Here is a 72,089-nt window from a genome sequence, read left to right as displayed (position 1 = left end):
ACCTGAAGATGGAACGATTGTTCCGTTCTTCTGATCTTCCTTTAGCTTTGGACATTCTTTCTTGTAATGGCCAATTCCATCACAATAAAGACAGCTTGATGTGGACTTGTCCTGCTTCTTAGCATTGCCCTTGGACTTTCCACTATTCTTGAAGTGTCTCCCTTTAGTCTTGAGTAAATCTTTGGCTTCACAGTCGAGTACTATCTCAGCCTTTCTGATAAGGTGAACAAACTCTGCAACTGTTTCTTCTCTTGGTTCACTTAGGTATGGTTGCTTGAAGCGACCAAACCCACTGTGTAGTGAACTGAGCAAGATAGAGACTGCCATCCTTTCGCTTATCGGTGTTCCTAGTAGACATAGGCGATCAAAGTATGAAAGCATAAGCTCCACATGGAACCTTACAGGGACGCCTACCCTGTGTTTAGCGCGAAGGAGCTGAGCATGTGTTTCTTGGACTTCCATCCTATAACACCTGTTGGCAGATCTAACCTTCAGACCAGTCATTGATTCAATAAATTCATGGACGTTCAGGTCTCTGTCCTCCGTGCTTCCACGACAGATATCCCTCAGATTCTTGATGAGCGTAAAAGGTTCTTAAGCTACAAACCTTCTAGCCCATTCATCAGGGATATTGCTCAGCATGAGACTCATAACCTTCTTGAGATCCGCATCCCAGGCGGCAAATCTTTCAGGGGTCATGTCTCTGGCATAGTAGCTTGGCATGGGATGTAACAGTACATACTCAAGTCCATTGAGTCTGACTATTTCACTTAGCTTAGCTTCCCATTCAAGAAAATTTGTTAGGTTCAGCTTGACCATAAGCTCAGAACCCATGATGATGTTTTGATTGTTGTTTGCCATAGTAAAACTACAATTGAAAAGAATAAACAAATAAATAATCATTCACAGTTTCTCTTAATAAACTTAAATTGTAGCATACATGCATAATTCAATGTTCATTAAGTATTTTATTCAAGTTATGTGTTCCGGCAGGTGTGAATAAAATGATTCCAAGATCCTAAAATCCATTGAAGAATTAAGCACATTATGTATTTAGACTCAATTCTAAAATCTTTTAGGTAAGCAAACGCCTTTTGCTAATAGTCTAGAAACTACTCTTGGTTGATAGGTACGCCTAAGAACTTATTAGGTAAACCTATCGATTTTGCCACGACATAAAAGGACTCCTTACTTATATCGTTGAGTTTCACCAAAACTAACATGTACTCACAATTATTTATGTACCTTGCCCCTTTAGGACCAATAAGTAACACCTCGCTGAGCGAAAACTATTACTAGATTGATGTAAAGGATATCCAAGCAAGTGTATATTTTGGCATGGCACCTTTTAACTCAATTTTTAAGTTTGGAACTTAAGGCTCTTACTATGTTGGTTAGACTTTAAGTGAACTAAAATCCTTAATCATGCAACATAATCAAGCCACAATCTCATGCATAATTAAGACATACTTAAAGCAATAAATAACTTAAAGCATGCATAAGATAAATGTGATCTAGTATGGCCCGATTTCATCTTGAAGCTTCAACTTCAAAGTCCGTCTCGAAAATGGAAACTTCGTCTTGAATTTCACCGTGGGAGGCGTCATTTTCTTCAAATAGGATAAGCTATAATTAAAACTAATTACAACTATTTGATGGTACGCAGACCATATTTGAATTGAAAAACAAATTTGGTGCTTTAGACCAATTACATTCAAATTAATGGTACGCAGACCATATTTTCTATCCTATTTGGGCCATACTAGTCACTTCATAACCTGCAAAACAGTACATATACAATATATACCATTCACCCATTCATTATCATGAATGGCCCACATAATTGGTTAGTTAAAATACATTGTATGCATCACATAAACATTTGCAGCAATTAATCAAGGGCACCAATAATCTACCAATTATTCAGTCCTTATTAATTCTAATCAAGTTGTTTTAACCTTAAAGGATTTGTAGACCTAATCAAGAGTCTATGACTAAAAAGGGCTCCCACTTAAACCAATAAATTCATATGCTTTACTAATTTTAAACATAAAAATGTATTTCTAGTCTAACCGGAAACATACAAATTTAAATAAAATTTAAAGCTCATATAAATTTATCATTGAATCCACTCATTTAATTTATTTTCAGTCGAATTTAAATTAATTCAAGATTTTTAATTTTAGTAAAATAATTAGAATAAATAAAATTTATCATAATTATAATATTTAAAATTAAAATCCAAGAAAACAATTTAAATTATTAATTTTAAAATTAATTAAAATTACATGAACTGAAAATTTCAAATTAAAATTTTTTAATCGTAACACAAGGTACGCACATCACCACGCAACGCACAGCCATAGGCCACACGCACGCAGCCATCGCTGGCCACGATGCGCGCAGCCTATGTGCTGCGTCGCGTCTGCTGCTGCTCACCCTCGCAAGGCATCAATCGAAGCGCGCGAGCCAGTGCTCGCTGCGCGCGCCAGCGCTCGCTGCACGAGGCATTGCTCGCTGCACGCGAGCCAGCGCTCGCTGCGCGCGAGCCCGCGCTCGCTACGCGAGGCTGTGCGCACATTGGTGCAGCTCGCTTGCTGCCCACACGCGACAGCTCGCTGCCTTGCCTCTCGCCCTTGCCCACTCGCCCATCGCGCATAGCACAAGACACAAGGCAGGGCTACTGCCTTGTGCTCGCGCACCATTGCCTTGCTCGCTGCATTCGTACCGCATGGGCGACGAGCTCCCTTGCTCGTCGTCGCATGCCCGCACTATACAACACCCCTTAAGGGTAACACGTAGCTTCCATTGCTTTGTGCGTGCAAGTTTTATGAGCGAATTGCATAAAAATTAAAACTTTTATTTCCAAAATTAATAACAAATTAATAAATCATATTAATTTCATAATTTTAGGGCGAAAAATCGAAAATTTGTTAATTAATTAATTTCTGATTAACATGGATTCAAATCTAGGTCATAAAAATTTAAAATTTAACACAAATTAACAATTTTTATGGTGGTTTTTAATCATAGGTATCTAATTAAATTATTAATTAATTATGAAAATCAAATCAATTCTAAATTATCCAAATTTTCAACAAATTAATTATAATTACAAATTAGATTGCATAATTAACAAGGCTAGGCATTCAAACTTGTTAAACATATATAGTAGGTCAGTGAAAAATTCAAGATTTATCAACAAGAATCGCAAATATTTAATTTAACATCTTAAATTTACAAACTTTTGCGTTCGAAAAACTAAAACCTTCGAAAGGTCATGGTTAGGCTTCAGATTTGGGAATTACGGGTTTCGGCGAAAAATACTTGTTTTGCCAAAATTTTAGAATGCCTTTTACATGCGGAATTGACATAAAAATCACTCGATTTGGTTGAGTAACGAACATTCTGTCGAAAAACTGCGTACATATAATTAAATAAACGCAATTTGCAATTAATTAACAATTACGAAAATTAATCACCCCTTTTAATTCCTTGCAAATTTGTATAATTTAACCATGTTCATGCAATTTAGATTATGAAAATATGATACATATGACAAAACATAAATCATGCGGAAAAACTTAATGCCAGGAAACATATTATTTACACATAATCATTTAGCATAATTTAGGTGCATACACTTTGTAGCGTGCCCTCCCTAGCTGCGCCCGAGCCGAACAAGAACAAGTCTTCAGGACTCCAAGTGTCGTCCCTCCGTAGATAGTCCACAGTACGTCCGGATCCGCCTCAAGTTTGACCAACTAGAATCGCCCTTAAGGTTACTAGGAATTTTCGGCTATTGTGTAGCAAGTCTATGGCTGAATTTTTCTTTCAAAAACTTACCTTTAGAATACTTCAATTGTGTCTATAAATTATGACCCTAGGCTCTTATTTATAGAGGTATGGAAAGGGAATAGGAATCCTACTAGGATACGAATTAATTAAACTAGAATCCTATAAGAACTCTAATTAATTAATTTATCCTTTTAGGATTAGGAATTTAATCATATACCAAATCCTAATAGCTTTAGGAATCGTGCATGAACACAAACACACACACGCACGGCAGCCCACGAGGGGCGCCTATGCACGCGCGCGCTCAGCCCACGCCACGAGGCCCACAACGTAGCCATGGCCTTGGCGCGCGCTGGGCCTGCCTTGCGGTGGGCCTGGGCGTTGCCTTGGCTTGGCGTGTGGCGCGCGTTTGGCTTGCTGGACGATGGCCCGGCTTCGTGCTGGGCCTTCGTCCGGCAGGCCTTCGTCCGATGCTTATTCGTACGATACGCTTCCGATTAAATTCCCGGTTCCGGAATTCATTTCCGATACGAACAATATTTAATATTTCCGATTTCGGAATTAATTTCCGTTTCGAACAAATATTAATATTTCCTTTTCCGGAATTATTTTCCGATTCTGACAATATTTCGTTTCCGGCAATATTTCCGATTCCGGCAATATTTCCATTTCCGATAATATTTTCCGATACGTACCATGTTTCCGTTTCCGGCAACATCTCCGACTTGGATTAATATTTATATTTCCGATACGATCCATATTTCCGTTTCCGGTAATATCATCATTTCCGGAGTATTTTTTTCTTGCTTGTGACGATCTCTGCTCCCACTGAAACCAAGATCCGTCGATTCCGAATATCCATAGATGGAATATTTAATGCCATTAAATACTTGATCCGTTTACGTACTATTTGTGTGACCCTACGGGTTCAGTCAAGAGTAAGTTGTGGATTAATATCATTAATTCCACTTGAACTGAAGCGGCCTCTAGCTAGGCATTCAGCTCACTTGATCTCACTGATTTATTAACTTGTTAATTAATACTGAACCGCATTTATTAGACTTAACATTGAATGCATACTTGGACCAAGGGCATTATTTCCTTCAGGTTGAACATGTATAGTTGGGTTACATCGGGTTCAAGTTTATACATCATGTTCAAAAGTATATCGGTTCAGGTTTCTATCAATTTATTTTCATACAATGTGGATAAATTAGTAGCGCGATAAAATGGGTAGTGGGTTGTACTTAGGGTCAGGTAAATTTGGTTCCAAATTATAAAATCACAATTTTATATACGTTCTAAATTCTAATACGTTTACAAAGGCAATAACTAACTTTTGAAAGTGTTACATTTATAAATTCTAATACGTTTACAAAGGAAATAATTAACTTTTAAAAGTGTTAGGAATTTAAGACCAGTAACGGGATTAAATGGGATATAGGTTGTAAATGATTCGAATGAAACGGGTTACTAGTTGTAAACGGTTCGATTAAGCGGGTTACGGGTTAAAACAGTTCGAGTTGTACACAGGTTTTCTCGGGTTCAAACGGTTCAGATTGAAATGAATTGGTCATTAACGGGTCGGGTTTCATATCCATTTGGTTCGGGTTGAAATGGATCGGTTACTGCGAAATAGTTTATTATCCGGTTTCAAATCTTAATGGGGTTAATACTTTCCGGTTGGTTCGAGTTGAATATAATCGGATCGGGTTTAGGGTTCCAGCTCGCGAGTTATTAACAGTTCGGATTCTAAACGATCAGACTAACCCAACGGGTTCAACTATTCAAGTTGAGAATTGACATCTCTCATAGTATAGGATGATAACTGATTTTTAACATGAAATTATGGGTGATGCGTGATAAAGAATAAAAAAATCTACGTATTTTTCTATGTTTCTTTTCTAAATTAATTTAACTTTGTACTTAAATTTAAAATATGTAAATCGTGCATAGCACGGGTCCTATACTAGTTACTACTAAAAAAACACAATAAAAATATGAAAAGCCCCTTAATCGCTCCATATTTACGCTCAAAACCCGATTCTCTTCCTATTTAATTATTTTTTGATTTAGTTATATTTACTTTCGCACACAATACAGAGGTTGTTTTTACGCATATCAGATATGTGTGGAAACACACATATCAGCTAAAAGACAAATAGTTAAAAGACAAAATAGGAAGTACCATTCTGTAAAAAAAAGTACCATTTTGTAAAAAAAATAGTACCATTCTGTAAACAAAAGTACCATTTTGTTTCAAAAGTACCATTGAATTTATTTTTTGTTATTATTCCTATTTTGTCTTTGATATGTATTTGCCCATACATATCTGATATGCGCAAATACTTCCTCCAATGACACCTTGTCAAAGTCTACAACTCCTAGCAATAACCAAAGAAATCCACCTCTCTGTGATTGTGTGTACATCCCAATTCCCAAAGCAAGTGGGGTTCAAGGTTTCTACTTAGACTACAAGTCTACAAGCCATTAAGCTAGTTCCTTGAAAAAGGTTACATCATCTTTATTTCTTGGGGATATTTAATTAGATCATTCAATTAATTCATTAATTCTTCAACCATGACCGTACCACTCACAGAAGAAGTCAAGCAGAAAAATATTACAGTATCATCCATTGTACTTTATTGCTCCTGGTTATGCGGGCTACAAAGTAGATATGATATTACCGATTACTCCCTCCGTCCCTTAATACTTTCGCATCGGTTTAAACGGTGCGGAGTTTAAAATATTTAAATTGACTTAATTATTTAATAGGTAAGTGAGAGTGGATTATTTTTTTAATATAGTTAGTGGAAAATGCGTAAGTGAGTAGTGAGGATGTGAATATTTAAATGTTTTTTGTGGGGAGTGGGTTAATAGGTAAGTGTCAGAAATAATATAATATGTGGAGCGCTAAAAGCCGCCCCATATTACTCAAAACCGCCCCACTATTTTCCCTTATTTTCCATTAGTACCCTTACTTAATCTTACTTTCCAATTCTCTCCCACCACCGGCCACCACCTTCGGCCACCACCATCACATCGTAGGCGAAAAAATGGCCGAGTCTTCACATGAGTTTTTTTTTCCCGTAATTTTTAAGAAACCTATGCATTTTTAGCATGCCATGGTACAGGCTTATGAATTTTAAGCTTGTACCATGGTGCAAACTTATGAGTTTCTAGCTTCGACCATGGCATTGAATTATGCAATTTAAGCTTGTACCATGGAAGGAGCTTAAAATTCATAAACCCGTACCATGGAAGGAGCTAGAATTTCATTAGTATCTTTTTTTTTCCGATTACATTAAATCAAATGCAACAACAAATCAAAATCTTAAATAATATAGACTTATGAATATTTAGTTTGTACCATGATACAAGCTTATGAAATTTTAGCTCCTTCCATGTTACAAGCTTAAACTGCATAAGTCAATACCATAGTCGAAGGTAAAAACTCATAAGTTTATACCATGGTATAATCTTAAAATTCATAAGCCTGTACCATGGTACAAACTAAAAATGCATAAGTTTCTAAAAAAGATTCCAGATAAAAAAAAACTCTTGTGAATACTCGGCCATTTTGTCGCCTACGGCGTGATGGTAGTAGCCGGCGATGGTGGCCGGGGGTGGTGGGCGGTGGTGGTGGTTAGATTTGGGGCGGGTATATGGGTAAATGTTGAATGAGGGGGTAAATAAAGAAGGGTATATGGGTAAATGAATGGGGCGATTTTGAGTAATATGGGGCAGTAAATAGTAAGCCACTATAATATTGGTAAAAAAATTTCATTTATAGAAGCAGTGCAAGTAATAAGGGACGATCCGAAAAGGAAATCGGCGCGAATATTAAGGGACGGAGGGTGTACTTCTTGGAACAAGGCAACAACTAGAACAATAACTATAAATTTGTTGTCAATAAGTCTGACGGTTCCTATGAGGTAGTGGATGGTAGAAATTACTGCCTCCGTTCAAAATGATCTTTATACTTATGTTTTAGTCCGTTTTATCATAATCTTTGCACTTTGCTTTATTCAATTTTTTGACATGAAAATTTAATACATTATCTTTCTTAACTCGTAGTAATATTTACAACTAGTCTTATATACACGTGATGCGTGCCAAAATAAATTAAAATATCAATTGTGTTCTAATGACCTTAAATATCAGGGTGAGAAAAATTGTTCACAAAGTTCCTTTAAAAAAAATTCCCACCATTGATCTCTCTATAGAAAGCTTCTAAATTTTACAAGAATGTAATATTAAAGTTAAGAAAATAATTAAACATATAAAATAATGTGTCTCACTTGATTTTTGCACTACTTTATGATCATGTCCTTAATCCTTACTTTGGCAAATTTGGAATCATCATATAATGGGATAATAAAGCAACATATAGTAATAACGTTAATAAGTGAATTGCTTATTAATTATATAGAAAATTAGACATTACCTGCAATCTAGCCTACAATTACGTAATTAGCTTTTTATACAATTTGATGGTGGCCGATCAAACTCTTGAATTCAAGGAAATAATATTTTCCGTTTTCCTCTTTCATTCATTAACACTTTACATAAAATGTTAATTAGGTAATTTCCTCTTTCATGCATTAACACTTTCCGTTTTTATTTTGTTAATTATGTGATTGATTCTGCAAAGTTTTGGGTCATTATATAATTAGTTCTTCCGAATTTTGGTAATTTTTGTAATTATTAATGGACTACATTTTGGTATTATTTTGATGTTTATGTGTTATCTCCTTAATTAGTGAGATTTTATCGTTATTTCATATTTTATTGGAATATCGTATTGACTTTTTTTCCTTCTTTCTCTGATAATCAGTAATTATGCAATTGGAATTGGAATTATTTTGGTGTGAAAATAGATGATTGGAATTATAATCCTTTACATTAGAATAATTTTAGCAATTGTAATAATTTAATATATGATTTGATATATATATATATATATATATATATATATATATATATATATATATATATATATATATATATATATATATGTATGTATGTATATAATAATAATAATTTTGATTGAGAATCTTTAAATCAGGAAAGAAGTGAAAATTAGGGAAAGTCACCTATAATCTTACATTAATGACAATCAAACTATTAAAATAATATAAACTTTTAATAGTTTGATTGTCATTAATGTAAGATTATAGGTGACTTTCCCTAATTTTCACTTCTTTCCTGATTTAAAATATCTCAATCAAAATTAGTTTATTCTCAATAAAAGATTCTCTTACTGTTAATTACCTAGTTTATTTTAGGCGTATACTTTCTGTATTTACTGATTTGTTGACCCTAATTTTTGAAGATGACAAAGCAAACTTCCTGATTATTAGTTAAGTGTGGTATTGTTTAGGTCACGGTATCCTTTGATGGACAATGCTAAGTTGGGGAGTGCTTGAGTTGGACAAACTAAGCATGGTGGAGAGTATACAAGCAACACAAACAATGTTAGAAGCTACTGTGAAGAATCAATCACTTTACAAGATTCGAAACCTGAGTTCATGAGGTGAGTTCCTCATATATTAGGAGGAACTTCGATGTTCCACAAAAAGGAACAATGCGTGAAGTTTTCGAGCGAAGCTTCCAAGAGGTGCAGACATGAAAGATACAACATATGAGTTTGTACATGTTTAGGTTTTATGTAAGTATTTAATATTGCTTATATAACTTAGAACAAAAGGAACACATGTAGATTAGTACGTTTTTGAGAAAATGTTAACTGTAAATCAAATGACGTTTTATTAGAAAAGTCTTCGAATAATAAATAAAAACAAAATAAATAAATTTAACTTTGGATTTTATTTTACAAATCTTTGTTTTCCAAGGAAAAGACTTTTTCGTGTTCCTTAAACTTCTCCCTGTATTTTCTTCAACTGAACGTGCTGAAGGTGGTTTGATTGAGTCTCCCTTGTTTCTAATAAGGGTTAGAAGAAGTTGAGGGAACCATGGGAACAAACTTAATGAAGCTCATCTATAAAAGAACAAGTTATTTCAGTTTTCAAATCACAACTGACAATGCACATTATTTCCAAAAAGAGCTTAAGAGTTTTTAAAGTGTCGGCTTACAAAAGAGCGTGTTCCTCAAGTTCCTTATTACATATACGCTTTGTTAAATACAAGAGTTTGATAAATCGAGCTGTAATTTTGGGGTTTAAGGATTGAGTGATCCGTGTGAGACTTAGAGTTAAGTCTGAGAGAGTTTGTGGAAAGAATAGCATGCACAGTAATAAAAAAGGATTGTTGTGAGTAACTCGTGTTCAAGAGAAACTCGAGTATTGAGTGTATTTTATTCGAGGTAATATATAAAAGAATTTGAGGTTTTTCCTTCTTGATTAATGTCAATAAGTTTCCTCAATTTCACATATTTCATGTTTATTGATCAACGTTCCATCCACAAGAAACTTACCCAAGTTACTCTAAACAATTAACCCCCCCTCTTGTTAGTGTTCCTACTAAAATATTAGATTTGTTACTGCATGCAATAAATGTAATTGAATTAAATAATAAAACACTAGAGGGTATTTAAGTCTTTCCACAAGGGGACAACGTAAGTGAAATTATTAAATTGACCTCATGTGATCCCTTATATATTAAAGATTTTCCACACACTCACTTTATTTATTTTTTTCTTCTTATACTCACCTACCTTTTTACACATTCCCCTTATTTTATCCATATTTTACTAGTCATATATGCACGCTATGTGTGAGAGATTATATAAACTAATCATAATAAATGATGTGGCCTAAAATAATAGACTTCCACATGGCTTTATTAAGATGGCCAAAATCGAAGACAAAGATTCTCCATCATGGATAAACAGAATCCATGCGGAGCTCGTATCCGCATTCAGACCCAGGGCCCATCTCTTAGGCCCATGACCCCATTTGATTGGAGGAATCCCTGGTCAAATCATGTCTAAAAGCTCAAAGCTTGCAGGAAAGCCCAACATCTAAAGGGCCCAACAGGTCTAATCAGACCTCCTATCATCGGACACATATCCTAATCTGGGAAAGCACCCAATCATCTGGTCAGGGTTTGAGGATCAAATCCTAAGAAACCCTAACACTATAAAATAGTGCAGATCCCTAGGTAAAAGGGGGCATTCAATTCATTCCCACCTACCAAAAAACTATCTTTGCTCTGCATTCTCTCTTAAATTACTTCTCTCTCTAGCTTATACCTACTTAGGCATCGGAGGGAATATTCCTACGGGAATATTCTTGTTTTGCAGGTTGCTAGAGGATCGTGCCAGCTCATACTTGATACCTCCGAGGAACGCGTGACACGTCATCACCGTAAAAGATCCCACAACATTTGGCGCCGTCTGTGGGGAGGTATAGTATCATGGCCGAGCCGCAATCTGAAGGAGAGTATAATGGTGAAGTAGAGGAGAGACGGCCCCGGGAAAGGAGTCAACGCCGCATAGACGAAGCAAACCGAGTTGCAAATGTTGGAAACACGCCGCGCCGAGTTCAGGAGGCCGCAGTAATTGTAGAGGAGGAACCAGTTCTGGAAGCACCTCCACCAGGCGGCCATCTAAGCCCCAGTGTCCGGGACGCCGTGCTGGATGAAAATTTGGACTTGCCTGTCTCGGTGGGATCACTGCGTGAAATCCTGGCAGGATTCCAACAACAAATGAATCAAACCTTCCAACAACATATGAGTACCACGTTGCAGGATGAAATACGAAGGAACATGTTGATCTACAACACTGAAAGGGCGGCTCCGCAGGGCCCTCTCAGTCTTGGCGTCAATCGGATAAACAGAATGAAGGAAATAATGCCCTTGGTCCAAGTATGCATTCAATGTTAAGTCTAATAAATGCGGTTCAGTATTAATTAACAAGTTAATAATTCAGTGAGATCAAGTGAGCTGAATGCCTAGCTAGAGGCCGCTTCAGTTCAAGTGGAATTAATGATATTAATCCACAGCTTACTCTTGACTGAACCCGTAGGGTCACACAAATAGTACGTAAACGGATCAAGTATTTAATGGCATTAAATACTCCATCTATGGATATTCGGAATCGACGGATCTTGGTTTCAGTGGGAGCTGAGATCGTCACAGGCAAGAAATGAATACTCCGGAAACGATGATATTGCCGGAAACGGAAATATGGATCGTATCGGAAATATAAATATTATCCAAGTCGTAGATGTTGCCGGAAACGGAAACATGGTACGTATCAGAAAATATTATCGGAAATGGAAATATTGCCGGAATCGGAAAAATTGCCGGAAACGGAAATATTGTCAGAATCGGAAATATTATCGGAATCGGAAAATAGTTCCGGAAACGGAAATATTAAATATTTGTTCGAAACGGAAATTAATTCCGTAATCGGAAATATTAAATATTGTTCGTATCGGAAATGAATTCCGGAACCGGGAATTTAATCGGAAGCGTATCGTACGAATTAGCATCGGACGAGGCCTGCCAGACGAAGGCCCAGCACGAAGCCGGGCCATCGCCCAGCAAGCCAAGCGCAACAACCACACGCCAAGCATACGACCAGGCCCAGCGCAAAAGCCAGGCCCAGCCGAAGCTTGGGCGCGCGCGCGGACAAGGCTGCGACAGTGGGCATTGCGCTGTGCGCTCGGCGTGGGCCGCAAGGCCTGCGTGCGGGCGTGCGGTGCTTGTGCGCCACTCGTGTGTGTTACTCGGAATCCTAAGGCTACCGGGATTCGTAATATGATTAAATCTAATCCTAATAGATAAAGTTTGTTTAATTAGAGTCCTAGTAGGATTATAATTAAATAGATTTGTATTCTAATAGGATTATAATTCCTTTCCATAAACTCTATAAATAAGTGCCTAGGGTCACATATTTACATTGAGCATTCAAGTATTCAAAGTGAGTTTTTGAGAGAAAAATTCAGTCACACATTTGCCTATAAAGTGCCGAAAATAATAGTACCTTAAGGGCGATCCTAGTTGGTCAATCTTAAGGAGGATCCGGACGTGCTGTGGACTATCTACGGAGGGACGACACTTGGAGTCCTAAAGACTTGTTCTTGTTCGGTTCGGGCGCAGCTAGGGAAGGCACGCAACAAAGAGTATGCATCTAAACTATGCTAAATGATTATGTGTAAATAATATGTTTTCCTGGCTTTATGGTTTTTCCGCATGATTTATGAATTGTCATATGTATCATATCCTAACAGTGGTATCAGAGCCTCTTATTATTTTCATAATCTAAATTGCATGAACATGGTTAAATATTACAAATTTGCAAGAATTAAAAGGGGTGATTAATTTTCGTAATTGTTAATTAATTGCAAATTGCGTTTATTTAATTATACGTACGCAGTTTTTCGGCATTTTCTTCGTTACTCATCCAAATCGAGTGATTTTTGTGTCAATTCCGCATGTAAAAGGCATTCTAAAATTTTGACAAAAATAGACTTTTTCTGCCGAACCCAGAATTCTCAAATTCGAAGCCTAACTATGACTTTTGGGAGGTTTTAGTTTTTCGAATGCAAAATTTCGTAAATTTAAGATGTTAAATTAAATATTTGCGATTCTTGTTGATAAATCTTGAATTTTTGATTGACCTACTGTATATGTTTAACAAGTTTGAATGCCTACCCTTGTTAATTATGCAATCTAATTTGTAATTATGATTAATTTGTTGAAAATTAGAATAATTTAGAATTAATTTGATTTTCATAATTAATTATAATTTAATTAGATACCTATGATTAAAAACCACCATAAAAATTGTAAATTTATGTTAAATTTTAAATTTTTATGACCTAGACTTGAATCCATGTTAATCGGAAATCAATTGAATAATAAATTTTCGATTTTTCGCCCTAAAATTATGAAATTATTATTATTTATTAATTTGTCATTAATTTTAAATATAAATTTTTTAAATTTTATGCGATTTGCTCATATAACTTGCACGCACAAAGCAATGGACGCTACGTGTTACCCTTAAGGGGTGTTGTATAGTGCGGGCATGTGACGACGAGCAAGGGAGCTCGTCGCCCATGCGGTAGGAATGCAATGAGCAAGGCCATGGTGCACGAGCACAAGGCAGCAGCCCTGCCTTGTGTCGTGGGCTGTGAGCAATGGACGAATGGGCGAGGGCGAAAGCAAGGCAAAGCAGTCGCGTGTGGGCAGCAAGCGAGCTGCGCCACAGCGCGCACTTCCTCGCGCAAGCGTGCAGAGCCTCGCGCGCAGCGAGCGCAAGCTCGCGTGCCACGAGTGCTACGCCTAGCGTCGATGCCTCGCGCAGCGAGCGCTGGCTCGCATAAAGCGAGCGCTGGCGAGCGAACGCATCGAGCGCTGGGGCGCGCGCAGCGAGCACCAGCTCGCGTGATGTCTTGCGAAGGAGAGAAGCAACAGCGATGCGACGCAGCGCATGGGCTGCACGCACATGGCCAGCGATGGCTGTGTGCGTGCGGCCCATGGGCGTACGTTGCGTGGGGTTGTTGCTTTGCGATTAGATCGTTTTGAAATTTTAATTTGAAATTTTCAGTTTACGTAATTTTAATTAATTTTAAAATTGATAATTTAAATTATTTTCTTGGATTTTAATTTTGAATATTGTAATTATAATAAATTTTATTTATTCTAATTATTTTACTAAAATTAAAATCATGAATTAATTTAAATACGACTGAAATTAAATTAAACTTTTTGGATTCAATTATAAATTTATATGAGCTTTAAATTTTAATTAAATTTGTATGTTTCCGGTTAGACTAGAAATACATTTTTATGTTTAAAATTAGTAAAGCATATGAATTTGTTGGTTTAAGTGGGAGCCCTTTTTAGTCATAAACTCTTGATTAGGTCTACAAATCCTTAAGGTTAAAACAACTTGATTAGAATTAATAAGGACTGAATAATTGGTAGATTATTGGTGCCCTTGATTAATTGCTGCAAATGTTTACGTGATGCATAATGTGTTTTACTAACCAGCTATGTGGGCCATTCATGATAATGAATGGGTGAATGGTATATATTGTATATGTACTGTTTTGCAGGTTATGAAGTGACTAGTATGGCCCAAATAGGATAGAAAATATGGTCTGCGTACCATTAATTTGAATGTAATTGGTCTAAAGTACCAAAGTTTTTTTTTAATTCAAATATGGTCTGCGTACCATCAAATAGTTGTAATTAGTTTTAATTATAGCTTATCCTATTTGAAGAAAATGGTGCCTCCCACGGAGATTTTCAAGACGGATCTTGAAGTTAAAGCTTCAAGATGCAGTCGGGCCATACTAGATCACATTTATCTTATGCATGTTTTAAGTTATTTATTGCTTTTAAATATGTCTTAAAATGCATGAGATCAAAAGCTTGATTATATTGCATGATTAAGGATTTTAGTTCACTTAAAATCTAACCAACATAGTAAGAGCCTTAAGTTCCAAACTTAAAAATTGAGTTAAAAGGTGCCATGCCAAAATATACACTTGCTTGGATATCCTTTACATCAATCTAGTAATAGTTTTCGCTCAGCGAGGTGTTACTTATTGGTCCTAAAGGGGCAAGGTACACAAATAATTGTGAGTACATGTTAGTTTTGGTGAAACTCAACGATATAAGTAAGGAGTCCTTTTATGTCGTGGCAAAATCGATAGGTTTACCTAATAAGTTCTTAGACGTACCTATCAACCAAGAGTAGTTTCTAGACTATTAGCAAAAGGCTTTTGCTTACCTAAGATGTTTTAGAATTGAGTCGACAAACTGTGCTTAATTCTTCAATGATTTTAGGATCTTGGAATCATTTTATTCACACCTACCGGAACAATAAATTCGAATAAAATGTAATAACTTGTTTGAATTGCATGATTGCTTTAATTTTCAAGTTATTATTCATGATAAATGTTTAGACTTTGCATGCTTCAATGTATGTTTTAATTATTGTTTATAATTAAAAATCTTGCACTGCGGTAAATCCTTTTAGAAAGGTAACAGTAAATTTCCTCGATTGGTAGTGAATCCAAGAACGATTCACGGAAATGAGAGAAAATGAGCAATTTAAAATGTACGTTTCTTATAGCGACTTTTATGGTTGTTTTTGAGTATCAAAATCGAATGGCAAACCAATTGGTGCTTGTGAATTCAAAATACACTGTAGTTTTGAGATCATAAAGCATTGAGTTTAAACGCTCAGCATTACCAATGGTTAACAACCTAATATCTTTGTCCATTTATTTCTCGAATGAGTCTAGTCCCTAGACATTTGAATAGATCGATGCTTAGAGAACTTTAGAAGCTTCTAGTAAGATCATCTAGTTGAAACAAAATATTCAACATAAATTAAAATGGTAAAGAACCTTGTTGGTGACATTGGACATGTCTAACAAAGTATAAAAGTCAACACTAAAGAATTCAATTCTTAAGACTATAAGAAAGGGTACAAGAAATAGGAAAACGAGGAACGAATGAAAGGAATTTACGATTCTGTTTCTACCTATAAGTTTATGTTTAAAGAGAAGTGACCTAGCAATCAAACTTCCTTGGTATCATATACCGCTTGAGGTTCTTACTTCGGTAATAACTCAAACAATGGAAGCTAGGATACACTAATGACCTACAAGTGGAAATGAAGCATAGCAATGCTACATTAGTTGTAGGGTCATCTAGTTTGTTTTAAGTCCTTTCAAAGGCTGGAACTTAATGGCTATTTTGTTCCATAATCAACATACCTAAATTTCTGTTTTCAAACACAGAAAGACTCACATTCAAGAAAAACAAAAACAATGTTTGTTTGTTTATTTGAATGAAATGGTCAATTACAGGTTGAGTCAATATGCTTGATTAAAACAAACAACTCTTTAAAGAACTTTACTAGGTTCAAATCAACCCCTTGATTTGAGTTCCACTAATCTTTGGCATTGTTGCTTAGACCATATCAACAAGTTAACATTCAAAAGCTCTATTTTGATGGACTTTTGAAAGTTGATTGATTTCTAGATCATTTTAAGACATCTAGTCTTACTTGTTGAAAGTAACAAAAGATATGAACTATTGTTAGAACGCCTAGACAATAAAGTTCAAAGCTAAAGAAGATTTTATGACTTTATTATTTCACATGGATTTGAGTGAATATAGGTTTATTTACTCAAATGTGATATAAGTTGAATCTGTTTGGCTAGTTCAAAGATTCAGAAGTATAAAATCCACTTGGCAAGAAATCATAAAGATCTAGGTTAGATCATGTTGATGATTACTTGAGACCAAATATGATCATCAATGATTGTGTGTTGTAATTTCACAATCTAGGTCCATAACATATGGCATATCTTAGTTGGAATAATCGAAGTCAATTAGTACTTGATTCGATTAATGATGAATCATAAGGACTTTTTCCTATAATTTCTAAAACAAAATGCTCAACTACCACCAAACTAAACCAAATTCGTCAAAGCTATTGAAAAGTAATTTCAGAATAACTTTTCATAAAATATATCTAGAGAGTTGCTAAACTCAGTGGGAGCTTAGTGTTTGTTATTCAACAAACTAAGGCCCCAAGTATAGATATATGTTTCATTGTGATTTATTCAAATGAGACACAAGGGTATTGTTTCTACCACGAATTTTTGAGAACATAATGTTTGTTTGCTCGAAATAATGTCCTTTTGGAGATTCGTTTCCAAAATGACAAGTGGGAGAAAATAGACCTCGAAAGTCTTTGAGGCGAACAACAAACATAAATGGACATTCCGGAGGCTTTTTCGAAGTGCTTTAGAAAATCCGAACATGTATTCTTTAAGGACTTTAGAAGTGGCTTTTAAAGAATAGACATCTCTTAGAAGACTTTACAAGTGCTTCAAGGAGAACAGAATATTCAAAGGACTTTCAAGTGGCTATTGATATTCTATTGTTTGATGTTCTATACCCTAGTAGGCATAGAGTTCAAGTCACTGGAACTATGAGATTCTTCTATTAGATAGTGAAGAAACATGGAGTTCGGGTCATTGAAGCTATGCGATTCTTCTATTAGATAGTGAAGAAACCTACAACTTGCAGTCAAACTATTATCATGTAGATTAATGAGTTTGTGACTTGTAAGAAAGCTATGACGAAACCTAGATTCCCTAAAATGGTTAGAGGCCATATATAGACTCAAATGTTTTAAATCGTTAGAGGCCATAAAACATACTCAATGTTTTGATGACAAAATTGAAATTTTGTTGATTTGCAAAATAGTTTCACACCTATTGGTTGCAAGTTTGTTTTAAGGATAAAAACCATCAAACATGAAATTGTGTTCACACACAAAACTAGATTAGTTGCTAAAGGTTACAAGCAAATTCACGGCGTGGATTGTGTTGAAACCTCATGCATAATCGTAATGCTCAAGTCTATAACTCAAGCAATGATTGCATATTGGTACATATGACAATTGGATGACAAAACGTATTCCTCAATTAAATGTTGGAAGAAAACTATGTACATGGCATGTCATAGGATTTGTGGATCCAAATAAATGCTTGAAAAGGAATGCTAACTTATGAAATCTAAGTACAGATTTAAGCAAGCAATTGGGAATTGGAACTGTATTTTAGTGAAGCTAATAAGCATTTTAGTTTCATAAAATATACATGATTCTTATAGATATATAAGAAGTTTAGTGGGAGTACGTAAAACTTATTTGGTCCTATGTGTATCACACATATCTCTCCATTGTGAAATAACATTCAAATGCTAATGACTTAGGTTTGAAATTATTCATCAATGATGGACCAAGGCGAAACTTAGTACATACTGGGTATTAAGATCTATTTACAAAGATCTTATGATATTGTTTAGTAATGACATTTACTAAATCAAACACGAAAGACTCCATTGGAGATATTCGATCCATATGAATAAATCTAAGTAATGAATGTTTGAACTATGTATAAGCATTTACTAAGTTAAAACATCAAAGAATCTAAATGAGATTCTTAACCTATATTATATGTCAAAGAATTTAGTTGGATTCAGCATCTACTGTAACTGAATGAGCTAAAGTTACATGAATAGAATTCAATTGGGAATTATTCTGCAAAAGAATTTATCATGTATATGATATAATATGAGGATCGCCAAAAACGTATCGTATGACTTTAGGCATGACGAACATATACCAATCTCTATTGATCTAAGTGAAGATCAACTAGATTGAGATCAAGAATACTTATGGTACTTGAAAAGGTACATAGGAATAGTTCTTGATTCAAGGAAATAAAGATGTGTTAAATATTGATGCTACACGCATAAACACTGGCAAAGGATCAAGCAAGACCCTTTGGAGTTAACCATTGACAAGGACGAGCTAAAGAGCATCGTGTTTTGAAATGGCAACATGGATTGAAGACCATGAGTTGTTGCGTGGGAAATTAAAATATTAATTTCTATGTTCTAAGATACAGCTGGAAAGTATTCCACATATCTGTGAACTGCTTGGATAAGTAATTCCAAACAAAGCATCACTAGCAACCTATAAAGTTGAAGTAAAAGTACTTATTGCCTAAGAAGCAATAAAACAAAGTTGTTTATATTAATGAGTTCTTCATTGAACTTGGGTGGATCACATGTCTGCTAACTTGATGGTTCTTCATTGCAAAATGCGTAGAACCACTATCGAAGTAAGAAAGACTAGACCACATAATAAACAAACTCAAAAGATCTTATCATCATATCTCGAAGAACATTCGATGAAAAGGATATTAAGATTGGCAAAGCATGATAACTAAACCTATGCAACAAGTGAGAAGCAACACTCACGTTGTAACCTATGCAACAATTATTTATTATTTATTATTTATTATTTATTATTTATTATTTATTATTTATTATTTATTATTTATTATTTATTATTTATTATTTATTATTTATTATTTATTATTTATTATTTATTATTTATTATTTATTATTTATTATTTATTATTTATTATTTATTATTTATTATTTATTATTTATTATTTATTATTTGTTATTTATGATTCATGATTTATTATTTATTATTTATTATTTATTATTTATTATTTATTATTTATTATTTATTATTTATTATTTATTATTTATTATTTATTATTTATTATTTATTATTTATTATTTATTATTTATTATTTATTATTTATTATTTATTATTTATTATTTATTATTTATTATTTATTATTTATTATTTATTATTTATTATTTATTATTTATTATTTATTATTTATTATTTATTATTTATTATTTATTATTTATTATTTATTATTTATTATTTATTATTTATTATTTATTATTTATTATTTATTATTTATTATTTATTATTTATTATTTATTATTTATTATTTATTATTTGTTATTTATTATTTATTATTTATTATTTATTATTGTTATTTATTATTATTATTTGTTATTTATTATTTATTATTTATTATTATTATTTATTATTTATTATTTATTATTTATTATTTATTATTTATTATTTATTATTTATTATTATTATTTATTATTTATTATTTATTATTTATTATTTATTATTATTATTTATTATTTATTATTTATTATTTATTATTTATTATTTATTATTTATTATTTATTATTTATTATTTATTATTTATTATTTATTATTTATTATTTATTATTTATTATTTATTATTTATTATTTATTATTTATTATTTATTATTTATTATTTATTATTTATTATTTATTATTTATTATTTATTATTTATTATTTATTATTTATTATTTATTATTTATTATTTATTATTTATTATTTATTATTTATTATTATTTATTATTTATTATTTATTATTTATTATTTATTATTTATTATTTATTATTTATTATTTATTATTTATTATTTATTATTTATTATTATTATTATTATTATTATTTATTATTTATTATTTATTATTTATTATTTATATTTATTATTTATTATTTATTATTTATTATTATTATTTATTATTTATTATTTATTATTTATTATTTATTATTTATTATTTATTATTTATTATTTATTATTTATTATTTATTATTTATTATTTATTATTTATTATTTATTATTTATTATTTATTATTTATTATTTATTATTATTATTTATTATTATTATTTATTATTTATTATTTATTATTATTATTTATTATTTATTATTATTATTTATTATTTATTATTTATTATTTATTATTTATTATTTATTATTTATTATTTATTATTTATTATTTATTATTTATTATTTATTATTTATTATTTATTATTTATTATTTATTATTTATTATTTATTATTTATTATTTATTATTTATTATTTATTATTTATTATTTATTATTTATTATTTATTATTTATTATTATTTATATTTATTATTTATATTTATTATTTATTATTTATTATTATTATTATTATTATTTATTATTTATTATTATTATTATTATTATTTATTATTTATTATTTATTATTTATTATTTATTATTTATTATTTATTATTTATTATTTATTATTTATTATTTATTATTTATTATTTATTATTTATTATTTATTATTATTATTTATTATTATTATTTATTATTTATTATTTATTATTTATATTATTATTTATTATTTATTATTTATTATTTATTATTTATTATTTATTATTTATTATTATTATTTATTATTTATTATTTATTATTTATTATTTATTATTTATTATTTATTATTTATTATTTATTATTATTATTTATTTTATTATTTATTATTATATTTATTATTTATTATTATTATTTATTATTTATTATTATTATTTATTATTTATTATTTATTATTTATTATTTATTATTATTATTTATTATTTATTATTTATTATTTATTATTTATTATTTATTATTTATTATTTATTATTTATTATTTATTATTTATTATTTATTATTTATTATTTATTATTTATATTATTATTTATTATTTATTATTTATTATTTATTATTTATTATTTATTATTTATTATTTATTATTTATTATTTATTATTTATTATTTATTATTTATTATTTATTATTTATTATTATTTATTATTTATTATTTATTATTTATTATTTATTATTTATTATTATTATTTATTATTTATTATTTATATTTATTATTTATTATTTATTATTTATTATTTATTATTTATTATTTATTATTTATTATTTATTATTTATTATTTATTATTTATTATTTATTATTTATTATTTATTATTTATTATTTATTATTCATTTAGTTCCATTCAATTCAGTTCATCTTCATTCAGCTCCATTAAGTTCAGTTCAGTTCAGTTCAGTTCAGCTCCATTAAGATTCATTCAGTTCCATTCAATTCAGTTCAGCTCCATTCAGCTCCATTAAGTTCAGTTCAGTTCAGTTCAGTTTAGTTCAGTTCAGCTCCATTAAGTTCAGTTCCGTTTCGTTCAGTTCAGCTCCATTAAGTTCAGTACAGTTCAGTTCAGTTCAGTTCAGTTCAGTTCAGTTCAGTTCAGTTCAGCCAAATAAAGTTCAGGAGAACAGGGCTTAAATTTCTTTACAATTCCAAAATATATTAAGTTAACAATTTGTGTGCTTTTTCATTATTGGTTCATTTTGATAAATAAAACAATCTTATTGGTTGTTATAATGATTAATGGATTGAAGTTTTACTTGGTTTTATTTTTTTTAATAAAAAATAAAAACATCTTTATTATACGTTAATAAACGTGTAAAAGTCCAAACGTAACAAATAAAAAGAAACGGGGGTAATACATGAAAAAGTAGAATAAAGTATAAATGATGATTGAGTTGGCTGGAAAAGTGGAATAAATTACATGAAAAAGAGAATATAGTACATAGGAAAGTGGAATATAGTACATGGGTGTGATTTTTGTTGCATTTTTAATTAATATAAAACATGAGAAAGCGGAGATCTTAATAGCCAAAATTAGAAACAGTACTAGTAATTTTGGGACGCCCGATTTAAAAAATAGGACTATAATTTTAGGACGGAGGGACTAGGGAGTATTATTCTTTAAATATCTATTGTCTTATGATTGCATGTTTAAAAATGATTACAGCGAAGTCCTATAGATCTGTGCACTTTTTTTCTAATGTGCCATAACTTCCTATATTTAGTTTATTTATCAGCTAAGCCGTTAATCATGACAATACGTTGTTAGACCATATCAATATGTTAGGATGGAGATTGTACGTGAACATACACATACGACTTTTATCATCTTCTGCTAGTTATCCTATTAAGCTGTCTAATACTCCACTAGGTAATTTAGCGTTTTCCGTAGCCGCAGTTAGCATTTAAGTTAGATCGAAACACCGATTGAGCAGTACCGAAGCTATATGGGGGCCTTGGTAGGCCATGGCCCCCCCTAAAATTGTAGATATATAGTTAAAGTTGCAAATATAAATTATTCATTTCATTTAGCTGAGTTGGTAGTGATAACAAGCTGTCATGTTGCTAGTTGCAGGTTCAGTTCCTAGCTAGGCTCTTTTATTTAGCATTTTTATTTTTAATTTCATACATCTATTGTTCCTTGTTTACGAAACCCATTATGGACTTATATTCATTTTTCAAACATGTTTTATTGTCTTTGAGTAATTTTCATTACTTTTATTGTTATAGTATGGAAGTAGAGAATAAGTTATATTGTCCAACAAAATATATACAAAGTAAATATTTAATATTTAATGTTACTTAACTGTTATTACCTAGATATTTTATATTTAACGGTACTAAGCAGGTGTCACTTGAAACTTTCTTTTAATAGTGTCCAGTTATTTTAGTGTTAGTATTTTAAAATATTAAGAATTTTAGGTCAATTTACATTCTACAGTACTAAACAACAACAAAAAAAAGTTGGTTTGTGTACACACCTACTTTTGTCCCCATTCCCGAAAGGGAAGGTTCGATGATGAAAACATAAAATCTCCACTTGACAACGCATCTCCTATAAAATAACGAATCTCGATTCCCCTTTTCATTTCACCTGAAACCTGCTATTTATAGAAACCTGCTATTTATGGAAACCTGCTAAAAATAGTAACTGCCGTAATGGGTAGTTGCTAAAAGTGGCAAGTCATAAAAGATAGAAACCTGTCAGAATTAGGTGTTGCACTCCAACATAAATCCTAAATGAGATAGAGATTATGAGAGAATCCTATTCCTAATATGATTCGAAAATAAGAGTCACGTATTAATTATAATCCTAGCGAGCCTAGAGTTCGTAACGGGCCCAGACGCATTCCGTCACAAGGTTAATACGCACTAAAAGACTCGATTAAATCTCAAACGCTCCGGATTCTAGGAATCCGAATCTGACTAAGAAAACGGCTCAGATCCTATTTTCAACGCCTGGCTCTGGGCGCCGAAATCTTCTGCGCCCAGGCCTGGGCGCTGAAAATACCTAGGACGTGTTCTTTCCTAATTCTTCGTGGATTAGAGTTCTACAATTCTATCTTTCCACGAACTCTTTTCTATAAATAGGGCCTTAAGTTCGACGTGAAAGGAACACACAATTATTATTCTGAGTATTGACTCCAACCCCTAAGCCTAAGCCTCACGCTGCGAAATTGATCACGCGTTCTGTCGCAATCGATCCATAAATCGAACAGAACGTATCCTGTCCCATAACTTGAAATCAAAGTCAAAGTGGTTAGTTTTCTGAGAACCGTGACGTACCTCTCAAGGGTGCGTCGTAATGTTTCCCTTTTCTATGATTTAATTGCTTTCCTCGCCCTTTTATGAACTGTTAAACTAATTAAATCTGATTGTTCTATCAAGCCTAATAAAGATTATGTTTTTGGCAAATTGGATTATCATGCCAGGTCCCTTAATACAATCTAAATCAGATAATCGCGCTCGATCTAGTATTATATGTTGCATATTGTTAAAATCGACTCAGATTAGTTTAATAGTTAACGCATGTCCCTTCAATTATTTATGCTGAGCTAGTAAGGATATCTTGCCTCTGGAGTTATCGAAGAGAGAGTACTCCTCTCGGTAGTTACAGTCCCCCGAACCCTCAATCTCTACCCTGCGGGTGTACGTTGAGCGATCCCCACCACCAGGGATCACAAGGGAACCTACGGTCGTCGTGGTCAAACGTAATTGCACACCCTTTATGTCACGATAACCGGGTTTTGTCAGTTTTTCTCATTGTCGTTAAAAACTGAATGGCGACTCCTATATTACTAGTCAATTGGGTGTAAACTCACAGGAAATCCAATTACACTTGATTTGACAAAAAGAAGCGTCACACCCACGAGGGACGAGGTCACGCATTAGCCTCGTTCATTTTCGACCCCCTCACAGTGGCGACTCCACTGGGGAGAGTGAAGGAAATACTCGTGCTTGTAGGTAATCAAAATATCCGAAGGGTGAAACGATCCTACCCCGCGTTTATTTCCCCATCAAGTTGGGACGACCTGAAAATCAGCATATTAATGTGAACGGGCAGAACCGCATAACGAATCTTGGCTCCCTTGATGTTTCATCTCGGGAGTTGGGACTAAGGATACCCATCGCCAACCGGGGGGTGCATACGCTTCGAATGTTGTCCACTCGGCACTTTCGCTAGTAGTACACCCGTCCCAAACCCAATCGCTCGCCCACTAGGTCCCTCTCGCCTGCATGCCCCCTTGGCTTGCACTTGCGGTTTGGCCTTCTGGGACGAAATTCGTCCGTTGAAAGCACTACCCCGACCTGGGCATGTGGTGGATCTGCGATAGAAGCGGTACCAAGCCAGGCGCAAAAAACTACCCATAGAAGCGTATCATAAATTACGTGACATATTATTATTGCTTCATGATGTAATGTTAGTTATGTGTAGCGAAATATGTGATTGTGTGTGACAAACTATCCTAGAAAAACCAACGACCTTAAAAATTGCCCAAACATTCATAAACCAATTTGCCAAAGAGTTATACCGAAATACGTGTTCCGCAAACCTGAACGATCGCCACAAAAATAAGCGACGCTCGGGATGGCCTGTAACGAATCCCACAAACGCTGCACAACGCGTAAAGGACGTTATTAGGCAAGCACGCAAAATCGAAGTCGCATAAACAAAAGTAGACGCAAACAGAAAACGAGAACCAGTCAGGGACGCATTTTCAACGCCCCTGGCTGGGCGCCAGAATTTCTCACGCCCGACGCTGGGCGCTGATGTTGCTGTTTGGCCTTCTGGTCAGGCGCAGCAGCCTCGGTGCCCGCGAAAAAGAAAACACGTAGCAAAAAAACCGTTCGTAAAAAAAATTGCTGCGAGGGCGTAAGAAAAGCACTCGATTCTAAAAGCGACTCATAAAAAAGAATAACTCTTTGCGTTGTTGTTAGGCCTCCTACGACGACAATGCTTGGCACCAAAACCGAACATGCTAATAACTATGAACGTCACACGGGCGAAGATTTTCGAAAATATAAAGAGTTCAAATTGCAAACATAGTAGTCCAAATATACTAGTCCGACTTAAGGGTAGTCATAAAATGTCTAAAAACCGACTCACGAAACAAACTAATGTGTCTCCTACTCCACAACAATAATGCAGGGCCCCTGAATACCTACCCGTGAAAGCCATCAAGGAGCGCGATGGAAGGAGCATATCCCGAACACCTATACCTAGAGGTCGCACAAACCCAAGAAATGCATGCTCTGGAACACGACCCTCTACGTTCTCAAAGGCCACTCGCCTCAAAGAACCACGCTATGCCAAAAACGCTCCCCAACTCGCACGCTTTCGGGCTATCGTTTGGGTTAGAAAAGAAAAGAGCGAGGAATGAAACAGAAATTATGGCATTAGCCCTTCAAGATGAATTGTTCGATCCTACTAAATTGATCGCTCCATCACCCTCAAAAGATAACCAAATCTAACGAGGGTGGCGCAAGACTTTCAAATGGAATAATGCTCGTGGGATGAAGTTCAAGATATCTGCGGGAGAGAGTCGGGTGTACGAAGAATTAGAGTCTGAATCCGAGTCTGACTCCGAGTCCGAACCTAGCAAAATTGTAACCCCTCCCAAAAATAGTTTAGACCCGGAAATATCTACTCCGGGAGATCTTTTTGATGTAATGCTTCATGACTTTAATAAGAAAAACTAAACTTTTGTGTATACGCTGCTTAAAAATCCGAGTAATAATGCAGAATGTCTCGCCACTAATGAGCACGAAAAAGAGCCAGAAAAGAAATATACCGAATGAATAAAAGCTGTAAATGAACAAGAACTCAAAACTCCTATAATTGAGGACACATAATCGGTAAATATTGGAACAGCAGAAAATCCTAAAATCATTAAAATTGGCCTCACCTTAACTCCCACTGAAAAGGCCGATCTAATCTCCACTTTGCGGGAATTCGAGGGTGTCTTTGCTTGGTCCTACAAAGACATGCCTGGAATAGATCGAGAAATCGCTGAGCATAAAATTCCGCTAGATCCCAAAATGACGCCAGTAAAACAAAAGCTACGGCGGCTTAAACCAGAGATAGCCTTGATAATAAAAGAAGAAGTCACTAAACAATTAGACGCCGGCTTCATAAAAGTCTCCAACTACCCGGAATGGGTGGCCAATATTGTCCCCGTAGCTAAAAAAGATGGACGAGTGCGAATGTGCGTAGACTTTTGAGACCTCAACAAAGCCAGTGCCAAAGATGAGTTCCCTCTACCTCACATTGACATACTAGTAGACAACACCGCAGAACACGCGCTTCTCTCCTTTATGGACGGGTACGCCGGATATAACCAAATACTTATGGCAGAAGAAAACATGGAAAAAACAACCTTCATTACCCCTTGGGGTACATATTGCTACACTGTAATGCCTTTTGGTTTGAAAAACGCGGGGGCCACCTATCAAAGAACAGCCACCACGTTACCCCATGACATGATACACAAAGAAATCGAGGTCTATGTAGACGACATGATCGTCAAATCTAAAGACCGGCACGGTCACCTCCCGGCACTTAGAAAGTTCTTCACTCGAATCTTGAAATATAACATGAGACTAAATCCACAAAAATGTTTGTTCGGGGTAACCTCTGGAAAATTGCTAGGATATGTTGTTAGTACGCGAGGAATCGAGATTGACCCATCCAAGATCAAAGCCATTACCGAAATGCCCCCACTGAAAACTGAAAAACAGATAAGGGGCTTCCTAGGAAAGCTGCAATACATTAGTAGGTTCATTTCCAAGCTTACTATGACTTGTGAGCCAATATTCAAAAAGTTAAGAAAAGAAGAAAAGGCCGAATGGGATGAACAATGCCAAATTGCCTTCGATAAAATCAAAGAATATCTAAGCAAACCACCCGTCCTTTCCCCGCCTTTGCCCGGAATCCCTTTACGCCTATACCTAACCGTCACGGATACTGCAGCAGGAGCTATGCTCTCACAGTGCGTACATGGATCCGAGCGAGCCATTTACTACTTGAGCAAGAAGTTCATACACTACGAGACGAGATACACAGAACTTGAGAAAACCTGCCTCGCCCTCGTCTGGGCATCTAAAAAACTCAGACATTACCTATTGGCCCACACTGTTCATATTGTGTCACAACTAGACCCCTTAAAATATATGTTCGAAAAGCCCGCCATAAATGGTCGCCTGTCCAGGTGGCTAGTCATGCTCTCCGAATTCGACCTAAAATTCATGCCAGAAAAAACAATCAAAGGAAGAGCGGTAGCCGAGTTCCTGGCCGAGCATGCCACGAATGAGGAAACCACGGAAGCTTACCTCCTCCCTGAGGAGGAACTTCTGATGATACGAGACGACTATTGTACACTATACTTCGATGGTGCTTCCAATCAGAAGGGATGGGGCGTCGGAGTTCTCCTAGTCAGTCCCGAAGGGGCCCATATACCAATTTCCGTCAAACTTGACTTCGAGGCCACAAACAACGCCGCCGAATATGAAGCCTGCATAGTTGGGCTAGAGGCCGCAGTTCGCCTCGGAGTCAAGCATCTACAAGTCTTCAGGGATTCTTCCCTAATAATCAACCATATATCCAAAAGATGGAAGGTCCGAAGCACTAGTCTCTCAAAATATCAAGCTCACTTAGACCAAATAGTAGAGCAATTCGAAAAAATCGAGTATACATACTTACCAAGAGACGACAACCAATTCGCGGATGCACTAGCAAAGCTAGCTTCAATGCTCAACATCCCGAATGAATGGGACGGAATGACCCTTCGGGTCGAACGAAGGAAAGAGCCGGCTTATTGCTGTGCCATAGACTCTGAACCTGAAAACACCGAAGAAGAAACATGGTATACGGACATCCTTTGTTACAAAACAAGTGGGGAATTCCCCCCAAACACCTCCCCGCGAGCACAAAAGGCCCTACGCCTCCTCGCTTCACAATATAGCATAATTCTGGGGGAACTGTACAAATACACGCCGAATAAAATCAAGTTACTTTGTGTCCACCAAAACCAAGCCCAAAGACTAATGGAAGAATACCATAACGGCGTGTGCGGACCTCATATGAAGGGAAAAATACTATCCCGAAAAATATCCCGCTCAAGGTACTATTGGACCACTATGGAAACCGATTGCCATCACTTTGTAAAAACTTGCCCAAAATGCCAAATCTTCAGTAACCTAAACCACTTGCCTCCCTTAGAACTATACACCTTCACTTCTCCATGGCCCTTTTCCACCTGGGGTATAGATATAATCGGCAAGGTAACACCAACAGGCGTAGGGGGACACGAGTACGTTTTAGTCGCAATTGATTACTTCACTAAATGGGTAGAGGCAGTCTCCTACACAAAATTAACGGCCAAACATGTCGCTCGATTCCTAGAAAAGAACATATTCTGTCGATACGGGGTTCCACATGAAATCATAAGTGACCAAGGTTCCCACTTTAGGGCCGAAGTCCAAGACCTGCTCGAAAAATATCATGTCAAACACCATAAATCCTCTCCCTACAGGCCGCAAATGAACGGCGCGGTAGAGGCGGCCAACAAAAATATTAAAGTCATAATCGAAAAAATGGCCGAAAATTATAAGGATTGGCCCAACAAATTACACTTCGCATTATGGGGCTGTCGAACCTCAATCCGCACCTCCATTGGAGTAACACCCTACTCCTTGGTATACGGAATGGAAGCAGTTCAACCGATCGAGTTGGAAATTCCCTCCCTCCGGATAGTCCTAGAAAGCAAGCTGCCCGAGGCCGATTGGGTTCAATCTAGGTACGACGAGCTCGTCCTTTTAGACGAACGGAGGTTGAGAGCTTTACATCACGCGCAAGTGTATCAAAAGCGCATCGCAAGGCAATTCAACAAAAGAGTCAAACCTCGAAATATCAAAGAAGGCGATTTTGTGTTAAAAGAAGTCCGCGCACCTACTACGGACCCTCGAGGAAAATTCCGGCCTAATTGGACCGGACCATATTTTGTAAAGACCATCCTACCTGGCGGAGCAGTCCAACTAGCCGACATAGATGGAGCGGAATTCGCTAACCTCACGAATTTAGACCAATTGAAAAAGTACTATATTTAATAAAATTCAGTCCGGAGTTAAGGCATCTAGTAAAACACATTAAGACTCATAAGCAAGCATTCTGCGCATTACTCTAAGCAAACGGCTTAAAACTCGCTAAAGTAGAAAGGACAAAGGACAAAGTTTCAGCGCCCATGACTGGGCGTCTAAATTTTTAACGCCCAAGCCTGGGTGCCGATATTTCCTACGCCCGCATTTGGGCGTCATTCTCTCTTGCCACCTATCCTCCCGCTTCTGCAAGTGTCCGTACTCCTATTTCGGATCATCAAAAGAACCACGAACACTTGGGGGGTAGAAGATGTGTAATGAACACCCCTTTCAAAAATTTCAAAAAATCATAGCTAGAACTACGCGCGACCTGATTCTGACAAGATACGTAGGCAATCCTTATCAAGGATTCGGTCCAATAAAAATTAAAAAATATTAAAATCATGGAACACATCAAAACAAAAGGATATTATAAAGGGCACTATACCCTAACCCATGCACGGGCAAGGCCAAATAAAATGAAAGCAAAGACACAAGAATTTTCAGGAACAAGCCCAACAAAGGAGTATGGCACGAGTCGGCAAAAACCGAAAAAATAGTGAACATGCATATGTAATACCCCAAGTAGTCGGCTAGTCTAAGAATATGTGTGCACTCTTGTATGAACTCATTTTTTATATGGAATTCTTTCTCTTTTTGAAATTCGTCGTTGGTTTAGAAAGCTAGTACTGCTATAATATGTTGAGGCAAAGCCCATTGAAGGCTCAAAACATTCTTGCACCAAAATTCGCAAATAAAATAAAATATATATGCATGCGAAATACAAGAATTTATATATACAAAACAAGAGGCAAGCCTAAGACTCGTCATCGGCTTCATGTCTCCAAGCCTCGCCGGTCCATCCACTCCACTCCCCGTGGTACGAGGACCCCCAGCCAGAATCACCCCTAAAATGAGGCTGTGGCTGCAACTCAGGGCTAGGCTCTCGAGCCACCGACACGGAACGTCGCCTACGCTCCGGCTCGGACCTCTCCCCGGAAGAACTCCCCCCCACATCGGAACGGCGATGCCGTAGGGGCGAGTGCCGTGCCCTCTCTCTCTCCTCGCGACCGCGTTCCCCACCCGAGGGACCTGCGTCGTCAGCCCCGGCTCGTCCAGCCCCCGTCTGCAAAAACGAAAGGAGGGTGAGTAACGGAAAGCCAAACAAAAGATACAGATCAAAAGAAAAAAAAGAGGGCACATTACCCGAGTGGAGTGGGGGCTCCTGCAAGAAAGTGCAGATCGGGCCCGAACCAACACGGACTTCAACCGGTTAATCACCCCCACCATCGCGTTGGCCGTACGGGCCGGAACGTGAAACAGGAATATTAGTAACAAAAAAAAAACAAAAGATATAAGAAGAGTGCACAAATAAAAGGTGCATACCGCCTGTACTCCCTCAGGGAGCGGAGCATGGAAAACCTGGTCTTCCGGGACAGTCTCCACAATCTCGGATCCACTCTCTCCGGTATACGAGATCCGAGCATCGGGAAACACCCATCCCCCTAACGAAGGGTCAGGATACTCCTGCACAAAACACAGTAAACATAAACACATCGGCACGAGCATGAAAACCCTAACAAAAGAAATCAGTACAAAAAGAGAGAGCAACTCACAACGCCAGGCTCCGGGAGACGAAGAGAATCCTGGATAAACTGATAATAGCTAGCTCCCGCTATCACCAACTCCGTCGCCGGCACGCCAGTCCTCGAGTGGACCCTCCACGACTCGCCTATCGAACGAGTAGACAGCATGGTCGCAGGCGGAGGCTTAGGCACCGAAAAAACCCCGACCGTCTACATACGTACCCGCTCTCCCAGGTACCAGACAGGGTCGCGGCGGCCAACGAACAAGACCCGCATCTGGCTCAGGGCATAACTATCCCTAACCGACGCATAAGTACCCCTAAAGGAGAGCCATGGGGTCCAAACCACCTGTTTCGTACAGACACGGTCAGATCTCGCACATAGAAAATAAACGAAAAATGACGAAATACGAGATAGAGGATAAGATTCTGTACATGCTCAGGGTTCCCGTCCCGAATGAGATCCCACACGGTATCGGGCGGTGGACGCGCAGTCAGCTTCTTCTTCCAACCCCAACGATGACCGGCAGGGTACTCCAAAGGCCTTTGCCCCTTTCGGGGAGCCAGCCAAGGCAAGTGCTCAAAAGCCCACAGCTATAAAAGGAAAAGACAATAATACGTCAAAAAAAAGGGGCCCGGTAAAAGCGAGAAAACAAAAGAAAGGCTAGGCACATACCTCGATCAAACGCGGCACTCCCGCCAATGTAATGACAAAGTGACGTCTACACGGGTCTGAGTCGCGCACCGCCAAACTCATCTGGCCGACGAGCGTCGCGTAGCCCAAATCGCCCCAGCAATAGTCACCCAGCGTAGACACGTCCTCCACCATGCCTATCCACCTCGGGTCAAAGGTGTCAGTCGGACCCGATAGAAAAGTGGAAGTAATAAAATGGAGGTAGAACAGCCGGGCCTGTCTCGAAGACGACTCCTCCACCCCATGCTCCAGGGCCCACATCAAGTCGGCAAAAGGTATCCCACGGGGCTGGTACAAAGGCAATCTCATGCCCATCCACGAGCCCAGGATCCTGGTACCCTCAGCAACGGTCGGCGGTGGGCCATCCGACCTCAGGCGAACGGGGTTCCTTGTAAAGGTCAAGCCCGTCAAAGCCGTGTAGTCCTTGGGAGTGATTGTCATCTCACCCCAAGGAAAATGGAAAGTGTTGGTGGTATCCCACCACCACCTCATGAACGACCGCAGAAAGGACAGGGAGATGTTAAGCCGCAGTATCTCCCAGAAAGTCTCGACCACCGGAAACAGTGAGCTCGCCCTCACCGAAGCCTGGGCGTCCGAGCTCAGGAAACCAAAAACAGTCTCGCTCGTCGCTGCACAGTAGCCGCGAACTGTAGTGTCCCTCCTCGCGTGAAGGCGGGTAGTCACGTGGTGCTCTAGGTCATAGTGCAGGTCCCGACCGTCGTATAACTCAGGACCCACCCATAGGGGTCCCGTGCCAGTAGACTGACGCGTCATGCCACGCTCCTCGTGGCCACCAGAAGGATGTGACAACTCGTCAGACATGCTGATCAACGATACAACAAGGCATTATACCTTTCACAATATTGGCACTCACACCAATCACTAAAAAGAGTGCATTCCACTCATCAAATGGAGTCATACAATATTTGTTCCCTAAAAACATGATACTAAGTTCATATTAAGCAAAAATTTCCTAAGTAAAAACAATTTTTGACTCCAACAAAATCAAAATTCTTCCATAATTTGTCATTCATGAATTATGAGGAACGCAAGCAATATACCAAAAACACCTACATTGTAAGAAAACACTAGAGTCGTAGGTATACTTGGGGGCTAGTATAAACATGCCCAAATTCAACAAGAATCAACATACTTGCGAAAATTAACATGCACAAAATAATTAAAATGTTATGTAGAACATTCCCAACTACCTAATTGAAGGAAAGGGGCACAAAATCAAAAACCCCCAAATCAATTTCATGCACAAAAAACTTGACCAAAAATACTGAAATTGACAAAAAAGCTTAAAATTACTGAAAATTACTTACATTGGGAAGATATGGAGTGACTTGGAATAGAATTGGCAAAGAAAAGTGAAGAAACGAGCAAAAAAAATTAGTTGACAGAAGTGAGGAGTTTGAGCGAAAATGGTGGAAATGGGAAAGGAAGGAGACGGTCCGCGTATTTAAAGACCAGTCTCCCCTTCATATTTTCAATGCCGAGCTCTGGGCGTTAGGAATTCTCGCGCCCAGAGCTGGGCGATGAAAGTGCTTCCCAGACAGCGAATATTCGCTGTCGGGCACGCGCAATCCCTATTTGTGTAAAATATCCGTTATCCTTATATTTCTTTCCCAAAAAGGGTATTTTGCAATATCGTTAACAAAAAATATACACAGTGTGGACCCACTTATAGGACACACCTAATCAGGAAATATTGCGACCCACTAACAGGTTGTAATCACAAAAGCCCTTCTGCATAGGCAAAATGAAAAAGCAAGAAATTCAAAATGGGCTCGCACACCCTCAGCGGGCGGGGTCTGCGTCACTAGCCGCGCAGGTCCTCAGTTTTCGAAAAATAGAATCTTCAAAAAACAAAATGAAACAGGCTCGCCATCTTCAGCCGGCGGAGTCTACGGCGCAAACCACGTAGGTCCTCATTTTCAAAAAATAAACACAAAACAAATTTCAAAATAGATTCGTCCACTTCTACCGGACGGGGTGTCCACCCTTAGCGGACAGGTTCGCCGTGTTTAGCCGGCGGGGTCTACGTCACAAAACCGCGTAGGTCCTTATTTTCAAATTTCAAAAACAGATTCGTCCACTTCTATCGGACGGGGTGTCCACCCTTAGCGGACAGGCTCGCCATCTTTAGCCGGCGGGGTCTGCGTCACTAACCGCGCAGGTCCTTAATCACTACAGCGATAACTTTTTCTGGTTTTCCGTTTTTTCCAAAAATGAACGATGTGAGGAGCTTTCCCTTTTTTCCAAAGATTGGTTTTCTGTTTTTTCCAAAAAAGAACGATGTGAGTAGCTTTCCCTTTTTTTTAAAAGATTGGTTTTCCGTTTTTCCAAAAAAAGAAAGATGTGAGTAGCTTTCCCTTTTTCCAAAGATTGGTTCTCCGTTTTTCCGAAAAAGAACGATGTGAGTAGCTTTCCCTTTTTCCAAAGATTGGTTTTCCGTTTTTTCCAAAAAAGAGCGATATGAGTGGCCTTTCCTTTTTTTTCCAAAATTTAAAAGAATGGTTTTCCGTTTTTTCCAAAAAGAACGATGTGCTTGATTTTCCTTCGTTTTACATCCCATAAAAACAAGGGGGTTTTCTCGTTTAGCTAACCCTGAAAATGAGAATCTTTAAAAACATTTTTACCTCGTGATTGGGCTTGGCCAGCCCAATTACACTTTATAGCTTTGATTTCGAAAACATCTGTAGCTACTCCCAATGACAAAGTGAGGGAGTTTCTACGCCTCTTTAGATACTTCCAATGACAAAGTGAGGAAGTTTCTATACTATCCGTTGACAAATCCCAATGACACGTGAGGGATATGTCGACACTTCAAGTGATGACCCTTAAGTCAAATGTTATCACTCGGGGGCTCGTGAGACCCTCGCAAAAACAGGTCACCATGGCTTGTGCGACGCACTCTGTCTAATACTTTGACCATCGTCTTACTCCAAGCCTCAGTCAAAGTGGGGGCTAACTGTAGACACCTACTTTTGTCCCCATTCCCGAAAGGGAAGGTTCGATGATGAAAACATAAAATCTCCACTTGACAACGCATCTCCTATAAAATAACGAATCTCGATTCCCCTTTTCATTTCACCCGAAACCTGCTATTTATAGAAACCTGCTATTTATGGAAACCTGCTAAAAATAGTAACTGCCGTAATGGGTAGTTGCTAAAAGTGGCAAGTCATAAAAGATAGAAACCTGTCAGAATTAGGTGTTGCACTCCAACATAAATCCTAAATGAGATAGAGATTATGAGAGATTCCTAGTCCTAATATGATTTGAAAATAAGAGTCACGTATTAATTAAAATCCTAGCGAGCTCAGAGTTCATAATGGGCCCAGACGCATTCCATCACAAGGTTAATACGCACTAAAAGACTCGATTAAATCTCAAACGCTCCGGATTCTAGGAATCCGAATCTGACTAAGAAAACGGCCCAGATCCTATTTTCAACGCTTGGCTCTGGGCGCCGAAATCTTCGGCGCCTAGGCATGGGCGCTGAAAATACTTGGGACGTATTCTTTCCTAATTCTTCGTGGATTAGAGTTCTACAATTCTATCTTTCCACGAACTCTTTTCTATAAATAGGGCCTTAAGTTCGACGTGAAAGGAACACACAATGATTATTCTGAATGTTGACTCCAACCCCTAAGCCTAAGCCTCACGCTGCGAAATTGATCACGCGTTCTGTCGCAATCGATCCATAAATCGAACAGAACGTATCCTGTCCCATAACTTGAGATTCGTTAAATAAAAGGAGAAATAGCAAAGTCAAAGTGGTTAGTTTTCTGAGAACCGTGGCGTACCTCTCAAGGGTGCGTCGTAATGTGTCCCTTTTCTATGATTTAATTGCTTTCCTCGCCCTTTTATGAACTGTTAAACTAATTAAATCTGATTGTTCTATCACGCCTAATAAAGATCATGTTTTTGGGAAATTGGATTATCATGCTAGGTCCCTTAATACAATCTAAATCAGATAATCGCGCTCGATCTAGTATTATATGTTGCATATTGTTAAAATCGACTCAGATTAGTTTAATAGTTAACACATGTCCCTTCAATTATTTATGTTGAGCTAGTAAGGATATCCTGCCTCTGGAGTTATGGAAGAGCGAGTACTCCTCTCGGTAGTTACAGTCCCCCGAACTCTCAATCTCTACCCTGCGGGTGTACGTTGAACGATCCCCACCACCAGGGATCACAAGGAAACCTACGGCCGTCGTGGTCAAACGTAATTGCACTCCCTTTATGTCACGATAACCAGGTTTTGTCAGTTTTTCTCATTGTCGTTAAAAACTGAATGGCGACTCCTATATTACTAGTCAATTGGGTGTAAACTCATAGGAAATCCAATTACACTTGATTTGACAAAAAGAAGCGTCACACCCACGAGGGACGAGGTCACGCATTAGCCTCGTGCTTTTTCGACCCCCTCAAGATTTCGGCGCTCAGAGCCAGGCGTTGAAAATAGGATCTGGGCCGTTTTCTTAGTCAGATTCGAATTCCTAGAATCCGGAGCGTTTGAGATTTAATCGAGTCTTTTAGTGCGTATTAACCATGTGACGGAATGCGTCTGGGCCCGTTACGAACTCTAGGCTCGCTAGGATTTTAATTAATACGTGACTCTTATTTTCGAATCATATTAGGAATAGATTCTCTCATAATCTCTATCTCATTTAGGATTTATCTTGGAGTGCGACACCTAATTCTGACAGGTTTCTATCTTTTATGACTTGCCACTTTTAGCAACTACCCATTACGGCAGTTACTATTTTTAGCAGGTTTCCATAAATAACAGGTTTCTATAAATAGCAGGTTTCGGATGAAATGAAAAGGGGAATCGAGATTCGTTATTTTAGAGGAGATGCGTTGTCAAGTGGAGATTTTATGTTTTCATCATCGAACCTTCCCTTTCGGGAATGGGGACAAAAGTAGGTGTCTACAGTTTGATATTGGGAAAATGAGAAAAATTTAATGTCTCAATGGAAAAGTGTGAGAGATTAAATGACCGAATGAATTTAATTGGTTAAAATAATCATTGGACACAAATTTTGATAAAATATTAAATCATTTAGGTGATTATATAAAAGGAAATGTAAAGAACATTTTGGAATACCCAAAACGGAAAACGTAAAAAACAAAAAGAGACGGAGGGAGTAACTTATAATTACAATAAAGAAAACTTATAACATCAATATGGATAACTAATTAATAGAACATAATAGGTGCGGCTAACCTTCCTCTTTTAGGCCGCCACACAATATATTATCGTAGATCGGCCTTTCAGAAAATTTTGTGTAATAAAAATTATTAGTACAAAATCTCTATTTTATAAGGTAATGTTTGAGGTCTTTCATTGTCTTTCTGTGAAACTTTTGTTTTACCCTTACTAAAGTGTTAAATATTTTAAACTAAAACTTTTTGTATAGAAAAAGATCAATTCATAATAGTAAAAATTCCTAGTACTAGTACTCTGTCCATCCCTTTGCATAACATATTAACACTAGTACTCCGTCCATCCCTTTGCATCATAGTAAAAGTTCACTTTACTAAAAATTAAGTGTAAAAAGGGCATATATAATTGTGTATAAGACATTCTAAAAATGAAAATAGGGCAAATAAAAAGAAACAGAGTACCAGGTGTTTGGGCTCCCAATTGAATATCAATTGGCCACTAAGTTCAAAACCCAATGGCTCAAGTCAACAACATCAAACCTGCCACAACCAAAACGGCTATTCAGCCATCAACCAAGGCCCAAGGCCCAATAGCAATAAATGACCTATGGCCATTTATTATGCAAACACTATAAATAGGTCGTCAAGGCTCAAACCTCAAGGTACGTCCAATTTATTGCCTTAAGACTACTCTCTAGAGAACTTCTCTCTCTAGAATCCGAGCATTGTTCTTACTTAGGCATCGGAGGGGCTTTCCTCGGAAACATCCCCGAGGCTAGTAATATTGTCTTTGTGCCGGTGAATTAGGACAACACTCATTCAAGCTAGCAAGATCTTCAACACACTCAAAAGGGCCTTCATTCGAAGCCCATTGTTCCATCCGCTTCAACACCGGAACAATTTGGCGCCGTCTGTGGGGAAGAACACTTTAAAGCCTTGAAAAACACCCCAATTTTCACGTGAGAAATGGAAATTCCCAACAATGACAACCAGGACGATGTCCTTGTCCAAACGGATTCAGGATCCGATGAAGGAGAACAACTGCATTCAGTGGCGAGATCACAACCGACAAGGGCTACCGCCGCAACAGCTAGCAGACCCCCACTCCCTTTTCGAGAATAGCTCGCCGCAGCCATGACCATCGTGCAAAATTTCCTCTTCAATGAGAAAGAACAGGAACAGGCAGCGGATCGCCGAGAAGCGAGGAGAATCAGGCGACAACTTCTGCTTAACAGGCCACCGCCTAACAAAGATACTGCGGGACCTGAACACACTCTCCCTACAATGTCGGGAACACACTTAACGACAAGATGGAGAGAGAGTACATGGGATACGCAACAAAGGGCAGAACAGCAACCAGAATGGTTTGAAACACCATCTCCAACACCGCAAGCTCTCCTAAGCGGAGCAAGTGACCGCACTCGGATCCGAAGCTCGGTACACAGCAGGTTGCGCCCTTCGGTCCATGATAGGCTAGGCAGCCCCATCAGATCCAGTAGGCAAACCGAAGCCAGTGGCCAGTCAAGAAGGAGAAGGAGGAGTGATCGAACTCCTAGCCCCCTACACGCCACCGAACAATCCCACAGAGGAAACTCGAGGAGCGAAGGTATCAGGGCGAGGCTAGGAAAGAAGATCATGACCCCAGCATCTTCCCCGTTCTCAAATGATATTGTTATGGAGGAGATTCCCAAAGTGACGCTACCCGCACACTTAATATTCAGCGGGATTACGGATCCGAAGGATCACGTTAGCTCCTACGAACAGCAAATGTTCTTGAGCCCCTACTCCGAGGCTTGTTGGTGCAAATACTTCCCAACCACGTTGACAGGAGTTGCAGGGGAATGGTTCAGGTCGTTGCCGAAGGGATAGATCAAAAGCTGGAAGAAGCTGGAGAAGAGGTTCTGCGTACAATTTGTGAGCAATAATCGCCCCGAACGAACTACCGCAGAACTGACCTCCATACAACAGGAACGAGATGAAAGTCTTCGGGACTTCATGGCCACGTTCATGAAAGAATCAACTAACATCCCCAATCTGCAGCCAGATGTAGAAATCTTCGCCTTGAAGCACGCACTTCGGGAGGGGAAATTCCGGGATAGACTGTCAATGAAAAACCGCTCCAAGATAGCTGACGTACTTCAAATGGCGGATGCGTTCATCAGAACGGAAGAGTTCAACAAGGCAGCAGCAAGGCTGAGGTACCCCTCGAACACGAGGGATACCAAGATGAATCAGAGTAAGCCCGAGGGCAACTCAAGAAAGGGGAAAGAAAAGGTGGGTGCGAGAGAAGCGAGCCCAAAGAAAGATGGGAAGAAGGGTGAATTTCAACCCAGATACACCAACTACACTCCACTCACCACATCCCGAAGAGAAATCTTTAGCCTCCACAAGGATGATGAAAAGTGGAAGCTACCAGACAAGCTCAGATCGAACCCCCTCCGTAGAAACAAGAACAAGTGGTGTGAGTTTCACGATGACTTCGGCCATACCACCGAGGAATGCAACTCGCTGAAGGATAACATCGAGGACCTCATCCGCCGAGGCTATTTAAAGCAATACTTGCTCGACCGAAGAACGGAGAGGGAAGAAAAAGAAAAAGCAACATCTGGAAAACTACAAGAGCAAGCCCAAACAAGAGTCCATGAGACCGAAGGGCAAAAGAAAAAACCAATTCTCGTGGTGTTCGGAGGCCAAAGATCCGGCCACGCCAGCAAGCAACACTTGAGGGCTCTCTCCCACCGAGTCAACTTCAGCACTGTAGGGGAGAACCAGCCTACACCCCTGAACATGACTTTTACTGCTGATGATTGCCTCGGAACCCAGTACAAACACGACGACCCATTGGTAATCGAAATGGATCTCAACAACCACAACGTTCACAGAGTACTGGTCGATGGAGGAAACGCCGTCAACATCATCTTCAGAAACTGCTTCGAGCAGCTCATCCTCTAAGAAGGAGAGGAGTCACTGACTAAGGTCAGTTACCCGCTGATCGGCTTCAATGGATCCACAGCAATTCCACGAGGAAAGATCACTCTTCCCGTTACCATTGGCCAAGGCCTAGCGGCGAGAAACGTTCGAGAGGAGTTCTTAGTGATGGATTGTGATTCGGTGTATAATGTCATCATGGGACGAACCATGATTCACAAGATACAGGCAGTCTCATCCACGTACCACTAGATGATGATGTACGTCTCGGACGCAGGTTTCGCCGAACGGATAAAAGGTGACCAGGAGGTGGCAAGGTCAAACTGTCACACTGCCATCCGAAAGCCGAAGCTAGGAGACAGTCCTAAAGATGAGGATGAGAAAAGTAGCCCCCCAAAAGAGGAAAACGATGCAAAGAGGAGAAAGGCGGGCCCGAGCAGTTTGGTAAAACCCGCAGAGGTTGATGCTCGACCAGAAACCCTTTCTCCCGGACCAGATTAGGAAATGGAGGACATTCCCCTGGAAGATGATTTAGACAGAAGTGTCCGAATACGCAGAGGCCTAAGCTCGAAACTCCGAATCGATCTGATCCAGTTGTTGAGGGATCACAAAGACATCTTTGCATGGTCGGCAGCCGATATGCCAGGGATAGATCCGGAGATGATCTGTCATAAGCTGGATGTCAACGCCGAGGCCTGACCAATCAAACAGAAAAAAAGGAATTACTCCTCGGAGAAAAATAAAGCTATCGCCGAAGAGGTGAAAAAACTGCAAGAAGCAGTCTTCATTGAGCCGTGCATGTACCCCAAGTGGTTGGCCAACGTGGTCATGGTCAAAAAAGCAAATGGCTCGTGGCGCATGTGCGTCGACTTCACAAACCTGAATCGAGCCTGCCCGAAAGACTGCTATCCCCTCCCGAGGATAGATCAGCTAGTGGACTCCACCAGTGGCCACGCATTGCTTAGCTTCATGGACGCCTTTTCAGGGCACCATCAAGTATTCATGCACCCCGACGATAGAGCAAAAACTGCCTTCATCACAAGCGCGGGAGTGTTCAACTATAGAATGATGCCCTTCGGATTGAAAAATGCCGGGGCCACCTATCAAATGTTAGTTGACCACGTCTTCGCCGATCAAAAAGGAAGGAACGTCGAAGTCTATGTGGACGATTCCATTGTGAAAAGTGTGAAGGGGGAGGATCACATCAAAGATTTGGCCAAAACCTTCGCCAACCTGAGGAAGTACAAAATGAAGCTGAACCCGAAGAAGTGTGTCTTCGGGGTTAGAGCAGGAAAGTTCCTCAGATTCATGGTGAGAGAAAGGGGAATTGATGCAAATCCGGACAAGGTCCAGGCCGCATTAGACCTACCCGAGCCAAAGACGAAGAGAGACGTGCAAAGGCTAACAGGCAGGTTAGCCGCACTTTCGAGATTTTATATCGAAAGCTTCGGACAAGGGGGCACCCTTCTTCAAAGCTCTCAAACCAAAAACCCTCCCAGGAGGAGAAGCAGAGCCTGCCAAAAAGAAAGGCGTCCCGAGGAAAGTAGACCCCGAGCTAACATGGGAACAAGAGCAGAAGGATGCATTCCAACAGCTCAGGGCTCACCTGGCCCAACTGCCAACACTAGCCAGGCCGAAAGAGGGGGAAACCCTATACTTATACGTCGCAGTTAGCCCCGGGACAGTAAGTGCGTTACTCCTGCGGGAAGAAGAGAAAAAGAAACAGCCAATCTACTTCACCAGCCGAACCCTAACAGATGCTGAGACTCGGTACCCACTCATTGAAAAAGTAGCATACGCAGTGGTGGTGGCTGCCCGAAAGCTTAGACCCTACTTCGATTCTCATCAAGTAGTGGTGCTAACTGACCAACCACTGGAAAAAGTGCTAGACAAGATAGAGAGGTCGGGAAGATTGGCTGCATGGGCTTTCGAGCTATCTGAGTTCGGCATCAAGTATCAGCCAAGGACCGCCATCAAAGCACAAGCGCTCGCTGACTTTTTGGCCGAATGCTCATATCAGGAAATGTTGGATAACACCAAAAGAACATGGTAAGTATACACTGACGGATCTTCCACAGTGAACGGCTCAGGAGCCGGAGTAGTGCTGATACCTCCAGTAGGAAAAAGCATCGAATATTCCCTAAAGTTCGGTTTCAAAGCAACCAACAATGAGGCCGAATATGAGGCCGCGGTCGCAGGGATAGAGCTATGCTTATCTCTGGAGGCCGAACATGTTTGCCTCAAAACTGATTCTCAACTCGTAGCCAACCAAATCCGAGGGGAGTATGAGGCCAAATGGCCAAGTATGACAGCCTACCTAGCAAAAATCAAATCCTTAACGTCAAAGTTAAGATCCTTCGAAGTCATCCTCATTCCCCGAGGCCAGAACACACAAGCGGATGCACTGTCCAAACTTGCAAGCCCAACGCTCATCGACCTAAACAGGTCGGTCCATGTGGAAGTACACCAAGAAAGAAGTATTGACATGCCACCCCCAACAGTCTGCAATCTACGTCCCAAACCAAGCTGGATGGACGCAGTCATTGCATACAAGGAGAGGGGAGTACTTCCCGAAGACAAGCTGCAAGCAAGAAAGTTGAAGAGATTCAACCAAAGGTTCGTCATTGACGCCAACGGAGAACTCACGAGAAGGTCATTCTCAGCCCCACTGCTGAAATGTGTCGGCCCAACTGACGTCGATTACATCCTAAGGGAAATCCACCTCGGCATATGTGGAAACCACATCGGAGGCAGGGCATTGGCGCACAAGGCACTAAGGGCTGGGTTCTGGTGGCCCACCATGGTTTCCGAGGCAAAAGCGCTGACAAGAAAGTGCGAGAAATGCCAGAAGTTCGCACCAGCAATCCATCAGCCAGCTCAGACCTTACAGTCAACACTCTACCCCTTGCCATTTGCACAATGGGGCTTGGACATCATCGGTCCATTCCCCTCGGCTGTGAACCAGAAGAAATGGTTGATTGTAGGAGTCGATTATTTCAGCAAATGGATTGAAGCCGAAGCAGTTTCGTCCATCACTGAGCCACAAGGCCGCAAATTCATCTGGCAAAACATCATCACGAGGTTCGGTATACCGAGGCTAATGGTCTTTGACCATGGAAAGAAATTTGACAACACACCACTGCAGACGTGGTGCAAACAGTTCGGTATTCACCTCGCCTACTCGGCGGTATGCCATCCTCAGAGTAACGGCCAAGCCGAAGCCGCAAACAAACTCATACTTAACGCACTCAAGAAAAGAGTCGAGGACGAAAAGAGTAAGTGGCTAGAAGAGCTCCCTGGAACACTCTGGTCCCTTCGGACCACCGAGAAAGAAGCCACGGGACAAACGCCCTTCCACTTGGTATACGGTTCCGAAGCTGTCATCCTTCTAGAGATCGGAACATAAAGCTTGAGGGTCCAAGCATACAACAAGTATGATGGAACCCACGGACAAAGCAATGATCAACTTCTGACCGAAGCCCTAGATCTACTAGATGAAGCTCGGGACGAAGCCAGAACTCTCAACGCAGCTTACCAGCAGAGGGTTACAAAACACTACAACCGAAGAGTCAATGCCAGACCTTTGAAGGTCGGGGACCTAGTGCTCAGGAACGCTGCTGCAGTTCAAAAGGGAAGGATCCATGGGAAACTCTCGGCAACACGGGAAGGGCCATACATCATCCACTCCGAAAAGAGGACTGGCACCTTCATGCTTAAACAGTTAGACGGAACAATCTTGAAGAACCATTGGAATGCCGATGTTCTCAAGAAATATTTTGTATGACCTTACCCCCTTTGTAATCCAAGTAAGTTTAACGAGTAAGTTTAATGAGAAGAGGAAAGCCACTGGCACCATGTGTTTCATTAAACATATCTCTAATGTCTTTTGTTCTATTACCATTTTTTATATATATACTTGCATGCAACTTCGGATCTGATCAATCCAAAGCTAAAAATAATCTGAGGTAGCCACTCCTTGAAAACTAAACCCAAGGAGTAGCTGACTCAATCCAACCCGCAAGGTACCGTCCAGAATCCCCGGATTCGCGATACCAAGGGAAATTCCGTTCGCAACAGGGTCTCTCGAATAGTCATAAAGAGTTCGGCTCAGATCCAAGGATCCCCGAAGCTCATAACTAAGAGTCAGACTTGCGACTTCTTGCCCAGGTTTCCGAACCACAAGAAGTCGGAAGAACGGAAACAGACGTTAAAGAGCTCAAACGTAGACTCTTAACAGATCCACGGATCCGAAGAGCTCAGAAGCAGACTCTAAACAACGCCTACAAACTTTAAAGAGCTCAAAAGTAGACTCTCAACAGATCCACGGATCTGAAGAGCTCAAAAGCAAACTCTAAACAAAGTTCCAGACCTTAAAGGTCCCAAATCCATCAAGCTCTTCAGCAAGGCTTCGACAAACTCAAACAGCAAAACGAGTCCCTTAGCAGATCCACGGATCTGAGGAACTCGAAAAGCTAAGAGAGGTCCACGGAGTCGAAAAACTCAAAAGAAAATGCCTTTACAAAATTCATGGATTCAAAAGCAAAAAGCTAAGTACTTCGGTAGGGAAAAGAAGGTAAAACAAAAACAGCAAAGTCATTTTTCATTCAATATTCGGGGGAAACGAGTACAATCATACCAACTACAACTCGGCACAGCGAGCAATCCTCAAAAATTGAAACAAAAATGACCTAAAAGCTAAATCGGCAGCCATCAACAGATAAATATCGGCCTACCGAAGTACTAAAAGAAAGCAAAAAGAAATTATTGAAGTACGACGCAGCACCGAGGCAAAATGGGGAGAGTCAAGCACAAGTTCGGAGGTCCTCAACTGGAACTGACCGACTCTGAAGAAGACGACTACCCGAATCCCTAAGGGACATCACCAACATGTCCCTGAGGAGCAGATCGTGAAGAAGTGCCAGCAGTGGTGTCATCTTCCGAGGCAACCTTCCGAGCTTGCTGCTCCTTGTCAGCTTCTTCGCGCTCCTTGGCAGCGTCGTCTCTATCAGCCTGACATTCCACCAAGTTATCCTCAGCCTCGAGCCACTGAGGCATATGCTCGGCCCACTTGAAGTCAGGCATATGCTTGGCGAACATCCGACGAGCACCGAGGATCCCCTCCCAATACTGGTCTCGACACTGACCGGCAGTATACAACAAGGCCTTCTCCTCTTCGAGCTGGCGAATCTTAGCCTTAAGCTCGGTAGCTTCATGCTCAAGCACGGGAATCCGCTCAAGGGCAGCTGTGAACTTCTGAGCACTCACACGAAGGTTCAGAATAACAGCATCCTTGCTCTTCAGCGCAGCCTCAAAACTAACCTTCTCCTCGGCCTTCTCTTTCTTAAGAGCCTCGTGCTCCCGAGCATCAGCCTCCATCTTCGACCTCAGATCGGTAATCCCCTTGCCAAGCAACTCAAGTGTAGCCGTCTGTTCCCGAGTAAACTCGACAACCAAGCCTTTTGTCTCTTCAAGCTCGGCAAGGAGAGTGTTCGCCTTCTCATCCAGAAGAGGGACGTCATGATCGTAGCGCTTTTCGAACCTGGCCAGCTTCACCTCGTCAAAATACAGGCACTCAGCAGCAAAGGAGGACCAGAAGTGCGCCTACGAGGATGAAAAGAAAAATAAATGCCAAAGAAAGATGAAAGCAAAGTTCATAAAAGAAGTAATATTTACTCTACCTAATTCAAATGAAACTGAGCCATTTGAGTAGGGTGGTTCGCCTCCTATCCAGGAACACGCCAATCAAGGATGCCCGAAGCATGTTCTCCCTTGCAGCACTAGGACCAATCATAGACTCGAGGTGCGCCTCGGGATCTTCACCCAGAACAGAAGCCCGAGCAAACCGATCCATGGTGTCCCTAACCTTCCGAGGCACCCTCCTGATCGGTACATCGAAAGAGGGGTAAGCCAAACGCTCCAGCACCGAGGTGTTAGGTTATGATACATATGACAATTCATAAATCATGCGGAAAAACCATAAAGCCAGGAAAGCATATTATTTACACATAATCATTTAGCATAGTTTAGATGCATACTCTTTGTTGCGTGCCTTCCCTAGCTGCGCCCGAACCGAACAAGAACAAGTCTTTAGGACTCCAAGTGTCGTCCCTCCGTAGATAGTCCACAGCACGTCCGGATCCGCCTTAAGCTTGACCAACTAGGATCGCCCTTAAGGTACTTAGAATTTTCGGCAATTGTATGACTGAATTTTTGCTCTCAAAAATCACTTTGAATACTTGAATACTCGATATAAATTGTGAGCATTGATCACCTATTTATAGGGCATGGGTATCGGATATTAGAATCCTACTAGGAAACGATTTAGTGAATCTGAATTAATCTAAAATTCAATCACTTAATTTATCTAGTAGACTTAGGAAATCAATCTTATACGAATCCTAACCGATCAAGGTTTCGTACGCAAGCACAAACACTCACGCAGGCGCAGCAGCCCACGAGGGGCGCCATGCGCGCGCGCGCTGAGCCCAGGCCCAGCAAGTGCTCGCAGCCCACGAGGGACGCGCGCCTGCTGTCCTTTCTCTCGCATTTGGGCTTTGCTTGCTTTGGTCGCGCGCGGGTTTTTCTAGGCGTTGGGCCTAGCTTCGTGCTAGGCCTTGCGTCTAGCAAGCTCGTCCGATGTTTATTCGTACGATACGCTTCGAATTAAATTTTCGGTTTCGGAATTCATTTCCGATACGAACAATATTAATATTTCCGATTCCGGAATCAATTTTCGTTTCGAACAAATATTTAATATTTCCGTTTCCGGAATTATTTTCCGATTCCGATAATATTTCCGATTCTGACAATATTTCCGTTTCCGGCAATATTTCCGATTCCGGCAATATTTCCATTTCCGATAATATTTTCCGATACGTACCATGTTTCCGTTTCCGGCAACATCTACGACTTGGATAATATTTATATTTCCGATACGATCCATATTTCCGTTTCCGGCAATATCATCGTTTCCGGAGTATTCATTTCTTGCCTGTGACGATCTCAGCTCCCACTGAAACCAAGATCCGTCGATTCCGAATATCCATAGATGGAGTATTTAATGCCATTAAATACTTGATCCGTTTACGTACTATTTGTGTGACCCTACGGGTTCAGTCAAGAGTAAGCTGTGGATTAATATAATTAATTCCACTTGAACTGAAGCGGCCTCTAGCTAGGCATTCAGCTCACTTGATCTCACTGAATTATTAACTTGTTAATTAATACTGAACCGCATTTATTAGACTTAACACTGAATGCATACTTGGACCAAGGGCATTATTTCCTTCAGTCTCCCACTTGTCCTTAGGGACAAGTGTGCATTTCCTAATTCCTTTGTCGCTCGATGCTTGCTCTTGAACATAAGGTAAGAGTTGTCATCCTTATTATGTCCAGAGGTGTTCCTCGGTTTCAGAGTTCAACTGATCAAATAAACAGATAATCATAGCCTATGATTCATCCGAGCACGGCCATGCATTTCACAGTTTCTAGCTCTCCGAGTGGCCTTGTACAACTTTTAAGCATCTCATCCCGATTTATGGGAGGACAATCCCAATCTTGCGATCTTGAGATTAGACTTCGTTTGATAGGTGATTACCTGAGCGTTGCCTTTATAGCCTCCTTTTACTGTGCGACGGTTGGTCAACGTCAAAGCAACCAGTTCTCAAACAAGTAATCTCAAATCACTCAGGTATTGAGGATTTAGTGTCTAATAATTTTAATGAAATTTACTTATGACAGATTTTCATCTCTTACAGTAAAGTTTCATAGGTCTTGTCCGATACTAGTCTTCCCAAAGTAAGTATCTATGCAAATGATTATGACATTGCCATGTCCACATAGTTCAAGAAACAGAACTACTAGTCATCTTGCATTCTAGTCGTCTAACGTTTTCTATGCGTCCAATTTTATAGAAAACTCCGACCAGGGACCATTCTCAACTTTTGACATTCAAGTTCACTTGATAGACATTTCTTAGTCACAGGACTGGTCCTGACAGTCTATCTTGAATATATCGTCAAATTGAAGGGACTCATCATTTAATACTAAACCAAGATTAAATGGAATATGAAAATACATTTCATATATGATAAATGTTCAACCCCTAATGTTTTACAACCATGGGCCTCGAACCCATCTTTAAAACATTTCATGGAATTCAAAGCTATGCTTGATTTCCAGTGCTACAATGTGAGTGTTGCTTCTCACTTGTTGCATAGGTTTAGTTATCATGCTTTGCCAATCTTAATATCTTTTTCATCGAATGATATTCGAGATAGGATGATATGATCTTTTGAGTTTGTTTATTATGTGATCTAGTCTTTCTTACTTCGATAGTGCTTCTACGCATTTTGCAATGAAGAGCCATCAAGTTAGCAGACATGTGATCCACCCAAGTTCAATGAAGAACTCATTAATATAAACAACTCTGTTTTATTGCTTCTTAGGCAATAAGTACTTTTACTTCAAATTTATAGGTTGCTAGTGATGCTTTGGTTGGAATTACTTATCCAAGCAGTTCAAAGATATGTGGAATACTTTCCAGCTGTATCTTAGAATATAGAAATTAATATTTTAATATCCCACGCAACAACTCATGGTCTCCAATCCATGTTGCCATTTCAAAACACGATGCTCTTTAGCTCGTCCTTGTCAACGGTTAACTCCAAAGGGTCTTGCTTGATCCTTTGCCAGTGTTTATGCGTGTAGCATCAATATTTAGCATATCTTTATTTCCTTGAATCAAGAACTATTCCTATGTACCTTTTCAAGTACCATGTTCTTGATCTCAATCCAGTTGATCTTCACTTAGATCAATAGAGATTGGTATATGTTCGTCATGCCTAAAGTCATACGATACGTTTTTGGCGATCCTCATATTATATTATACACATGATAAATTCTTTTGCAGAATAATTCCCAATTGAATTCTATTCATGTAACTTTAGCTCATTCAGTTACAGTAGATACTGAATCCAACTAAATTCTTTGACATATAATATAAGTGAAGAATCTCATTAGATTCTTTGATGTTTAACTTAGTAAATGCTTATACATAGTTCAAACATTCATTACTTAGATTTATTCACATGGGTCGAATATCTCCAATGGAGTCTTTCGTGTTTGATTTAGTAAATGCCATTACTTAATCCAAAACATTAATATAAGATCTTTGTAAATAGATCTTAATACCCAGTATGTACTAAGTTTCGCCTTGGTCCATCATTGATGAATAATTTCAAATCTAAGTCATTAGCATTTGAATGTTATTTTACAATAGAGAGATATGTGTGTGATACACACAGGACCAGTTAAGTTTTTATGTACTCCCACTAAACTTCTTATATATCTATAAGAATCATGTACATTTTATGAAACTAAAATACTTATTAGCTTCACTAAAATACATTTCTAATTCCCAATTGCTTGCTTAAATCTGTACTTAGATTTTATAAACTAGCTTTTCTTTTCAAGCATTTATTTGGATCCACAAATCCTATGACATACCATGTACATAGTTTCTTCCAACATTTGACTGAGGAAGATGTTTTGTCATCCAATTGCCATATGTACCAATATGCAATCATTGCTTGAATTATAGACTTAAGCATTACGATTTTGCATGAGGTTTCAACACAATCCACATCGTGAATTTGCTTGTAACCTTTAGCAACTAATCTAGCTTTGTGTGTGAACACAATTTCATGTTTGATGGTTTTTATCCTTAAAACAAACTTTGCAACCAATAGGTGTGAAACTATTCTTGCAAATCAACAAAATTTCAATTTTGTCATCAAAACATTGGTTATGTTTTATGGCCTTTAACCATCTAAAACATTTGAGTCTATATATGGCCTCTAACCATTTTAGGGAATCTGGGTTTCGTCATAGCTTTCTTACAGGTCACAAACTCATTCATCTACATGATAATAGTTTGACTGCAAGTTGTAGGTTTCTTCACTATCTAATAGAAGAATCGCATAGCTTCAGTGACCTGAACTCCATGCCTACTTGGGTATAGAACATCAAACAATAGAATATCAATAGCCACTTGAAAGTCCTTTCAATATTCTGTACTCCTTGAAGCACTTGTAAAGTCTTCTAAGAGATGTCTATTCTTTAAAGCCACTTCTAAAGTCCTTAAAGAATACGTGTTCGGATTTTCTAAAGAACTTCGAAAAGCCTCCGGAATGTCCGTTTATGTTTGTTGTTCGACTCGAAGACTTTCGAGGTCTATTTTCTCCCACTTGTCATTTTGGAAACGAATCTCCAAAAGGACATTATTTCGAGCAAAGAAACATTATGTTTTCAAAAATTCGTGGTAGAAACAATACCCTTGTGTCTCATTTGAATAAATCACAATGAAACATATATCTATATTTGGGGCCTTAGTTTGTTGAATAACAAACACTAAGCTCCCACTGAGTTTAGGAACTCTTTAGATATATTATAAAAAGATATTTTGAAATTACTTTTCAATAGCTTTGACGAATTTGGTTTAGTTTGGTGGTAGTTGAGCATTTTGTTTTAGAAATTATAGGAAAAGTCTTTATGATCCATCATTGATCGAATCAAGTACTAATTGACTTCGATTATTCCAACTAAGATACGCCATATCTTATGGACCTAGATTGTGAAATTACAACACACAATCATTGATGATCATATTTGGTCTCAAGTAATCATCAACATGATCTAACCTAGATCTTTATGATTTCTTGCCAAGTGGATTTTATACTTCTGAATCTTTGAACTAGCCAAACAGATTCAACTTATATCACATTTGAGTAAATAAACCTATATTCACTCAAATCCATGTGAAATAATAAAGTCATAAAACCTTTCTTTAGCTTTGAACTCTATCGTCTAGGCGTTCTAACAATAGTTCATATTCTTTGTTACTTTCAACAAGTAAGACTAGCTTGTCTTAAGTTGATCTAGAAATCAACCAACTTTCAAAAGTCCATTAAAATAGAGCTTGTGAATGTTAATTTGTTGACATGGTCTAAGCAACATTGCCAAAGATTAGTGGAACTCAAATCAAGGGGTTGATTTGAACCTAGTAAAGTTCTTTAAAGAGTTGTTTGTTTTAATCAAGCATATTGACTCAACCTGTAATTGACCATTTCATTCAAATAAACAAACAAACATTGTTTTTGTTTTTCTTGAATGTGAGTCTTTCTGTGTTTGAAAACAGAAATTTAGGTATGTTGATTATGGAACAAAATAGCCATTAAGTTCCAGCCTTTGAAAGGACTTAAAACAAACTAGATGACCCTACAACTAATGTAGCATTGCCATGCTTCATTTCCCACTTGTAGGCCATTAGTGTAGCCTAGCTTCCATTGTTTGAGTTATTACCGAAGTAAGAACCTCAAGCGGTATATGATACCAAGGAAGTTTGATTGCTAGGTCACTTTTCTTTAAACATAAACTTACAGGTAGAAACGGAATTGTAAATTCCTTTCATCTGTTCCTTTGTTTTCCTATTTCTTGTACCCTTTCTTATAGCCTTAAGAATTGAATTCTCTAGTGTTGACTTTTATATTTTGTTAGACATGTCCAATGTCACTCCAACAAGTTTCTTTCCATTTAATTTATGTTGAACATTTTATTTCAACTGGATGATCTTACCAGAAGCTTCTAAAGTTCTCTAAGCATCTATCTATTCGAATGTCTAGGGACTAGACTCATTCGAGAATTAAATGGACAAAGATATTAGGTTGTTAACCATTGGTAAAGCTGAGCGTATTAAACTCAATGCTTTATGATCTCAAAACTACATTGTATTTTGAATTCACAAGCACCAATCGGTTTGCCATTCGACTTTGATATTCGAAAACAACCATAAAAGTCGCTAAAGAAACGTACATTTAAATTGCTCACTTTCTCTCATTTCCGTGAATCGTTCTTGGATTCACTACCAATCGAGGAAATTTACTGTTACCTTTCTAAAAGGATTTATTGCAGTGCAAGATATTTAATTATATGGATTTTTCATGAAATACCCCCGAATTTTGGCGTAATTCACCAAATGCCCCTCGACTTTCAGAAATTCACCAAATGCCCCTAACAAATGACTTAATACCCAAAATACCCTTACTAATGACGCGCCGTTAGTCCTCCGTTAGACTAATTTTTAAATTCACCTAATACCCCTATTTTATTACTTATTTCATATAATACCCCTATTCTGAAACTTAATTCACCAAATACACATAACTTAAAATTACCCATTTTGATGCTCAGCGGCTAGTTTTTATGTTTGAAAATTAGTCGTTGCTTATTGTTTGCTTATAAAACCCCTTTTCTGACTATTTATTGTAGTTTTTCTATTGTTTTGTTAATTTCATATCATTTTTGTCATGAGTTTTCTTTCAAAATCATCATCCACACCCATGAATCCACATATGTAAGAGTCCCAAACAATTTCTAATATTATGGGAGGAAATTTCCATCTGAGGTTCCGATACAACACTTCGTAAGTTTCAATTATTATCCAATAAGTTCAGGCCTCATCCAGTAAAGACAATGCACTTTAGCTGAGCAAAAGGCCAAAAAACCCCATTTTCAAAGGGATCTTATGTAAGTGAAGCTGAAGTAATTCAATCTAAAGCTAACACCTTAATTTTCTTATTGTCCGAATGGTAAAGAAACTAAGAAATCAAGTTCAATAACACATACATTTTTATCACAACCTCGATTTCAACTTGGATTTATGATGTGAAAATCTTGAGTTTGGAGGCAAATCTTTGTGCCAAGATTCATGTTTTTTCACTGGTTCATGAGCTTTGGAACATACCTTAGTTTCATTTTTTTTTTCTTGTTCCCTCAAATCCAAAAATAGACATTTGTCCATAAATCTGACCATGTCAATAGGACCTAGCTCAAAAGAAAGGTGGGAAAACCTTTATGCCTCGACTGTAAGGTTGAGAGAAAGTTAGGAGATTGAAGAAAGATGTTTGGAGGCAGTAGAGACAGGAGACAAAAGGGAGTTAACGTTAAATATGTGGCATGGAAGCAATAGAAGCCGAGGTAGCTGGAACATATGCGTTAGAATAAAATTAATAAGAGCTTTATTTTTAATCTTTTTGCATATGTTAAAGATATTTTCCATATTGAAAAAGGAATACATTCCGATTGCATGGTAAATATAATTACTTGGTCACATAAAGAATAAGGTACAAAAGAAGTAGCTATTTTCTTGAAGAGCTGCGACGTTTTGAGGTGTTTTTAGGAGTGTTTTCTGTTTTAGTGTTGTACCGGAGCTTCAGATTGAGTATTGTATCAGATATTCGGATGTCAAATTTTCTCCCATGATAACAAAATTTATTTGGGACTCTTACATATGTGGACTCATTGGGTGTGGATGATGATTTTGAAAGAAAACTCATGACAAAAATGATATGAAATTAACAAAATAATAGGAAAACTACAATAAACAGTCAGAAAAAGAGTATTTATAAGCAAACAATAAGCAACGGCTAATTTTCAAACACAAAAACTAGCTGTTGAGCATCAAAATGAGTGATCCGAATCGGACCTAAATGGAAATGACATAATTACAATGCCATTTCCAGTTACTACCAAAGGCGCGGCTTGGTCCTTTTTTTGCTGGAATAGGATCAATCATAAGTTATTGGTATTTGGTGAATTAAGTTTCTGAATAAGGGTATTTGGTGAAATAAGTATTAAAATAGGGGTATTTGGTGAATTTGAAAATTAGGTTAACGGAGGACTAACGGCGCATCATTAGTAAGGGTATTTTGGGTATTAATTCATTTGTGAGGGGCATTTGGTGAATTTTTGAAATTCGAGGGGCATTTGGTGAATTACGCCAAAATTCGGGGGTATTTCATGAAAAATCCGTTAATTATAAACAATAATTAAAACATTCATTGAAGCATGCAAAGTCTAAACATTTATCATGAATAATAACTTGAAAATGAAAGCAATCATGCAATTTAAACAAGTCATTAGCATTTTATTCGAATTATGTGTTCCGGCAGGTGTGAATAAAATGATTCCAAGATCCTAAAATCATTGAACAACTAAGCACAGTTTGTCGACTTAATCCTAAAACATCTTAGGTAAGAAAAATCCTTTTGCTAATAGTCTAGAAACTATTCTTGGTTGATAGGTACGTCTAAGAACTTATTAGGTAAACTTATCGATTTTGCCACGACATAAAAGGACTCCTTACTTATATCGTTGAGTTTCACCAAAACTAACATGTACTCACAATTATTTGTGTACCTTGCCCCTTTAGGACCAATAAGTAACACCTCGCTGAGCGAAAACTATTACTAGATTGATGTAAAGGATATCCAAGCAAGTGTATATTTTGGCATGGCACCTTTTAACTCAATTTTTAAGTTTGGAACTTTAGGCTCTTACTATGTTGGTTAGATTTTAAGTGAACTAAAATCCTTAATCATGCAACATAATCAAGCTTTTGATCTCATGCATTTTAAGACATATTTAAAAGCAATAAATAACTTAAAACATGCATAAGATAAATGTGATCTAGTATGGCCCGACTTCATCTTGAAGCTTTAACTTCAAAGTCTGTCTTAAAAATCTCCGTGGGAGGCACCATTTTCTTCAAATAGAATAAGCTATAATTAAAGCTAATTACAACTATTTGATGGTACGCAGACCATATTTGAATTGAAAAACAACTTTGGTACTTTAGACCAATTACATTCAAATTAATGGTACGCAGACCATATTTTCTATCCTATTTGGGCCATACTAATCACTACATAACCTGCAAAACAGTACATATACAATATATACCATTCACCCATTCATTATCATGAATGGCCCACATAGCTGGTTAGTAAAACACATTATGCATCACATAAACATTTGCAGCAATTAATCAAGGGCACCAATAATCTACAAATTATTCAGTCCTTAATAATTCTAATCAAGTTGTTTTAACCTTAAGGATTTGTAGACCTAATCAAGAGTTTATGACTAAAAAGGGCTCCCACTTAAACCAATAAATTCATATGCTTTACTAATTTTAAACATAAAAATGTATTTCTAGTCTAACCGGAAACATACAAATTTAATTAAAATTTAAAGCTCATATAAATTTATAATTGAATCCAAAAAGTTTAATTTAATTTCAGTCGTATTTAAATTAATTCATGATTTTAATTTTAGTAAAATAATTAGAATAAATAAAATTTATTATAATTACAATATTCAAAATTAAAATCCAAGAAAATAATTTAAATTATTAATTTTAAAATTAATTAAAATTACGTAAACTGAAAATTTCAAATTAAAATTTCAAAACGATCTAATCGCAACGCAACAATCCCACGCATCGCACGCCCATGGGCCACACGCACACAGCCATCGCTGGCCATGTGCGCGCAGCCCATGCGCTGCGTCGCATCGCTGCTGCTCACCATCGCAAGGCATCACGCGAGCTGGTGCTCGCTGCGCGCGCCAGCGCTCGACGCACGAGCATGCTACCGCAGCCCATCGCTGGGCGCAGCTCTCGTCGCACGTCGCAACAAGCAAGCTGCTTGCCATCGCTGGGCGCAGCCCTCGTCGCACGTCGCAACAAGCACTCGCACGCCATCGCTGGGCGCAGCGCTCGTCGCACGCACAACAAGCACTCGCACGCCATCGCTGGGCGCAGCGCTCGTCGCACGCACAACAAGCACTCGCACGCCATCGCTGGGCGCAGCGCTCGTCGCACGCACAACAAGCACTCGCACGCCATCGCTGGGCGCAGCGCTCGTCGCACGCACAATAGCGCTCGCTGCGCGCGAGCGATCGATGCTTGGGCATAGCACTCGTGGCACGCGAGCTTGCGCTCGCTGCGCGCGAGGCTCCGCACGCTTGCTCGAGGCAGTGCGCGCTGTGGCGCAGCTCGCTTGCTGCCCACACGCGACTGCTCGTGCCTTGCTCTCGCCCTCGCCCATTCGCCCATTGCACACAGCCCACAACACAAGGCAGGGCTGCTGCCTTGTGCTCGTGCACCATGGCCTTGCTCATTGCATTCGTACCGCATGGGCGACGAGCTCCCTTGCTCGTCGTCACATGCCCGCACTATACAACACCCCTTAAGGGTAACACGTAGCGTCCATTGCTTTGTGCGTGCAAGTTATATGAGCGAATCGCATAAAAATTTAAAATTTATATTCAAAATTAATGACAAATTAATAAATAATATTAGTTTCATAATTTTAGGGCGAAAAATCGAAAATTTATTATTTAATTGATTTCCGATTAACATGGATTCAAGTCTAGGTCATAAAAATTTAAAATTTAACATAAATTTACAATTTTTATGGTGGTTTTTAATCATAGGTATCTAATTAAATTATAACTAATTATGAAAATCAAATTAATTTTAAATTATTCCAATTTTCAACAAATTAATCATAATTACAAATTAGATTGCATAATTAACAAGGCTAGGCATTCAAACTTGTTAAACATATACAGTAGGTCAATCAAAAATTCAAGATTTATCAACAAGAATCGCAAATATTTAATTTAACATCTTAAATTTACGAAATTTTGCATTCGAAAAACTAAAATCTCCGAAAAGTCATAGTTAGGCTTCGAATTTGAGAATTCTGGGTTCGGCCGAAAAATATTGTTTTTGTCAAAATTTTAGAATGCCTTTTACATGCGGAATTGACACAAAAATCACTCGATTTGGATGAGTAACGAAGAAACTGCCGAAAAACTGCGTACGTATAATTAAATAAACGCAATTTGCAATTAATTAACAATTACGAAAATTAATCACCCCTTTTAATTCTTGTAAATTTGTAATATTTAACCATGTTCATGCAATTTAGATTATGAAAATAATAAGAGGCTCGTGATACCACTGTTAGGTTATGATACATATGACAATTCATAAATCATGCGGAAAAACCATAAAGCCAGGAAAGCATATTATTTACACATAATCATTTAGCATAGTTTAGATGCATACTCTTTGTTGCGTGCCTTCCCTAGCTGCGCCCGAACCGAACAAGAACAAGTCTTTAGGACTCCAAGTGTCGTCCCTCCGTAGATAGTCCACAGCACGTCCGGATCCGCCTTAAGCTTGACCAACTAGGATCGCCCTTAAGGTACTTAGAATTTTCGGCAATTGTATGACTGAATTTTTGCTCTCAAAAATCACTTTGAATACTTGAATACTCGATATAAATTGTGAGCATTGATCACCTATTTATAGGGCATGGGTATCGGATATTAGAATCCTACTAGGAAACGATTTAGTGAATCTGAATTAATCTAAAATTCAATCACTTAATTTATCTAGTAGACTTAGGAAATCAATCTTATACGAATCCTAACCGATCAAGGTTTCGTACGCAAGCACAAACACTCACGCAGACGCAGCAGCCCACGAGGGGCGCCATGCGCGCGCGCGCTGAGCCCAGGCCCAGCAAGTGCTCGCAGCCCACGAGGGGCGCGCGCCTGCTGTCCTTGCTCTCGCGTTTGGGCTTTGCTTGCTTTGGTCGCGCGCGGGCTTTGCTAGGCGTTGGGCCTAGCTTCGTGCTAGGCCTTGCGTCTAGCAAGCTCGTCCGATGTTTATTCGTACGATACGCTTCCGATTAAATTCCCGGTTTCGGAATTCATTTCCGATACGAACAATATTAATATTTCGGATTCCGGAATCAATTTCCGTTTCGAAAAAATATTTAATATTTCCGTTTCCGGAATTATTTTCCGATTTCGATAATATTTCCGATTCTGACAATATTTCCGTTTCCGGCAATATTTCCGATTCCGGCAATATTTCCATTTCCGATTATATTTTCCGATACGTACCATGTTTCCGTTTCCGGCAACATCTACGACTTGGATAATATTTATATTTTCGATACGATTCATATTTCCGTTTCCGGCAATATCATCGTTTCCGGAGTATTCATTTCTTGCCTGTGACGATCTCAGCTCCCACTGAAACCAAGATCCGTCGATTCCGAATATCCATAGATGGAGTATTTAATGCCATTAAATACTTGATCCGTTTACGTACTATTTGTGTGACCCTACGGGTTCAGTCAAGAGTAAGCTGTGGATTAATATAATTAATTCCACTTAAACTGAAGCGGCCTCTAGCTAGGCATTCAGCTCACTTGATCTCACTGAATTATTAACTTGTTAATTAATACTGAACCGCATTTATTAGACTTAACACTTAATGCATACTTGGACCAAGGGCATTATTTCCTTCACGAGGTAGATGTAGAGCCTAAGGTCTCACGGAACTTCCTCTTCAGTCCGTGTTGTTGAGCAGGCTCACCACCCTCAGGAACCGCAAAATCAGCGCCCTTGCTAGCCGAAGGACCACCTTCCTCATTCCCCGAAGAGGTAAGGTCTACTACCACCTTCAGGGGAATTTGTAGATCATCCCCCTGCCCGGCCGCAGCAGCACCCTCGGAACCAGGAACCTCGGTGGAGTCAAGAGGGGGGTCAACCTCGAATTTCTCCACCATAGGAGTAATGTCAGCGACAGTCCCCCCCACTGGAGTCAAGGGCTTCAGAGGCGAAGGTATAGAAACCTCTTCGGCCATAGGCTTGTTCACAGGCTCGTCTTGCACCAGAACCGCCACACTCTTCAGCTTCTGGCCAGGAAGCGGAAGCTTACCCCGAAGGCTTTTAGGTGGACCCATCTCTCCCTTCTGCCGAGCAAGATAGCGTTCACCTGCCTCGGCGAGACTAGGATCTGCGGCAACAACCTGCCGAATTCTTTCCTCAGTCAGATAAGGACGACGGCTCAAAAACTCGAGAACCTCAGGACTAGGAGTTACCTTGAACGAAGAAGTAACTTTCTTCTTCAACTTCGAAGGGGACCTCTCTCTCTTCTGCCTCTTGGGAGAAGTATCTCTTCCCAAAGTCTTCCTCTTTTTCAACTTCTTCGACTCCTACAAAAGAAAAAGCACATGAGAGGTGATCAAAACACAAGTGGAAAAAGCACGGATGCGAGATTGCTCACTTCGGGAGCAGCAAAAGAAGAAGGAGAGGAAGCAGAGGAAATAACAGGCGCAGCAGCTGTTACCTCCGGTCCCTAAAAGACAGACACAAGAGACGAGGTCAAAACCAAAACCACAAGAGTTCACAGAACCAAATTCTAAACGAAACGAAACAAACTAATCAGCGTTACCGGATCAGAGGTAGTTACCAATTCAGGAAGCACTGCCCGCCTCGGAACGGCCTCTCCAGGATTCTGAGAGTCCCAAGGGTCAGCTCGAACGTCTCCCAAGTGTGCGAGAGCGTGATCCGAGAACTCGTGATCCTCGAGCTTCGGCTGCCGAGGATTCTGCTTCTTGAAGTCGTACGGCAGGCAACGAGTAAGAACCCCATCACCGTTGAGTTGATAACCAAGCACCTCGGGAACGATAGCCTTCTCACCTTGATCTGCACAAAGAGGATAAAAAGGGTGACATTCAAACAAATAAAAAGGGAGGTTAACACCTCAATTGAAGCACGATCTCAGCATAGAAAACCTCACCCCTGTCGTAGATCCTACTGAGACCGGCAGCAGCGAGGATGACCTCCCAGGTAATGTAATGCAAGTTCGGAAGCCAATGAAACGGCTCCCGAGTAGACTTGGCTTTGAACCACTCCAGATGCATGGCGTGGTCAGAATTCTCTCTGTCAACGGAGCCAACCCGCAACATCGAAGGATCCGGCTTCACGAACCACTTCGGAGGCGAAAAATAGTGAGGATGCCTCGGATCCACAGGAACGCGGACTAGCAACCATTGATCCTTCCACCCATGGATCGAAGAGACGTACGGAAAGGCAGTCATATAAAGGTCCTCGCCTTTCCGCTTGTTTTTATTATTGATGGCCCACCATCCAGCCTCAGCGTTTGCATTCCTAACAAGCTCGTGCATCTCTTTGAAAACCTCGATCGACGGCTCATAGCCGAGGTAGTCACACATCCAGCGATACCCCACAATATGGCGCATAGACTTCGGCGTCAGCTGGCCCAAAGAAACGTTGTATTCCTCCAGCACACAAGCGATAAATGGAACCGAAGCCCGTAGTCGAAATAATGGAGGTACACAGCAATGTACTCTGGAGGAGTACGAGTCACCCTCGCATTCTTCTGCGTCGGAAGCTCGCACCAGTAGCCCAAGGCATGCTGAATGCCATACAAATCTTCGGCGAGCCGATGATACCTCCCCTGCTTGGCTTTCACCAACCACTTCCCATCAACAGCCACACCATCCGGACCAGCTATCTCGTTTTTGTCCTCAAAAAGGCTAGAAAGCCTCCCCAAGGGGTCAGCCTCCTCCCACCGCCTCGGAAAGAAAGGGCAAATGGGAAAGCGGCCCATCACACCAGCCCCTCGGCTCGATTCAGCATGGTTTTCATTTCCCGAACCCCCTTCAGCACTAACCTCGGGAGACGTTGATCTAGGCCCTTCGGAAGCCACCTTATTCTCCTCCTCACCACTAGAGGAGGACACCACACCGGATTTCTTCTTCCATTTTCCCCCAGCCATGGCAAGTTGGGAAGCGCCGAGGACACACAGAAAAGAGTAGAAGTAAAAGGAAGCAAAAACGAAAAGCAAATTACCTCTCCGGAAGCGGAAAATGCCGATAAAACAAACGAAGTCAGGTCCCGAAGCAGATTCACAGCGAATTTGCAAAGATCTGAAGAAAACACCAAGGAAATCACCGGAATTCTTAAGAAGTATGGAGAACGTTTGAGCGAATAAAGTTCAAAATGAGGAAAGAAGTGCGGTATTTATAGGCCACGTTCTGAAAACCGCCCAACTTCCGCCCCTTAACACTTGTCATCCATTCGCGAATTCAAACCACTCTCTTTTCGAAAAAAGAGAGGGAACCTTTGGACTTCTCACAGCTGGAAACCCACCCATTTAATTCTAAATGGACCAGGTCTGGGGGGCATGTTGTTTGGGCTCCCAATTGAATATCAATTGGGCCACTAAGTCCAAAGCCCAACGGCTCAAGTCAACAACATCAAACCTGCCACAACCAAAAAGGTTATTCAGCCATCAACCAAGGCCCAAGGCCCAATAGCAATAAATGACCTATGGGCATTTATTATGCAAACACTATAAATAGGCCGTCAAGGCTCAAACCTCAAGGTACGTCCAATTTATTGCCTTAAGACTACTCTGTAGAGAACTTCTCTCTCTAGAATCCGAGCATTGTTCTTACTTAGGCATCGGAGGGGCTTTCCTCGGAAACACCCCCGAGGCTAGTAATATTGTCTTTGTGCAGGTGAATTCGGACAACACTCATTCAAGCTAGCAAGATCTTCAACACACTCAAAAGGGCCTTCATTCGAAGCCCATTGTTCCATCCGCTTCAACACCGGAACACCAGGTACGGTCAACTTAATCTCTAAGTGACGCCGCTAACAATTTCATGAACTCGCATAAACTTTTCGTCCACTAATTTAATACACCCTATGTTCTTGAATATTAGTCCCATTTGGAATCTTGACACTATTCATAATTGAAGAAAATCTTCTAATTTTTTTCCTATACGTAATTCAAAATATATTCATGTGTAGTTCATGTTATACTAGACTTTGAATTATGAAAACGAAAATACAGACACTAGATTAGGACGAGTTAATCTCTGTCCTTAGGATAATATTAGTCCCCACTATATTGCTGATGGGATTCAAAGCTAATCTACCCCCATGATTCCCTAATCATATGAATGGATTACAGCAAGATCATCCATTCTCATGAACATGTGATTTGTGAGAAATATGAGAAGAACATAATTACATTAACCTTATGGGTTAGGTTAAATAGGAAACTAATATGACAGTGAATAAAATAACTGTCTTTCGAATTATCCTATTTAAAATAAATAATTAATTAATACCTAAATATTAATTAAATAACCGCAAAAAAATTAACGTTAATTAAGTATGTCATTAAATAAACCGTGCGTGTGCCACGTGCTAAGTGCTAAGTCTTGATTAATAATATATAGCCATATTACCAACCCAATACTAGCACGCCAAGCCCAATGTTCTACTTGGCCCAACAACTCAACCCAATACATATTCAATATATGAGTTACATTGGTATATTTAAAGACACTCAAAAGATCATATTTCTTCCATGTGGGAGAAAACTTCCACAACAACTAAATGAAGACTATTTATCTAACCATCCCCCACTTAGTCTTCAATTTGACAGAATGTGCATACATAAACGTATCTTTCGATTTGAACTTTCACTTAGTGACGGTTCTTTAAAACACTAACGAAATTTATGGCAGCTGAAAGCTTTTGAGCCAAAATTCCTTATGTTAGAATCGGATAAACCTCACACACAAATGTCCTTTAACATGTTCATAAAAAAGGTAGCACTATTATGGCCATGTGCTCCACCTGGTTCATAGACATTTACAAAAGTTTGACCTAGAAACTCTTGTTAGAAGCGGCACCACTTCTTATGTCTATATAGGTGAAATTCTTCTATTAAAAGAATTTCATTAAGAGTATATAACTCACCTTAAATCATACACTAGTATAATTGACAAACTAGTGTGACCTTAATCAGTTATCAACAAGTTGTTGTTAACACATTGAACCATTTAATTATGGGTACACATAACAAAAGGTTGGGTTTCCATTGTTGTTGATTTAATCAAATAGGTCTCAAGCCCATTTCTTGGCTTGTTCCATAAACCATTTCCCTTGGAAGTCCTTTGGTGAAAGGATCTACCAAATTGTTACAAGACCTTACATAAATTACAGTTATAATCCCGTTGGGATATCAAGTGCCTTACATATGCATGTCTCAAACTGATGTGTCTAGACTTACCATTATAAATCTTATTATAAGCTCTAGACAAAGTTGCCTCACTATTGCAGTGCAAAGAAATCGCTGGCATGGGTTGTGGCCACAACTTTATAATAACATATTTCTTAACCATTCCGCTTCTTTGCCTGTTGCCCCTAAAGCTAAAAATTCAGCTTCCATGGTGGAATGAGTAATGCAAGTTTGTTTCTTTGAGGCCCAAGAAACAACACCGCCATCGAGCATAAAAATCCAACCACTTGTGGATTTATCCCCGTCACTAGATATCTAACTAGAATCTATGTATCCTTCAAGTACAGATGGAAAGTTTCCATAGTGTTTGCATAACCTTTGGTTCTTTTCAAATAACCAAAAACTCTTCCAACTGCTTTCCAATGTTCTATACTAGGATTTCTAGTAAACCTTGAAAGCTTGCAAACTGCAAATACAATATTAGGTCTAGTACAATGAGTAGAGTACATCAAACTACCAATTGCACTAGCATACTCTAGCTGAGCTACAACTCTTCGACTGTTCACACTAAGCTTACATGATGTATTATATGGGGTGTTTGCTTCTTTAAAAGTCAAATGCTTAAATTTCTTAAACCTTTTCTCAACATAATGAGACTAACTCAAAGAATAACCCCCACTATTTTTTCTCACTTTGATACCTAAAATAGTGTCAACCTCATTTAAGTCTTTCATCTTGAAACAAGAACTTAAATAAGCCTTGGTTTCATGTATGCCAACCATGTTATTTCCAATGATTAACATATCATCAACATATAGCCATAAAATGACACCATATTCCTTTGTAAACTTAGAATATATACATCCATCAGCAGAGTTACGAACAAAACCATGAGACAAAATTGCAGAATCAAATTTCTCATGCCATTGCTTTGGAGATTGCTTTAAACCATACAATGATTTAATTAGCTTACAAACTTTATGTTCATAACCAGGAAGGACAAACCCTTCAGGTTGCTTCATGTACACCTCTTCATCTAAATCACCATTTAGAAAAGCAGTTTTAACATCCATTTGGTGTACATGCAATCCATTCAAAGCAGCAATACCTATCAAGACTCTTATGGATGTAATTCTAACCACAGGAGCATATGTATCAAAATAATCTACTCCTTCTCTTTGACTAAAACCTTGACCCCACAAGTCTAGCTTTGAAAACTTTAATTGATTCATCATCCACATTCTTCTTTACCCTAAAAACCCATTTAGATCCAATAGCTTTGGAACCAGGAGGCAAATTTGCTAAGACCCAAGTGTTGTTAGATACAAGAGAATCCACCTCGTCATCTATTGCCTCTTTCCAAAAGCTAAATTTCTATAAGCCATTGCTTCCCGAAATGTCTTTGGATCACCATTCTCATTTTCAGCATTGAGAATCATTGGGATTTTATTAGTAACTGTTTCTCTATAACCTTCCACAAGAAAATCAATAGCTTGTGAATTAATGAAATCAGGACATAAGTTCTTTTCCTTTCTAGCTCTTATACTCCTTCTAGGTTAACTAGGTTCACCAGAATCATTAGGATTTAACCTCACATTGCTAGAAGAAGGGTTAGAACTTGTTTCAGTTTGTGGAACTTGCTGCAAAGACTCATCAACTTTTTCGGAATCACTTCGAAATTTATTTTCAAAGAATTTTACATCTCGAGATTCCACAATGAAATTTGAGTCTAAGCCCAAAAGTCTACACGCTTTAGAATTTTCAGCATATCCCATACACACACTTTTCAAAGCTCTTGGACCTAATTTAGTTTTCTTAGGATTCGGGACCTTGTAATAAGATAAGCATCCCCATACCCTAAAATAACTAATATTAGGTTTCCTTCCTCTACAAATTTCATAAGGAGATAATTTCAGCTTCTTTGAAGGAACTCTATTGTGTACATGACATGCAGTTAGTAAAGCCTCACCCCATAAATTCGTTGGGAAATTGGAGTTAACAATCATGGCATTTACCATATCAACCAAAACTCCATTTTTCCTTTCTCCCACCCCATTCTGTTGAGGTCTATAAACTAATTTGGTGAACAATGCCATTGTCTTCACAAAATGAAGTAATTTAGTAGGAAATTATTCCCACCTCTATCACTTCTCAAGATTTTCAATTTCTTGCCCTTTTGTGTTTCTACCATGGCTTTGTAAACTTGAGACATGTCAAATGCTTGATCTTTTGATCTCATTAAATAGACATAGGTAAATTTAGAACAATCATCAATAAAAGTAATAAAATACCTAATGCCACCTCTAGTTAAAACACCATTTAACTCACAAATATCAAAATGTACAAGCTCTAAAATTTCAGATTGTCTATCAACCTTTTGGAAAGGTTTTCTTTTCATTTTCGCTTGGACACAAATTTCACACTTATCTTTGTGTTCATTGCTATAAGAAATAACTCCGTTTTGCACATAAACTTCATTGTTTGATAATTAACATGTCCCAAACGATTATGCCAAAGATTAAAAGTTGTACATTCTATATTAAAACTGAAATCAAAAGATTGCACACAAAAATAATTAGAACTTTCATCTTTATTGATACTTAGCTTAAACATGTCAACTGATACATAACCCTTTCCAACAAAGGAACCATCCTTAGATAAAATAATCTTATCGGACTCTAAAACAGCCTTGAGTCCTTTCTTACATAGAACAAAACCAGAAACCAAATTCTTCCTAATAGAAGGAACATGAAGTACATTAGTAAGAGTAACTTTCTTTCTAGAAGTAAATTGGAGCACCACACTTCATGTTCCAAGAACCTTGCTAGTGGTGATGATCTCCCAACAGAATTTCATGCCCATCACGGCATCAACATAATCCTTAAAGAGCGAGCGATTATTGCAAACATGGGTGGTAGCACCAGAATCATACCACCAATCATCACTTGTAGCAACTGCAGCCATATGCAACTCTTGGATCATTCCAATGTGCAAATCAGAAACCATACAAGTAATCTCGTTGTCTTTTTGTTCAACAACGTTTGCAACCACCTTCTCTTCATTACTCTTCTTCTGGTTTTGGTTCTGATTTTGCTCCTTCTCCTTCTTAGGGTTCCTGCAGAAACGTTTGAAGTGCCCTGTCTTTCCACAATTGTAACAAACAATTTCATAAATATCCTTCTTTCCCTTTTTCTTCGAGTTAGAAGAATTAGAATTATTATTAGCCTTTCTCTTACCCTTCTGATTCTTCTAACTAATATAATTATCTTTAGAACTAGAAGCAACATTCAGATCCTTCTCACGAGTACGAGTTTTCTCTTTAATTCGTAAGTGTTTCTGAATCTTTTCCAAAGTAAATTACTCAGAAGTATGCAACAACTTTTTCCTGTAATCATTCCAGGATGGTGATAACTTGACAATAATCCCTCCCACAATCAGTTTCTCAGGAATGGTTATCATAAGATCTTTAAACTTATAAATCAATATCAGAAATTCATGTACTTGATCAAGAATAGAAGTGCCATTAACCATAGAAAATTCAAAGAATTTAAAAGTAATAAACTTATTTGCCCTTTGTTTTTCAGTTGCATACTTAAACTCTAGGGATTTCCACATCTCTTTTGCCCTTTGTTTTTCAGTTGCATACTTAAACTCTAGGGATTTCCACATCTCTTTTGAAGTGTAGAGATCATATAAACGACCAGAGAGGGAATTCAGAATATAACCTCTACACATCATTTCATCTTCAGTGCGCTTCTTACGATCCGCAATCATCCCTTCGGTGTCCTTGTCTGATGGTTCTGGTAACGGCCCCAACTTCGGATCCATAACATAGAAAATCTTCAAAGCAGTAAACAAGAACGAAATCTTCTCCTTCCAACGCAGAAAGTTGGTTCCATCAAAACGATCTAGTTTCACAGTATCATTACCGAACATATTCATCGTGCTCTCCATAATATTATCCTAAGATTGTTATAAACTAAACTTTGAATTATGAAAACTAAAATACAGAAACTAGATTAGGACGAGTTAATCTCTGTCCTTAGGATAATATTAGCCCCCACTATATTACTGATGGGATTCAAAGCTAATCTACCCCCAGGATTCCCTAATCATATGAACAGATTACAGCAAGATCATCCATTCTCATGAACATGTGATTTGTGAGAAATATGAGAAGAACGTAATTTACATTAATCTTATGGATTAGGTTAAATAGGAAACCAATATGACAGTTAATAAAATAACTGCCTTTGGTATTATCCTATTTAAAATAAATAATTAATTAATACCGAAATATTAATTAATTAACCGCAAAAAAGATTAACGTTAATTAAGTATGTCATTAAATAAACTGTGCGTGTGCCACGTGCTAAGTGCTAAGTCTTGATTAATAATATGTAACCATATTACCAACCCAATACTAACACACCAAGCCCAATGCTCCACTTGACCCAACAACTTAACCGAACACATATTCAATATATGAGTTACATGTGTATATTTAAAGACACTCAAAAGATCATATTTCTTCCGTGTGGGAGAAAACTCCCATAACAACTAAATGAAGACTATTTATCTAACAATTCAACAATATCAAATTTTTATATTTTTTTAACATACGTATTTTGAGATATTTACGTTTTACGAGTTGAAAATTCAAAACATGACTAATATTTAAGAATGGAGGGAGTAATTAGTTACAGAATACATTCATTTGTAGCTTTATTAGACTAATGCTCAAATTTAGAAATTTCTTATGTTGCATTAATAGAATACTAGTGCTCATTAGTGAATGTCAACTGGTTAATTAGTTACTAAATTATTAAGGAGTGTTATTCAAAATCTGGAGACGAATCCCGTTTACATTATTTCTCCCTTTAGTCTTGGCTGTCTCTCTCTACACCAAAAATAAATTAATTGTGCTATTAGTAAACTTACACGTATTACAAAGTTTTGGCCTAACCAAAATTATCATACAAAAATATCTACTCCCTAATTTGAATAGCACATTCCACATAATCAATGTTATCTTCCATAATTTTGTCTGCAGGTAACATAAAAGTCACCCCTTCACGAAATTAACTTTTATGCTCCACGTACTAATATGACATTTAGGATATTATTGGAGAGTAACAAACTAACGAGGGAGGATACATCGCAGTTCACCAGCGATGTATTTGCCCCATACCCACAAAAAAAAAAGGTGAAAAGAAAATAAATTGCAATGATGGCCCACCTCTTAAATAAATGGTAAAAATATTGCGAATTTGCTATATACTGTTAAAGGTTAGATAAATACTGTTATTATTGTGTATATGCTGTCATTGTTGTATTAAAATTTGTCATAATCATCCAAAAAGAAGAAAACGAAATGAAACAAAAATAGTAAAGGGATCACTTAAATGACTGGATAAACGTGTTACATATACTCTCTGTCATAATCATCCAAAAAGAAGAAAACGAAATGAAACAAAAATAGTAAAGGGACCACTTAAATGACTGGATAAACGTGTTACATATACTTTGTCATTGTTTGTATAAATGTTGTCATTGTTGTATTGAATACTGTCATTGTTGTATTGAATACTGTCATTTATTTCCGATACTTAGTACTTTGTTTGACTTTTCAACTAATTAAGTGAAAAGACGATTTTGTCCCTGGGTATAGGCAAAAAAACTGCTGGTGAACTGCGATGTAGCCAACCTCACAAACTAACCACCCCGTTGTATACAAGTTTTGTGTGTATGCATCACGTTCCATCATCACGCTAGGAGCATGGTCATTTTGTCACTCGTAAAAATTGGTCGAACATATCACACAACTTTAAATAGGGCATGGTTTAGCTTACCCTCTGGTATAGCTAAATAAGTCATTTTGTGCATGGGAGACTCGAGTTCGAAGGCCGGTTTGTGATCAAAAAATTATAGGCAGGACAGTAGAATGTGTTATGAAATAAAATAATTAGAACAACGTATCTCGACGTTGCGGTGAACAAACTGAATTGAAGTCGTGGTCGAACTACTGATCTAAAAGACAATTCCGCGCTATCCTGGTGCAGTAGAACGCTTGCGGTTGTCCTCCGAAGTTACTACACCAAGGATTGTGTGCACTCACAAGTCTCGATACTAGAATACTTGCCCAAAAAACGAAAGAGATCAAGATTGAGAGAATATGAGTTTAGGTTTTTTTATTTATGTTGAATTTATTTTTGGGGGAAAAACATAAGGAAATAATATAGTCAGTGTCTAGGGAATTGCAATAGCCATAAAACGGCTAAGCAATTAAAACGGAACCGTTACGGTAATCAAGGCCATGAAGGTTGATTAAAGCTGACCATTAAGGTTGATTAATCTGGCCATTAAGGTTGATTAATTCTGACCATCAGGTAATCAAGGGAAGATTCTCGTAACAAAGAGTTAAACAAACTGTTGGCGATTAAAAATAATATATGGCCCCACAACCCACCCCACGCCATTGCATTCCCCAAAATCCTAAGTCACAAGTCCAAATCGACATGCCGGTGGCACGTGTGTGTATGCGCGCACACCATATCCATTTTCCTTCCTTAAACAAGTAATACTAGCTTTATATGCACGCGATGCGTGCGAGATTATATGAAGCTTAAAATTGTTTTATTATAAATAATCACCACATTTATTTTGCTCGTGGTGTACTTGTCCAATCACATGCGTTCCTCCGATCAGCTAAGTCGATTTGTAACACATAACTAACATTATAAGAATTTTGTTTAATAGGATGATGCAGAACATACCTTATATTTTGAAAGTTATTTTTTGATGGTCGTTATCGATTAGAGTGACGTATATATTATTATAAAATATGCATAAAAATAGACGCAAATGTTTTAGTACGACATATTCAATCTAAATAGCAACAATTTAAAAAAAGATGAATTTGTTCTAAATCGGAAATCAAATAATTTGTACATTACCATCCGCTATATCAAAATGAATTGTTTAATTTCTATTTTTACTTTCTTGTAAGGATCAAATAATACTTGCACCACTTTCCTTATAATGTCGTCCCGGTTATTCACACCGTTTCTATAAATAAAAAAACTTTTATTAATATTATACTTACCCATGGACCCACTTATATATGTCCCTACTCCTTAAAAAAAACTTTAAAAAGTGAGTCAATTTTCACTATCCCTTAAAAAGTTGATACATTTTCCACTGCCTATACTAAAAAAAAAATTACTCCACTATCAAATATCAACTATAATCTAATATCTACTTCCACTTTTTTTTTTAAATGACACAATTATTTAGGCGCTAACTGGATTATACACTCGACTGCACAGTGAGCACTGTGCACCTCGTGCAAAACGACGTAGTTTTAAGCCTTATTTACTTTTCAAGTAATGAAAAAAAAATAGATTTTTAGATATCCTTTTTTTAGTAGGGAAGTTGAATAGAATCTTTTTAAAATATTTTAGTTGGGAAGTTAAAAATAAAAGACATTTATATAAAATTATCTATTCTAATTTAGAGGATTTGATTTTCTATACATTTGAACGTTTTATCATTTCAAATTTGTTGTTGAAAGAAAATATATTTCTTAATTTTTTCATGTGTTTTGGTATTTACTTTTTCTTAATTTTTTTTCATGTGTTTTGGTATTTACTTTTTCTTAATTTTTTTCATGTGTTTTGGTATTTACTTTTCTAATTTTGTTTCTGTATGAGATTGAAGATGACGTTCATTAATTAGATTATAATGTAGCTAGGTAATTTAGTTAGTATGTGTTCTTTGTGTTTGTGTTATAAGTTCTTTGGATTGAGTTATATGTTCTTTGGGTTTGAACTACATGTTCTATGGATGTATATGTTCTATGTATATATATGTTCTATGAGTTTGAACTATAAGTTCTTTCCACTTTAGTCTAGAATGTTCTTCCACTTGTTTACAAATTCTTTGTTTTTCTTCATGAAGTTGATGATAAGTTTGAAGATTTGTTGATAATTTTTTTTCAAAAAAATGTGCTAAATTTATGGGATAAATTGTTATATTTTATCAATGTTATTTGTATTTTGCCTTTATGTTCTTCCTATTACCTATGTTCTTTGCAATTATCCCTTATGTTCTTTCATTTAAAATTAGGGTGCACGGTGAACACTATGCACCCGGGTGCATAAACCATATATTGATTATTTAGGCACGTTTGCCAATGTCCGATTTAAAACATTAATATCTCCAATTATAGATAAGAAAAAATTATAAAAAGTTTATATTTAAAAAATATTCATTGAGACGAATCTAATTAGACCTCATACGACTACCTTTTTCTTAAGTATAAACCACAAAATCAAGTCAAATGAGTTTGTGTAAATCACTACAAGAATTTGCATCTTTAACGACAACCTAATTACGACGGGTCAAAAATCCCGTCGCAAAAGCCTTTTGCGACGGGGCTAACAACCAAACAATGACGGGAATAACCGTCGCAAATGTCTTTTACGACGGGTTTACGACTAATTTACGACGGGATTTCTATTAACGACGGCCCCTTTTATGACGGGTTCGCGACAGGAAATCCTGTCGTTAATCAACGATTATTGGCCTTTCGCGACGGGATTTCCCGTCGTTAATAGTACAATT

Source organism: Spinacia oleracea, chromosome 3 (assembly GCF_020520425.1).
Source record: "Spinacia oleracea cultivar Varoflay chromosome 3, BTI_SOV_V1, whole genome shotgun sequence".
Classification (NCBI taxonomy): domain Eukaryota; kingdom Viridiplantae; phylum Streptophyta; class Magnoliopsida; order Caryophyllales; family Amaranthaceae; genus Spinacia; species Spinacia oleracea.
Note: the sequence above shows the minus strand (reverse complement) of the source record.